This window comes from Grammomys surdaster, unplaced genomic scaffold (assembly GCF_004785775.1).
Source record: "Grammomys surdaster isolate TR1022 unplaced genomic scaffold, NIH_TR_1.0 220, whole genome shotgun sequence".
Lineage (NCBI taxonomy): Eukaryota > Metazoa > Chordata > Mammalia > Rodentia > Muridae > Grammomys > Grammomys surdaster.
The window spans coordinates 142,699-197,510 of NW_021604665.1; the positions used below are offsets into that span (position 1 = coordinate 142,699).

At 49.3% G+C, this 54,812-nt stretch overlaps 1 protein-coding gene and 2 long non-coding RNA genes across 8 annotated transcripts; 2 read left to right on the forward strand and 1 right to left on the reverse strand.

Moving 5' to 3' along the window:
- Positions 1 to 11,480: 11,480 nt before the first annotated feature.
- LOC114625647 lies at positions 11,481 to 19,552 on the reverse strand. 4 transcript variants are annotated; one of them, XR_003712108.1, is made up of 4 exons: positions 18,973 to 19,552; positions 15,713 to 15,805; positions 15,106 to 15,217; positions 11,481 to 12,179 (listed from the first exon to the last, which is right to left on the reverse strand). It is a non-coding gene; the product is annotated as an uncharacterized LOC114625647 (long non-coding RNA). The 4 variants fall into 4 exon arrangements; XR_003712106.1 differs by adding an exon at positions 17,909 to 17,993 and having other exon boundaries at positions 15,106 to 15,805; XR_003712109.1 differs by having other exon boundaries at positions 15,106 to 15,805; positions 19,116 to 19,552.
- A 143-nt stretch (positions 19,553 to 19,695) lies between these two features.
- Positions 19,696 to 32,288, forward strand: Klf15 (Kruppel like factor 15). Of its 3 annotated transcripts, none has more exons than XM_028773007.1 (3): positions 19,696 to 19,839; positions 23,523 to 24,626; positions 31,201 to 32,288. In XM_028773007.1, exons 2-3 carry the CDS (start codon positions 23,548 to 23,550, stop codon positions 31,367 to 31,369), a joined length of 1,248 nt encoding a protein of 415 aa, XP_028628840.1. In that variant the 5' UTR covers positions 19,696 to 19,839; positions 23,523 to 23,547; the 3' UTR covers positions 31,370 to 32,288. The 3 variants fall into 3 exon arrangements, with proteins under 3 accessions (XP_028628840.1, XP_028628839.1, XP_028628838.1); XM_028773006.1 differs by lacking the exon at positions 19,696 to 19,839 and adding an exon at positions 21,984 to 22,594 and having other exon boundaries at positions 23,079 to 24,626; XM_028773005.1 differs by lacking the exon at positions 19,696 to 19,839 and adding an exon at positions 21,984 to 22,594.
- Positions 32,289 to 33,194: 906 nt separating this feature from the next.
- LOC114625741 lies at positions 33,195 to 34,355 on the forward strand. The gene is made up of 3 exons (XR_003712119.1): positions 33,195 to 33,679; positions 33,779 to 33,862; positions 34,044 to 34,355. It is a non-coding gene; the product is annotated as an uncharacterized LOC114625741 (long non-coding RNA).
- Positions 34,356 to 54,812: the final 20,457 nt, after the last annotated feature.

Below are 54,812 nucleotides of genomic sequence, written 5' to 3' on the forward strand. Positions count from 1 at the left end.
CCCCCCCCCCGCCCCGTTTCCCCACACACACACACTCGAAACACCCTTTCCTACCCGGCCTGGTTCCAAACTTTCAGGGAATTCTAAACTCAAAAGTCAGCACCACCCCAGCCCAGATTTCTATTGGGAGGTGGACATCATACTTCAAAGATTCTACAAGGCTGATTGGCTGATTAAAATTGCATAGACTTGAAGGGTTGGAATCTTGCAGGTTCAGAGTCAAATTATCTTGGACTGTGTTTAGGTCCCTTAATAGTCACTCCTTGCCCACTTCCTGTCTAGCCTAACATCCTGTGACTAACATCTTAAATCTTTTTGGATATATTAGCAAACCAAAAAGTAAGAACATCATCAGACAGTGCCTGAGTCCTAGAGCAGTCCTTTGCTTTAACCCACTATCTAATGTTTCTATCAAAGTATTTGAAGGATGCCTTGACTTCCGACTTCCTTGCTTCTGTTACTGTAACAGATGAGACTTACTGCACTGGAGTACTGGTACTCGGGGAACCTGAGTCCAGGTACTGAGTATCCTCCTCCACACTACCTTGGTCAGTTTCACCCAAGGTTGAACTTAATCCCTAGATCCTCTGCCCTTCTGGAGCTGCTTTGTTTGCTGGGGACTGTGAACCACAGCCATGGCGGGAGCATGTGGCTTCAGTGCTGCTGGAAGACTCCCACTGCAGGAATCCAGCACAGGTTGTTTAGCTGTTTACCACTGAGAACATTTATTCTGCGCCGCGCTTCCTTTCACCAGCAGCACATGTCTCCATTCACAGAGAGATGCTGCTTGCACATGCTCACTGCTGACCTTGCCACTCAGGGTCTGTACATGAGTTCATGTCATTACATCATGTCAAGCTGCTTTCTCAAGCCACTGTGCCAACTATGCTCCCCAGAAGGCAAGTCAAATCCCCTTTGAGGCATTTTCTTGCTGCTATGGATCACAGTCCCCCAAGTGCGACAGCAGTTACCAGCTTCACTGCAGCTGTGACCACTGGCAAGAGGCCTGTTGACTTTCCTCATTAAAAGCAATAGTGGAGAGGCTGTGACACTTGACCTGATGTGCATGGCATCTGGGACACACTGTGGAAGTGGAAAGTTAACTGATGAGGGGAGTCCATGTAGGCAATGGTGAGGATATATCCTCATCCACCCTCCTGTAAATAAGCCCAATAAATTCATCGGTCCACCAAGATACTTAAGTAGAATCATACTTTGGTATGAGTTGTCTTTGCTTGTTTTGTTTTTTGTTTTGTTTTGTTGTGTTTTGTTTTGTTGTGTTGTGTTGTGTTTTGTTTTAGACAGGGTTTCTTGTAGTCCAGGCTGGCCTGCAATTCATTATGTAACTTAGGGTAGCCTTGAGAACCTGCTCCTCCTGCCTCTGCCTTCCTTGTCCCTCTGATGCTGGTGTGTGCCACCCCCAGCATCATGGCTTCACTGTGGCTTTAATTTGCTTGCTTCCATGGGCAGTGAAGACCAACATCTTCCCAGGTGCTGAGTGGCTCTCAGCTTTCTTCTATGACACGTCACTGGACATTCTTTGCGTATCCTCTTCTGTCTGTCCCTGGCTATCTGCAATCTGTGTCTTATGCTGTTTGTTCTTTGTCCGGTACCTTCATTACCTAGAACCTTTGCAGATGTGTCCTTTATGTTTTTGTCTTACCCCACCTGGAAAGCAGTTTTGCATGCATCAAGGCGGGAATTTAATTCTTCTCTAATGTCTTCTCTATCTAGGCAACCCATTGCCACACAATCGTCTATTTAAAAGTCTGCCATCTGGGGTGAGATGACTTGGTTGCTAATGTGCCTGCTGTATGGTTCTGGCATGTTAGGCAGTCCCATACATGTCATATGTATGACCTTGCAGTTTCCTCTCCTAGATCTGCCTCCTTGGCGCCTGCCTGCTTGGCTTATTGACTTCCACCACAGTTGTCATCTCAGGACTGCCCTCCTCTTCTTGCACTGGATCCATGTGAGAACTGTCTTGTGTTTCCTCCTCCTTTCTTGGAGAAGCATTCTTTCAGAGATTTCTGAAAGGCTCACTGGAGGGAAGCTTGCAAGAGCTTGCATGTCAGCAGAATCAACTGGTGGATAGTTGAGCTGGGAACAGAATTCTGGTTTGAGATGATTTCCCCTTAAGATGCTGGCAGAATTTTATAGCTTGCTGGGACAACTGATAGTTTCTAAAAATAACCAATGCACAGACCCAATTAGATGGCTGAGTGCCTAGAGGTACTTGCCACCAGGCCTGAAAACCTAATTTCAAGCCATGGAACCCACTTAATGGAAGGAAAGACCCAACTCCACAAATTGTCCTCTGGCCTCTGCCTGCAGGTGCTGTGGCCTGCACATATAAGTGTAAAAGAATAAAAGAATGTAGCCAGTGGCATAACAATCAAAGCAATACTTCCAGCTTCATGTGCTTCTCTGGGATCTTGCTGCTCTCCATCAGGACACAGAGATTCTGGTACTTTGGTCCTGGGTGGGTGTTGGACTGCCTGGATCAATAGGACTCAGCCTGATTGTCAAGACTGGTTCATACATAAAATCTGACACAGCCTCTTCCAAGTGCTTTCCTTAGATACTTGGAAGACAGCCTCCAGGAAGAGGGAAGGTCTGGTTGTATAGAGGACCCATATGTGGCTGCCCTAGCTGGTATTCCCTGCTAAGACCTCAGCTCACTGAAAATCCCAGACATGTGACTGAGCAATCTCTCAGATAATTTCAACCTCTAGACTTCATATCACCCCTGATGATGCCATGTGACAGAAGTGGAGTGCTCCCCTTCACACAAACCTCAGCCAAGGAGAAGATTTGAGAACACAAGAGATGTTGCCCCTGTTACAGGTGTTACAGGCTCCAGGGTGTTTACTAAGGTAGCATGGCTTGGGATGCCCATATCCACACCATCTGTGGCAGAAAATCTAGTGGAATTATTACATCTAGAATAAACATTAGAATAAAATAGTTGTTTTCTAAAAGTACTTTGACTAGAAGAAATCATTGTAGAAAACAGTGATCATTTTCCATTATCTATAGGATTGTTTTTCTGAAGGAGCTTTACAGTCTTTGCATGACTTGGGTCATAAGACTGGCACACCTGGAATGTCTTGCATTATTGCATGCTGCAGTGAGTGCCCAGCAAAGACTAAAGTTGCAGAGCTGTGATTTTTTCCTTTAGGTAACATATAGGTTAGATTGGGGCTTTGGTATGAGGAACTTGTTTTACCCAAAAAACAGCATGTGTAACAATCAACATATACGTTTTGCATGGCTGATCAAACATTGAGTCCACAGAGGCTGGATCTCCCTGCTACCTACGAGGTCTTAATTCATCCTTGAGTGATCTTCTTTCTTTGATCATCCCACAGGACTCAGAACACCCACAGCCAGCTACTGTCTAAGTAGACCCAGGGGAAGCAATTGTGGCCAGGTCTTCCCTGCACCTAAAGAGGTCAGCACATCCTTATACAATTTCAATACTTCTGTACATCAGGCTGGGAGTGCAGCCCATTGGTAAAGCACTTGCCTACTGCTATAAGCAACCAGTTGATAAAATATAGCAAAGAATGAGTGACTCCCACATTTCCAAGTGTCCTGACATCCAGACACTTAGCTGGACACTTAGCCAGTTCTCAGCTTGCCGCTGGTTATCTGAAAGGTGGGCACCATGGAGGGTCTGCACCTCTGGGAATCTTAACTGAATAAGAAGGATGTGGCCAGTGGCATGAAGGTGACAGGGACATGACAGTACTGGCCTGAAGTACCTTTGTGCTATGCCCTGCTCACAACTGACCCAGGCCCATGTGAAACTGGTCCACCCAGAGGTTGTCAGCAAAGAAACACCTTTCTCCTGAACAAGGAGCAAAGCAAGGACTTTGCAAATGTTTGGGGAACTCACCCAGGACCCACAGTTGTGGGACCTCATAGGCAGAGCTCAGAATCAAATAGGGGACTACAGCCCCTAGAACAGAGGCAGCTTGGTGACCTTAGCAAAGCACTTGTCACCGAGCAGCCACTGTTAACTGAGGGGACCCCAGAGGGGATGAGGGACATCCTAGTCCCTAAGGGCAGAGCTGCAGCTTGCTTGTCTCCCAGGCTCTGCTCTTCCACAAACCCCATGGCTCTCAGACTGAGCAGACTGGCTTAGCCTTGATCCCCACCAGGAAAGGTTGCTTGAGCACTCAGCTCACGACAGCAAGTGCAGCTGAGAACAAAAGATGCCAAATCCTCCCAGAGGAACTTTCTCACGGATGGAGGCCCAGGGGACAGTGCAGTAGGCTAGTGGGCAGCAGGCCAGGCCAGAGAGACCGGGGCCTGCAGAGATGCCGCTGTCTAGAGGGGGAGGGGTGGTCAGGGTTGTTTTCAATGAATGGTCAAGGGAGCCTGGGAGACAGGGTCCTTTAGGAGCAGGGGCTTCCAGTCAGCAGGCAGCAGGGGCATCTCAGACCTAGAGATAAGAATGGTGACTGATCCGTGGGTCTGAACAGTGGCTCCCCCTGGTTAGTGACTGTGGGCCTCTTGCATCCCTGGGTGTGCTGGTTCCTGTTAGGGGCACAGGAGTTCACTTTACTGCAGAGGGGTCCTTTTAGGAGCAGGAGCTGTGTCCAGAGGCAGCTGCAATGGTCCAAGTACTAACCCTGTCACCACATTGTCCACCATGGTAGGTCTTCTCCTTAGCTAGGACCTTGCCAGGTTTCAGTCCCATGAACTTGATCAGAATACTTTCATATGAAGCCAGGGGTTTTCTATTCTACTCCATGAGGGAAGAAACTGAGTCTCAGAAAAGCCAAGCATAAACTCTACAGAGGTAACGGATCTCTAAACGGAGTCAGTGTGTTTGGAGACATGTTCCAAATTGCCTTGCATCCCAAATGCCCATAACTTTGTGACCCTTCTCTAGGGTTCTCTCCACTGCCCTCTCCTGCCTGTGACTGGTTCATCTCCAGAGCTACCCTACCTGTTCCTCCAGGTCCCCCAAGTCAGTGTCCCACTGGGCAGTTCTGTGTGAGCAGCTACCCTCCCTCTCCCACATTCCCAGAAGATGAATTAGAGATGGGAAGGGGCCTCCCCGACCTCATTTTTCCCTGAAGGAGCCATGGGGCAGCCCACCAGTAGAGTCAAGTCATAACCTCTACTCGCCTCCTGTCAGCTCACCTTTCTGATGGCCAGGATTCTATTTTCTTTACAAATAGTTTCTTACATGGAAAGCACTGTGATCTTCCTTTTTAAGAGCCTGGGCTCTGGTTTCCAACAACCCAGGTTCAAATCTTGACTCTGTACTCTTCTACCTGTGTTGCTTAGGGTGAGTTAATTGACTCTCTGTGCTATCCTTGCAGTAGCTGGGACCAATTCTTCACTGGGCTATGCGAGCTGATACTCCTCAAGCATTTAGAGCAGAGCCAGTGGGATAAGCAACGGTCCTGCTAAAGACCCTGAGGTTTCCCTCCCTCAAATGTTCGTAGCACTTGATAGACATGCCCACCACTGGCCTCCTGGCTCTTCCCACCTCCTCCATGTTCTGCTCCTGGTGAGTCATCTCAAGAGATCTTCAGAGGATCTACGTTGGACCACATCGTCATTCAGTAGCCTCCACTCGAGTTCCATCCTCCCTTAAGCCCACAAGGTCCAGCATCTGCTCTGACTGTCCTTGGACTGCTCCCAGCCACACTAGCCTCCTTCCTGCTTCTTAATCACGTGAGACTCAGTACCCCAGGACCTTTGCTCTGCCTGCTGCCCCCTCCCCAGCCTCTCCTTCCTGGACAAGTCTTCTCCCATGGACCTGTTTGGTGTCATTGTCCACATACCTATCCTGGCTCCGCAGTGTCATCATTCTGTCTTGTGTCTTTCTTGTTTCTGTCCCTTCTGATATCACATGTCCCTGGCTATCTGGGATGCACAAAGGCAGCCCTGCTAATGTACCCTCTTGTGTAACTCTCTCAATGGTAGACACAGCCTGTAGCAGGGCTGAATTGAGAGGCTCATACGCTATTACCCAGCAATCCAGACGCCATGACTTCTGAGAGCCTCTCTAGGGTAGACCTGAGTACTACTCACTGCCCATGGTGGGGCTGGACCTAAAACAGGACCACATTTGACAGGCAGTGGGGGTGGAGTCTGCACCCCTACCCTTCCTTGCCCACAGAGACATGCCCCAACACAGAGGTTGTTGGTCACAGACCTCACTTTCCTTAGAGCTCTTGATGTTAAAGACTTTAGACATTTCTGATCTCTTCACAGTGGCAAAATGCCCAACCTCTTGAATCAGCCAGAGGCATGGAAGGGAGCCCCCATCAGGAGGGGAATAGGTGAAGAGCCATGCCAGGTGACTTCAGATGCCCCTCAAAAAATGGGGAGACAGCCCTGCACTGTGATCACCAGGAGTGTAAAAGGAATGGAGCTGGCTCAGGGCCACAGTGCATTCTGATGCTACTCAGGCAGAAGAGTCAGCAGCTGGTTAACCCACTTCTGCCTCAGGGACCCTCACAGCAAGATTCATGGATCATTTGTTGTTGTTGATGGTCCATTAGTTGGTTGTTTTGAGACAGGGTTCCATACTGTAGACCAGGCTGGCCTCCAACTCAGACATCCTGCTGCAGCCTCCTGGTCTCTCCTCTCCCCAAGCCTGCCAGATGCATCAAAAGCATGATGTCTGATTTAAGAGGACAAACTTACTGCTTGTTTGCTGCAGCAAATGGGATGCCAGCAGGAGGCACTAGTCAGGTGAGTGTGGGTCTTCCCTCAGGACTGCTACCCAGAAATTGCCTGACTATCCATGCTGGACAGTCTCATTAATGGGGACAAACAAGACATGTCACAATCCCTGGGTCTTAAAATGGATACACTTAGGGTCTGCAGAGATGAGTCAACCAATGTAAGTCTGGAAATCTGCCTTTGATTTCTGGAATCCACATAAAGTTGGAAGGAGAGAGTTGAATCCACAAAGTTCTCTGGCCTCCACGTGTGCACTGTGGCATGCATGTGCACCCTCCTCTCTTAATAATAACAGTACTTTTTTATTTTAACGGACACATTCTTCAGACCAGCATCTCAAGGGAGTGGCCCTTGTGGTAGCCTTGACGGTATGGGCAGAGGAGGTGGTCTTTTCTGTGTAGCCTCTCGTGATGCACTGAGTGACTCTGAGTCTCATAGAATCACTCCTGCTCTGGAAGCCAGCTCATGTGTCACCATCCTGGCAGCTGGAGCGTTGGCAGGGTCCTCTGGAGCCCACAGTGAGCCACTGCTGCTCCCTGGTGTCCTCTTCAGGCTCCACCCACACTGGCACAGGCTTTGTCAGCCTTTGAGCCAGCCTTGCCTAGGGACCTTTGCACACTGTAGGCTCACAGCCAGGACTCCTCTTGCTGGACCCTCTCTCTGCCTGGGTAGATGTTTGAACCCTGTAGGTCTCTATACAAAGTCCATTCTAGGAAACATCAGTCACGTTCTGTTCCATCCTGCCTGTCTTCATCACAGCCATGCCTGTCCTGACAGGCAAGGCTAAGCATATGTGAGGGCTTGAGAGAGCTGTGCTGGTCCGCTAGGCCGTCCTATCTCCAGGCTGAGTCAAGGTTTTACATGTGGCGCTATAGAACCCCTCTCTCCTCCACCATCCTTCTGATCTCCACACCCAGAGACTGAGCCTACCCAAGTACCCCTCCCCTTTGGTTTGACTTCACCTCTGAAGTTCTGGTGCTGGTTATCAACCTCAACAGTCTAGGCCATCACCTTGCAAGGCCCAATACTCATCGATTCCTTCAACCTGACAGCTATAGCTGGGTGCCACTATTCCTGGGTGACAAATCTGTTCTGGAAGTAGAAGGATCTTGTCTCTCTCTGCAATCTGGACTGTATCCCTGTACATCTCCTTGCCCTTTGGTGCTCTTTAGATTCCCAGTACCTTGTCTGAGACCTAGGGAGTGACACACCTGCCCTGTAGTACAGGGTACAAACTGAGAGCCTGAGGGAAGGCCAGTACTCACTGCCCTGCCTGTGGCACATTATCTCATGACTGCCTGGAATGCTGTGAGTCCTCTTTGCCTCCGGCTCTGGCTGTCTGGTCACAGGATGCCGAATAGAGACCCCACACATCATAAGATCAGAGGGAAGGACAGATAAGCCGGACCTGTCCAGCCTATGCAGGTGAGGTCCTGACCTTGACCTGGGTCCAGATAAAATTCCAACTGCTCAGGAATTTCAGGTTTCATCACACTGTCTCTAGGGGTGAGGAAAGCCAATACCTTTTTGGTTGACAATGGGACCACACACATACAGGACCTTGACACAGTGGGATTTTTATAAGCAGATGCCAAAGACAGGATCCATGGCTGTATTTAGCTTTAGAAATGTAAACAAATTCTGCCATTTCAAAAGCACAGATAAGACTGGGTTTGAGTATCTCTCCCAAGCAAACAATTCATAGGCTTGGTAAGAGAAAGGTCTGGATATCAGATCTACAGGGGGTGCACACCGGTCCTCCCCAGGGACTCACCATGTTAGTCAAGGGCAAATAAGCACCTGGAAACCTGTATCCAGCAATAACAGGACCACAGAGCAACATAGTGATATGTTTTCCCATGAGACTGGCAGCGAGCTGTCGCTTTTCATCAAGTGATGGACTCAGGAAAAGAGGCCTGGGAGCCCATTGGGACCGGACCTGTGGGTTGGACCCACTGGACTGGAGATCCTAGAGAGCAATCGGGTCACAAATGTCACAATGAAAACACCGTTTGGTTTTCTATGCTGTCCATTGAATTCCCCTTTAAGAAATAGGAGAGAAACTGGGAATGTGTCTCCAAGTGCTTGCTTACCTACCATGCAGAAAGCCTTGGGTTCCATCCCAGCACTGTATAAACTGGGCATGACGGTTCATGCCTGTAATCCCAGCACTGAGGTGCTAGAGGCAGCAGGATCAGAAATTAAAGGTCATACAAGGTCATCCTCAGCCACATCTTGAGAATCCTAGGCTGGTCTGAACTACCAAAGACACAGTCTTAAGACAAAAGGGTGGGGAGGGAGGGTGGGTGGAGGCACACAGACACTGAATGGAAGGAAGGAAGGAGGGTTGCGGGTCAGAAAGGAGCTAGGGTGGAGCTTAGTACATACTCTTAAGGTGGGGTTGCCCTGGATCCCTTATGCAGTAAACCCCCATCCCAAAGTAAGATAAGTTTACAGAAATATAGGCATCAAGCTAGAGCATCCATTGCTATTGATGACGTGTTCACCATGCTGTGCACTTGACACTTGACACCGGGCATACATTCATGCACATAAGGCCGTAGGCCTGCCACTAAGTCCCAGCCTCAGCCCCTTGTTATTTTTTATTTTGGGGCAGGGTCTCACTGAATTACCAAGGTGATCCTGAACTCACTGTCTAGCCCAGGCCCCAGCCTCTGCAGTAGCTCAGATGGCAAGCCCGTGCATCCAGGCCTGGCTTTTTATAAGAATTTTATATGTGATAGTAAAATTGAATTTTCTAAATTGGAGGAATCATAGCCTCCAGTAGCCCATTGAACATTTCGAATAACAAATGGTGAGGATTTTAAATGCTCCCAGTCCAAGGGAAGCGTAGGTGTCTGAGGCCATGTGTCGCTCACGTGCATACACCGGCTGACGCCATCTTGTCCTTGATAATTACCACATGCCAAATAAAATAAGTGCTCAAAAAAGAATAGGTTTACCAATAAGTTAATGAATCTACATCTATAGGCAACTAGACTAGTATTTATTGTAAAGGTTTATTTTTATTTTAAATATGTGAGTGTTTTGTGTGCATGTATGTCTGTGTACCAGGTACACTCAATGGCCTCAGAGGCTGTGGTGGCCGATCCCCTGGAACCAGTTATGGATGGTTGTGAGACTCCATGTGGGTGCTGAACATTGAACCCAGGTTCTCTGCAAAAACTGTTTTACCACTGAGCCTTCTCTCCAACTCTGCCCTCTGCTTTTGATTTTAATTTTTAAAAAGACTCCAAAGCTATGCTCTGCCCTCAAAATATGCCGCTTTTCTTTGGTAATAGGAAAACTTAACAGTGGGGTGGCATTTCCTTTCCTTTATATATTTATATTTTCTGACATTTTGAACAATTTTTAAAGTGTGTGTGTGTATGTGTGTATGTGTGTATGTGTGTGTGTGTGTGTGTGTGTGTGTGTGTTTTGGACAGATTATTTGACAAAGCACAGGCTGGCCTCTCACTGATCCTTCTTCGCCAGCCTCTGACTACAGGACTTCAGGTTTGTGGTACCAGGCCAGGTAATATTTACTTTCACACACATAAAAAGTGCTATTTTAAAATAACATCCTAAGTTACACAATTTTTAAAACCAGTAAAACTATTTTGTTTTGATTATAAAACTAATGCATGACCATTATAGAAAAATCTGGAATGTGACTATAGGCACTAGAAAGATGAGTCAGGATCCCAGAGCTCTATGCGAACATTGGTTAGAGTCTCTGGTACTTATATTGCTGAGTTTTGAGTCACAGTTCTTTCTCTTCCTGCCTCTCCCCTCCCCCTCCCTCTTTCTCTCTTTTGAGACAAGATCTTGATAGTATCAAGATTGGCCTTCAGCTCTCAGCAATCCTCCTGCCTCAGCCTCCCCTCCCACTTGTGGAGATTACAGGGATGAGCTCAAGCCAGGATCATGTTTTCTGTCCACTCTAAGCCTCATAAAGTTGTCTTTTTAAGTTTTTAATTAGGTTGACACACAAGGACTGGGGATGTGGCTCAAGCCACATGAGTGACTGCCTAACATTCATGGGACCCCAAATTCCACCCTCATGGTTTTGAAACAAAACAAAAACCATTTTGAGGTGACAAGTCATATTCTACTGCACAGATGGTTCTTGGTGACGTCATTGATGATGAAGTGTTTTGTTGTTTTTCAGTTGGGGTTTTGGTTGATGGGTTGGTTTTGACTTTTAATTTTATTTTTGATAAGCTGCTGATATTTCTCAAATGGTGGGTGGAAACATATTTGCTGGAAATCCAACAGAACACCTGGTCATTTCTTGAGAGGGTTCCTGAGTATAGACTTGTGGCAGTTACATGCACAGCAGAGGTGGGCTGTGGAGACACCAGTTTAACCTCTTTCCAGCATCATTATTTTAAAAGAGCTAGTTAGAGTGCCTTGCTTTGTGTTTCTTTGACAAAGAGTTAGGTTAAAACCTCTCTGATCGAGGAAAGACCTGCACACCCAGTCCCTCCTGTACCTGGGCCAGCATTTCCCTCAGGACTTGTCAAGTGACCAGGGCCTCTCCCTAGGATTGAAGAGGTGGCTAGTGTAGGGCTGGAAGTAAGGAGGGGGGCTGCCATCTCCAGGCCCCCAGGGTCCCCTCCTCAAAATACTGTACAGGGCCACACTGGCTCTTTGTGAATCGATGTTGCTAAAATTCTTTCCACAAAGAGGTAAACACCATCTACCCTTCCCTTTTAAGGTCTCAACAATCTGCTGAGGTAGATTTGGTAGCACCAAAGTCCAGCCCAGAGATTCAAGGAGTTTATTTGGCTTCCTTACAGACTGTGGATACGAGGTTACAGGCAGGATCATGGGTGACCTTAAAGCAGCCAGCTTAAAGGTGTCTATTAGGTGTATTCAATGCTAAAGGTCTGTGTCCATCAGGGCTGATAAATTCCCAAATGGCTATGTGGATGGAGACCCTCCCCCAGTCCTTCTCCGCCTTCATTTACTCCAGCCCTTCCCAGGCCACTGGCTGGGAGGTCTGCCTGGCAAGGGTCCCATGACCCTCAGCCCTTCTGAGGCAACAAGCCCAACTGTGGTGATCTTTTGCAGACTGGCACGGCTGATTTGATGAAGATGGCAGCACTTCGCTCCAATAGGCTTAGAGAGCAGGTGACCTAGACACCATGGGTCAGAACTTCAGCCTGAGATTTGACTCCCTGTCACCAAGTGAGGCCCATGTGATATAGCTCGGGAGGGTGGCATTTGGATCCATCTTCACCTCTAATCAGAACTTCAGCTCCTTCCCAGTAGGTCAAGCAGGCCTGGGCTCAGGATTCTTCTCCTGTCAACTCCATGTCATTGCTGTGTGAGTCCTCAGGCAGACCCTGAATTTTCATGGTGTGTCACAATTTACCCAGACAGCAGTTCACTCCTGTCCTGATGGCTCTAGCTTCTCCTAGGGACTCTTATGCCCCTGGCCATAGGATAGCACCGACCTCCTAGAGACAATGGGTGGGAGAAGTGAGCCAGAATTTGTCAAGCACTGGGACAGAGCTGGCACATAGGACACACCTGTGTTGGCTCTCGGCCCTTTGTCTGGCATACGATGGGTGCCCTGGAGTGTGACCTACTGTATCAGCTGGAGACTCATACAACCTCCTCAGACAGACATACTGCGACAGTGACCTGGGGGTGGGCCATGTATCTCCTGTATGCCCTGCCAGAACAGCCCAGTGGGCCACTCAGCTCCCATCCTCTACCTTTCCAGAGTCTCCACCCTGCAGGGCATTTGACTGTACCACTGCCCTGCAATGTGCAGCCCACACTGCAAGATTGGCTGTGAAACGTAGGAAACAGACGCGGCCCCTTGTGTGCAAACACTCTTCAGACACACAGGATCCCTTCCTGACAGACCATGAGTCTGTCATGGAACATGCATTAAATACGCCTAACATATGGAGCAGCCTCACTCGGCAGCATAGCACACAGTACCTGTACCCAGTACTCTGCACACAACACCCTGCGGCACCTGTACTGGTGCATCTTATACACAGTACCTGGACCCTGTACATAGCACCCTGCATAAATCACCTTGCACACAGCACCTCATACCTAGCCCCCTGCACTCACTGTGGCAAGCAGTTGACTGGGAGCTGTGATCACTGCTGCTGCCCAGTACCAAGAGAGAACCAGACTGCAGTTCTGTAGCCTGGGAAATGGTCCAAAGTCAAAGTTCTACTAGGTGCCACTCAAGCCATCCCAAGCCAAGGATCCCGAGTCAAATCCTTAAGCTTCAGAGACTATTGGTAACAATAGTCATGGGTAACAGGTCTAGACCCACGGGTAGAGGAGCATCATTTATCACAGACTGAAAGCAATGTTGGCTTAAACATATCAGTGTGTCTGTCTCTACCTCTGCTGAGAGCCCACCTGGTGAGGTAGAGGCACTGGGGAGCTCTCTCTCTTCTACCCCGGCCTCCCCTCCCCAGATAACGGCCTTGTCTGCCTGGCCCACGGGGGTTCTCCCTCCTGACATTGGGAAGATGCATGAGGAAGCTGAGTCAGAGCTTCCACGCCTCCCTTCTGCAGGGTTCTCTGGCCAGCTACGGGGGACATGGAGAGACACAGTCTTTCCTGGGGTCATTCCGCTGAGAACTAGAAGTTCTTGGAAAAGAAGAATGAGCAAAATTGGCAATGCTCACTATGGGAGACAAGCATTAATTAATGAACACACTAATTAACGGATCGTTACAGACCTTGAGAAATGCTTAGAGAGGTACCGGTTATACAGGAGATTGGGGAAACCTGTGAACTCTGACCTAAGGAATGTAGAGGCGAAGAAGGAAAGCAGAGGTGCAAAAGGCCTGCAGTCGGAGGAAGTAGAGCACGCTCCAGGCCCTTAAGCCTTCTGCAGAGAACTTGGATTCAATTCTCAGCACCCACATGGAGGCTCACAACATCTGTAAACTCCAGTTTCAGGGGATCTGATGACCATTTCCAGCCTCTGTGAGCACCACATGCTCCTGGTGCATAAACATACGTGCAAGTAAAACACTCATAAATGTAAAATCAAAATAAATCTTTATAATCTTGTTGCCTATAGAAGTAGACTCAGTAACTTATTGGTAAACCTATTTTTTCAGCATATATTTTATTTTTATTTGACATGATAATTGGTCATTTATCAAGCACAAGATGATGTCAGCAAGTGTATGCACATGAGTGACAGATGACCTCAGAAGCAGATGCCCCAAGGGAAGGACTTGGAGGGGTTTACAGAGGCAGTGTCTGGGAGACACAGCAGGGAGGAACTGTAACAGAAACTGTCCCGGGCCAGGATGCCCCTCACTGAAGACTGCAGAGTGTTGAGCAGGAGCCCCAGCATCACAGCTCCATTTGTTGTGTGATATTCCTACACTCAGCAGTATCAGTCAAGCAGCACCCAAGCTCTGTTCCCAGCTGGGAAGCCAGAAGAGCCATGCAAGGGAGGCTGTGTGGGACCCAGAGGTGGGGGGACACCTAAGGCTCTGATTGGCAATACTTCGCCAGCCTTCTGCACAGGGGATTGGAATGAGTCACCTCCATGGCCCATACACCTCAGAAGCATCCTCATTTTCAGATAGGAATGAACACAACTTGCCTAGAATCACACACCTAAGACCCAGGAGCAGGTCTTGAAATGAGGCAGGCTACCCAGACCCTTCCTTTGCCATACATGTCAACTGCCCTCCTTGAGGTGGGACAAGTGGGAGCAAGAGGCCACTAGGCAAGGATGCAACTGAGCACAACCTTGAAAACCAGGGTAACTTGAACTGGGGCTTGTTTTGTGGCTGTGGGCCAAGAGCTTCCAGCCAGCAGGACCCTTGGGCTGCCAACTCACGTGGGCCATGTGAGGGTGGGGACTGTCAGGGTGCAATGTGGCCTCAACCTCTCCTGAGTAACTGGATGGGGGTTACTGAAAATGGCTCCAAATGAGACCGCTCTAGGATGGCTGTTTACCCAAGGCACCCAAGGGTCATGGGCTGAATGGTGTTTCTCCAAGTACTTATGTCACAGTGCTAAACCCCAGTCCTTCAGAAAGCCTGTGTTCTGCAGACAGAGCCTTCAAAGATGGAGTTAAATCGAGATGAAGTCGTTGGGATGGAATTCTTACGAGAAGAGGCCAGGACGCAGACACACACAAGGAAGACTGGCTATCCAGGAGACAATGAGAAAGACTTCTGGTTTTGCTTACCTCTGAGGCTGGGGCTCATGTGTTCAATCAAGCCAAGGAGGAAGGTCTCGGGAAGCTGTCCCTGTTATGTCTCGTCCTAGACTTGTAGCATCATGCTTGTTCATGCTGTAAGTAAGCCAGCTGCCAGGGAAGCAGACATCCCACACAAGGCAAGCCCCAGCAGCACCCTACGGGACTCTTGCTGAACCCACCTGCATTGCTTCAGAGTCTGCCTCTGTGGGAAGAAGCTTGCTGGGATGCCAGCAGGACGGGAGCCTCATTGCCAGCAGCCGGGGTGCTGCAGGTCTTGGGGTGCATCTGGAGCTGGGTCACGTGCATGGGAGAGGAGATGAAGCTAAGTTAACTGAGAGAATGCCAATACACGATACACATCCTTTATTTTATAATCTATGCATATGTGTGCGCACGCATGTGCTGCGCTGGGAGAGCAAACCCAGGCCCTAGTACAAGGTAGGCAAGATCTCTAGCTCTGGTCCAAATCCATGATCTCAACGAGCTCGTTGGCTTGTGGGAGAGATAGACAATAATACATGAGTAAAAAATAAAAATAAAAACAGAACTGTGAAATAAAATGAACCAAGGCCAGAGATCAGAGAGCAGCTCAGACACGGTTTCAGACCAGGTGACAGAGGAAGCCATGAGCTAAAGGGACACTTGAGTAGAGGTCTGAACAGGAGGGATCCACCCATGAACATATCTCAGCAAAGAGGGAAATAATAGAAGAATATCCCCCAACAATGAGTAAGACTTCTGTTTCTCGGGTACCTCTGAAGCTGGGGCTCAGTAGTACATGCTTACCTTAAATGTATGATGCCCCAGATTCAATAGCAACTGTTAAGGGGAGGGAGGTTGCAGCAATTCCAAAGCAGGAATAAAAAAGAGAGAAGGAATCTAAAATCAAATGTATCTTGATTAAATATGTGACATCTGGTAGAAAAAATATCAACACCCCACCCCCAAAGGAGCCAGTACCAGACGGTTTTACAGGCAAAGCCAGATGACATTCAAATAATATTTATATCCATTTTATTTCTTTTAAAAAGCAGTGTAAGTCTTTTTATTAGAAGGGTATTTAAAATTAAAATACATAAGGCTAGAGAGATGGCTCAGAGTTTAAAAGCATAGGCTACTCTTGCATAGGATATAGGTTCAATTCCCAGCACCCACTTCCCAACCATCTGTAACTTCAGTTCCAGGGATCTGACACCCTTTTCCAGCACTACATATGTGTGGTGTACATACAGAACACTCATACACATAAGTAAATATAATAAATCTTCGAGACAGGGTAGTTCTGTAGTCTCTGTGTAGTCCTAGCTGTCTTGGAACTCACTCTGTAGACCAGGCTGGCCTCGAACTCAGAAATCCGCCTGCCTCTGCCTCCCAAGTGCTGGGATTAAAGGCGTGTGCCACCACCGCCTGGCAATAAATCTTTTTTTAAAAATTCAGCTTTAAAAAATGAGAACACAATTAGGCCCTGGTGTGGTTTGAGCACTCTGGAAGGCTGAGCTAGGAAGATTGTGAGTTCAAGACCAGCCTGGGATCCACAGCAATACCTTGTTTCAAACAAAACAAACAAACAAACAAACAAACAAACAACAAAGCCCTGCAAATTTACAGAAAGATAAATCCCTCCAGTACCAAAAGATTGTTCTATAAGTTTAAAAGGGTCCCAAAGACTAGGCATTCAATGCAGGCATTTCTTTGAATATATGGCTGTTTCTAGGATGTCTCTGCTGCTGATGTCTCTGCCCCACTGGGGGCGATCCTTGAAGAGTTTCTACTGTGTAACAGCTCCAAGGGGAAAGGTTTCCCCAATACACACTACAGCTGTAAGGGGAAAGGTATCCTGAGAGTTGGAAGCTTTGGAATACCACAAAGTCACGCCACACAACGAACCTCACACAACAGATTTTTAAGGGTGAAAGACACAAGAGAGTAGCTACTTCTGCCTGGGTGAGAAAGAAGCAGCAAAGAACTGAACAGGAGGCAGGCTTTATATAGTGTTTCTAGGGCGTGACACTTTCTAGGGTGGCCTGGGATTAGAGGCATTGTGGCCTGACCTTGGGCATTTTTATTCCATAGGGTGGGGCCTGTCCTCTCTTCCCACCTCAAGGAACTGGAAATGCTAGCCACCAGCCTTAGAAGGGTCTTAGAGACCCTTAGAGAAGTCTGGGGGGTCCAGGCCTAGCCACTTGTACCTCAAGGGGCTTACACCTACCACCTGGTTTTCTTTTCCTCCTCCCTAGTAAGAGTGGAAATGTAGCACTGGGAAGAGCCTGCCTTGCAAGTCTGACACCCTGGTGCCTAGCTATGACTCTGAAAATCAGCACATACGTCCTTCCTTCTACACTGGATTGTTTTTCCACATAGCTGGTGGGAAATGAGTATGCCACTGCTCATGGGAGCCTTCAGGTGGTCAGGATCCTGTGCCCTCTTCCCTCAGTCAACAGGAATGCCTTGCACTGCCCCTGCTCCTGGCCCTAGACTGATGGACATGCAGAGGTATCTAGGCTGTGGTGGGAGCTAATGCTGGCTTGGGATTTGTTTGACTGCTGTCTGAGAATGGATGGAAGATCAGACACTGCTGGTGAAGGAAGCAGATAGGGAGCCTAGCAGATATGAAAGCAAACTCTGGAAGGCTCTGTGGGAGTTTTTATGCCTCTTACAAGAAAATTGTTCTGCTTTTCTCAGGAACCAACTATCTCCTATTTAGGGAGTAAGTCCCCTGGAAGTCTAATTTCTTTTCTGTATGTATGGTGTGATTAGGCATGTTTATATGTGTGGGCACACATCACATGTGGATTTGTGCACGTGGAGCCCTGAAGCTAACATTTGGTGACTTTCCCCATCTCTCTCCACTATATTCATCGAGGCAAGGTCTCTTACAAAACCCAGAGATCACAGATTCCAGCTAGTCTAGCAGACAGCTTGCTGTAGGAATCCTGCCTCTGCCCTCTGTGTCTTAAAATTACAGACAGCTTCGAGACCTACCTGGCCTTTACATGGTGCTAGAGATGCAAATTCTCATCCTGGGCTGTGAATACACAGAAATGTCTGTCTTTGCTGCTTACATTCTCTATAGGAGACAACAGTTTACAGAATAAAAGACAAACTTTTAATAAATTGAAAATAGTAAGTATCCAGAACTGTTAAACTGGATAGGAAAATGGGGAGGGGGCAGCAGGGGGCAGGGAGCAAATGCAGGCTCCCTTGAAAGTGCCACTTCAATAAAACCTGAAGGAGGGAGGCATGTGAATGTTGGGAAAGGAACCATATCCAGGCAAAAGGAACAGCATGTACAAAGGTCCTGAGCTTGTGCCTGGCAAGTTAACCTGAGCAAGAAGAGGTCATGGAATAAAAGGGACCCCCAAAGAGACTGAGGGGGACTGAGAAAATGGCATTATATATACTTCTGTGAGTGAGTGGGGAACCCAGGGAAGGTTCTAATGCAAAGATGTCTAATATGATTCAGATTTAGGCTGACTGCCCTAGACTGGCCATGGGCTTCTAGACAGCTGGGGCATCTTGCCTGTGGACGGGGGAGGCTCTGCTACACTGGTGCTGTCAGACTTCTGACCTTTGGCTGCATTTCTCCCTAGGGGTGGGAGACATTGGACAGAGAGTGTGAGGAATGCAGAGCCCAGGGTAGGCAAGGCTGTGGAGAAGTGTGCCGGCCCAAACTAACCCTGCCCTGCCTTGACAAGATATGATCAATCAACTTTATGGACTAGCCAACTCCACCCGCTCTGCCTGCTAACCCTGGCTGCATACCGTGAGCCTACGATCAGAAAGTCGATGACCATCTTGTGCTAAGCACAGACTCCCTCAATGCTCTGGCTAAGACTCAGTTTAACTGCTGGGTCCTGGGCACTCATCTGGAGAGTCCTCAGATCCTTATTTAAGCGGGCCCAGACCCACTGGCTACAAATCCTGGCCATAGCAGGGACAGCTGGGGGAAGCAGGAGGGAAAGACTGCCAGGTAGGAAGTGCTGTGCAGAAAGATCTGTCCAAATGTCCTGGGTGTTTATTAAGAAGCAGGAGAAAGACAGACAGACCTGGCTGTGCCTGACCCTCTCTGTGTGTGGCTAGGAAGGCCCATGCTCGCTCTCAGCGGTTTTTTTTTTCCATGCTGGCTGGGGAGCCAGGCATAGTGTGGGCTAAAGTGCACACAGCAGGGTACCCAGCACTCTCCGCTCACGTGTTTTCTCGGGCTTCGCTTTCTTCATTAAACCGGTGCAAAAGGTGTCCATGATGGCTTGGGACTGAAGTCTGGAACTCCCTCTGCAGATCGGGAGCACCCTGCAGTCTTTGGGGAGGTGCCTGCAGTGTCACTGGCTTAAGGTGGTGGTCAGCAAGTCTCTGCAGTCTGTCAGTCGCAGAGGTCGAGGGTAGCGCAGTGAGTGCTCATTCCGGTGAGTAACCATGACCGCTGGAGGAAAGACCAGATGTATTTTACAATTGGTCCCTTTAGACACGGTTCCTACTAGATCGGGCCTTGTTGGGAATGCGGAGGGGGCTGCGGGGACGATTCCGCTCCTGAGGTCCCCCACGGTCTGCACTTCGGGACTCTGCGGGCTTTCAGTGGGTTCTGGATCCCGTCTCACGTGCGCACCGGAGGACCCAGCGCAGGTCCACGAAGAGGCCGGAGAGCGCGTGGGCAGCAGGAGGGTGCGGCCGAGGCGGGGCGGGGCGCGTGACGCGCGGCGCTAGCCAATGGGGCGCGCGCCCGAGGCCGAGCCTCCTGCGAGCCTTCGCGGCGCCCGCGGCGTCACGTGAGCGGCCGGAGAGCGGGGAGAGCGGCGAGCGGCGAGCGCCCAGCTCGGCCGCAGGGAGTGCGGGCTGCGGCCAGGAGCGCTGGACGCGCGGCCGCGTACGGAGCCGGGCCGCACGCGCGAGGCCGCGCCAGGCGACGCCGAGTCCAGGTGGGAGACGCGCGATGTAGCGCGGCCGCGTGGGTCCTCCCGGGGGATCACGGGCGGTCCCCTGGCACGCGCTGTCCGAACCACGCGCGGGGACCCGGGAAATGCGGGGACCCCGGAAATGCGGGGACCTCCATGAGCGCGCTGGGCCTGCAAAGGGCAAATCCGGTGAGCTCAGCTCCTGCCTGCGGAGCCCACGCGCGTCCGTGGCACTCCTGGACCTGCGCTCCCATATGGTGGCGCCTGGCGGGGCCTGGCGACCAAGGGGCGGAGAGGTTACTGTCGGTCACTGCAGCGGTGGCCTAAGAGGGGACACGAAGGGGGTCACTGGGCGGAGGGTAAGGTACTCTCCGAAGCTGTGCGCCAGAGTCCGAGCCACCTCCTTCCCACGTACTTCCCACCCACGGGTGGGCACCCACGCGCGGGCACCTGGCGGACACCCGCACGACTGCACTGCGCCCAGCACACGCAGTCACACGACACAAACTCACACCCATTTGCGCGTACCCGCAGCGTTCCTATGCTTATGTTCCGGTTCCCCACGCAGAGTCCTCAGGCCCCTGTGATCAAACATTACTGGAGGGACGGCAGAGGGTAGCAGCCTCAGGGGGCAGGCCACCCCTTTTGGAAACCTTCTCGCCTGGAGGACACGGGGGCTATTTGCTACCACCATATGGGAAGGTGAAATCCCAAACGTTTGACTGAGTCCTTCAGACGTTTCCCCCGACTGTGGGGAGCCAACGCTGTCCTACAGGTGCGAGAATGGCAGTAACTTTGGGGCTTTCGGACTCCTCCGGGAGGAGACTCTTATTTTGAAGACTGGCCCCCACTCACCACCCCCGTGATTTGCACGCTGACCCAATGGCTAGCCCTTGGCCGGCTCTCGGCTTGTTATCAATTACATGTTGTTCCTACAGCCGCTGTGTCCCCGGGAGGATAAACAGCAGGCCTGGCCGGCTAAGAGAGGGGGCGGAGTCCAGCGGCCTGCCGGGGACGGTGCCCAGAACAGGGTGCCCCCTCCCCCTGCACGCAGCCTGCGCCTCTGGCTGCGCCACGTGCTGCTGTTTTTCATGGACCGGCTTGAGCGCTGGCACTCAGGCTTTCAAGCCCTGGGTCCAGGAAGTCCTGGATCCCCTGGGCCCTCAGTACCTCAGTGTCCCCAGGGTTGCTCAGCACTGTTTTAAGATCCTGTTAACTGGTTAGGGCCACTCCGTTCCTGCATTTACTCCTGGATTCTGGAATCACTCAGCGAAGGCTTTGACTCTAGATCTAGCACTTTAGTGAACAGTCAGGACGTCAGGACGGCTTGTATTCTGGTGGGGCAGCAAAGCATACAAGACAGTTTTCACAGTGATACCTAGCTGTGAAGAATTTAATCCTGAGTGGTTTGTCCAAGGGGGGAGTGGCTTCTGAGTTGAGATTTAAATAATGAGCTCCCATCTGGAATGCTAAGAGAGGCAGGACTTCCACAGATGGGGACCTTGGAGCCAAAGCCCAGGCTCCTTAGTGCCGGTGAGCCTGGCCTGGAGCAGCTGGGGGGCAGGTTGGGGGTGGGCAGGATCCTAGTGCTCTGAGGCCTGGAGGAATCTGAAACATTTTGGGGGGAGGGGTTCCTTCTGATGTAATTCTATTTTGGCATCGTACTTTTGTACCTGTTCTCTCCCTTCCTCCTTCCATGTTTCAGTGGGAATCTCACATGGTTGCCTTTGAATTTATGACCCTATGGCCTCACCCTCCTGAGTGCCCAAGATTATAGGCATGAGCCACTATGCCCACCCAACACCGCTGTTCACTTTCATATCAGACCTCAGTCTCTATCATTTTAAAAGTGAAGCCTCGATACCATGGTCCCCTTCGAAAGAGTGTTGTGGTCCAGCTCTGGTCATACTTCATTTCAGGAGATCTTAGGCGGTCCTGTCTGGGTCCTGGGACACCATATGCCTTACATCTGTGTGACTGTTCAGATGCTCAGTATACATGAGTTCGTTGAGTATACGTATAATCTAGGAGCCAGGTCACACTGGCAGCACCCAGATGTGTACACAGAGAAGTTGTACCGCTTGCCTGAGGTCGCACAGCTATAGCTGCAGACAAGGTGTCTGTGTGCTAGTAGAGTGGATGAGGCAGGGTTGGGAGAATAGAGTGGGTGGGCTCTGTCCAGCCGCTTTGCCCTTCATGTTGTCTGGTGCTTTATTCCTTCCCAGACCCTGCTTTGGTAAAGAGTGTGTATTTTAAAATGCATCACCAGTTTTAAATCCTTAGCTGAAAATTTAAACTCAGATTGCCTCTTGGTAAGATTACATTTGGGCTCAGATCTTGCCTCTATTCTCCACAGCAGTAGAGAAACTTAAAGAGCATAGAATAGTTGGGGAAACTGAGGCATGGAGTAGTGGGATGACTGGCCTTTCAGCTGCTGGGCAGTACCAGGTGCCACACTGTGGAGTGGACCTAAAGTCAGGTGGACAGGATGCAGCCTGAGCATCCTCCTCCTCAGTTTGATAATCACACAGTCAGCCATGGTCACTGGGCAGGACAAAGGTCCAGAGAGGTGGCCCCATCACAGCCAGATACTGTTGACTCTTCTTGGACACCAGACCTAGTATGGCCTTTGGCTTCAGAGGACACAGCTTTCCCTTCTCCTTCCTATCCCCACTCTCTGAGCCCCTCTGGGAGACCTGGTACGGTGCTGAGTACTTGGGACCCAGGAGAGTGTGCTGCCAAGAAGGGACACAGGCATCTGCTGAGCCTTCGCAAGTCGGTGAGTGTCCCAGACTGGGTCAGGGGCAGAACAGGAGGCTCCGCTCTCACGCATTGTCCAAGGGCAAATATCATCCCCCATCCTACCCAAAGGCTTTGAGGTTCAAGGAAGTTACCCAGGCCTGGGCTCTCAGATCTTCTATGGACTCATAGCCAGGGGCTGGACCCTGTTCATTATGGCAGGAAGGTGTTAGGCACCATAGACGGAGCTTTTTGCTCAAATATGTGATACTTCTCCCAGTCATGGAGAACGGTGACTCTCAAAAGGTCTGAGGACCAGACTGTGGAGAAACATCATGCAGGCAGGCAGGTACTTAATGGCCTTTTTCTAAAGTATAGCTACCAGGTTAAAGCACAGGCAGCCCCAACAGATGCGTGTCCCATTCAATCCTGGGGACACCATGCTTGCATTCACAAAGTTCATTTTTGAACATCTGAAGTGAACCTCTAACAAGCAGCCTGTTTTTATTTGCTGAATCTGGAAGCCCTTCAGAAGCCCAAAGAGCACGGGCTCAGAGTGCAAATGGCCCTTTTCCTTCTCACCCCGTCTCTGACTCAAGGTAGGGAGCAGAGCCCAGGGTCTTGAGACTTTCAGGACCTCCCCTCTCTGGCCCCCTCTCCCCACGGCCTCAGCTGTTCAGACAAGAGCATTCCTTGTCTTATTCTTTTCCAGGATCATTCTGGAAAATGTTTGAAACCAGAAGTGCCCTGGGTTGTGCAACGGGGCCTGGAGAGGGAGGGCTCTTTTGCAAATAGGGTGATGCAACTTTTGAAAACATATTCGCCGGCCCCATTCTCCCTTGGGATGGAAGCAGGATCTGGACATTTGGCCACAGGAGGCCTTGGGCAGGCAGCCGAGGGTGGGGGCCGCAAGGCACTGGTCAGCATGCAGTCCTTCTAACCTGGCCTCCCTTGCTCCCTCTCTGCAGTCACCACAGGCTCGGCCAGGCCAGCATGGTGGACCACTTGCTTCCAGTGGACGAGACCTTCTCGTCACCGAAATGCCCAGTGGGTTACCTGGGAGAAAGGCTGGCCAGCCGGCAGCCATACCACATGTTGCCGTCGCCCATCTCTGAGGATGACAGCGATGTCTCCAGCCCCTGCTCTTGTGCCAGCCCTGACTCACAAGCCTTCTGTTCCTGCTACAGTGCAGGTTCGGGCCCTGAGGCCCAGGGCAGTATCTTGGATTTCCTCCTGTCCCGGGCCACACTGGGCAGTGGTGGTGGCAGTGGAGGCGCTGGAGATAGCAGTGGCCCTGTGACCTGGGGATCATGGAGGAGAGCCTCTGTGCCTGTGAAGGAAGAGCATTTTTGCTTCCCTGAATTTCTGTCAGGGGACCCTGAAGATGTCTCCAGGCCATTCCAGCCTACCCTGGAGGAGATTGAAGAATTCTTGGAAGAGAACATGGAGGCTGAGGTCAAGGAGGCCCCAGAGAACGGCAGCAGGGACCTGGAGGCCTGTAGCCAGCTCTCAGCTGGGTCACACCGGAGCCACCTCCATCCAGAGTCTGGTGGGAGAGAGCGCTGTACCCCACCACCAGGTGGAACCAGTGGGGGTGGTACCCAAGGTGCAGCTGAGGGGCCAGCACATGATGGCCCCATGCCGGTGCTACTGCAGATCCAGCCTGTGGCTGTGAAGCAGGAGGCAGGTACAGGGCCAGCCTCCCCAGGGCAGGCCCCAGAGAGCGTCAAGGTCGCCCAGCTTCTGGTCAACATCCAGGGACAGACCTTTGCACTCCTGCCTCAAGTGGTACCATCCTCCAACTTGAACCTGCCCTCAAAGTTTGTGCGAATTGCGCCTGTGCCCATTGCCGCCAAACCTATTGGCTCAGGATCCCTAGGGCCCGGCTCTGCTGGCCTCCTTGTGGGCCAGAAGTTCCCCAAGAACCCAGCAGCAGAACTTCTCAAAATGCACAAATGCACTTTCCCAGGATGCAGCAAGATGTACACCAAGAGCAGCCACCTCAAGGCCCACCTGCGCCGGCACACAGGCGAGAAGCCCTTTGCCTGCACCTGGCCGGGCTGCGGCTGGAGGTCAGTATTTTTGGACAGGCTGGGCGCAAACAAGTAGGCTCATCTCTGCTCACCTGAGTATGTGACAAAGCCCCTTTCTCTATTAAATGAGGTGGATTAGGAAAAGAGCAAGGGGCGGGCAGGGGGCAGGATCAGAGATGGCACAGTTGTTGTCCCGCTTGGAGACGAAAGCTGGAAGCCACCTGGTCTCTGGTCTCTCTAAAGACCAGGTAAGTCTTGTGCTAGGTGGGATCTCTCAAGCTGGCATGGAAGGAAGATGAGGGGCTGAGCTGAAGTTGAGGGAAACTCAGCTAAGGGGCAGATGAGTTTGGTGGCAAAGGGACACAAACCAGAGGCCCATGCAGGCCTTACCTCCAGGTAAGTACCACCATCACTCCTATGACATTTTGGGTCAGGTACATGGAAACTCTGGCTAAGAACCACCAAGGCCACAGCACTCTGAGTGGAATGTGAGCCCCAAGACTTGAACTAGAAAATACCTCCAGTCAGGAATGAAAACTGCTCACAAGTGTGGGGTAAGCTTTGCCTTGTTTCTTCCTGGGGACCTGGAGGTGTGTTTGGAAAGCCATAGATAGAGAACAACCAGAAGGAAGGACTGATGGCTGTGATATGAGGTCAAAGGTGGCAGAATTCCTCTGACTTGTGTTCCAGACAACAGGGTTCTCAGCTCTTCAGGGCAAGGAGCCTCAGATGGTCAGATGTGATGCCAGGGACCATGGAACCCTGAAGTCACCCTGCTTTGACTGCTGTTCAGTATCTTCAGGAGGCTGGTGGCCTGCATACTTAGAGTGATATGGCCAGGTAGAGGGTGCTCTGGCCTTGGTAGCTAGGGTGTGTACCAGCAGTGTTGGTGTATGCATGTGTCTGTCTGCCAGTCTGATGTGGTTCATCTGTGTGCTAAGGACTAACAGAGCTAGACCACCTGAACGGATGCTTGCATTGTATGGGCACACCTGCTTATGGATTGTGTGATCATATGTGTCTTGTACCTGGTGCGGGTCACACCAGGTCACAGAGGTGGAGTTGTGAGCCAGCCTTTGGTTCTGAGTTGATGGTGCTAGCCCCAGGGCAGGTGCTGCCCTGCTGAGACTAAACTTGGAGGGGATGACAGTGGCATAACTTCCCTTCTGCCTCCAGATTGGTCAGATAAGGAACTTTTCCCCCCCGACAGTGTCTTGGAGTATGGAAGCCCTTCCTGAGAGGCATCATTGTCTTCTCACAACTTTTCAAATGCTGGGCTCCCTAGACCTGCTGTCTCCACCTCTCTGAGCTACATGTTTTAGTGAGTAGATCCGGTGCAGGGCTGTGGGGTAGTAAGTGGGTTGGTTGTAGAGCAAGAGGAGCCCAGACAGAGAGGCCCAAGGGAGGGGCATTTACTGAGGATGGGGAGAGCAACGGACTCTGTTTGGAGGAGGCAGTGGGACGGGGCCCTGAACACACCCTGGGATCATGGTTTTCTGTCTGACCCTTTTTGTTTCCTGGAGCCCTGAGCTAGTGTGGGGGTCTCACTGTGCCCTCTTTTCATGAAGTGAACTTCTACTATACCACAGTCAAACTGAAGAGGAACCCCAAAGGTGTCCTTCCTGGGACACTGGCAGGTGTTCACACTCACAGGGACTGCTCATGGGCAAGCCACTGAGTACCCTTACCCGACAGTCCTGACTCCAAGGCTTGCTTGCCCTGTACTCTGACCGGTGCTGCCCATTTAAGTGGCATCTCCAGAGGGCATGGGGCCAGGCAGGAGCTGCAGGCTGTGTGGTCAAGGATCCAGGCTGGGAGATAGGTCATTGCCCACCACACTGCTGTCCCAGGAAGCACAGGGTGTCCAAGGGCAGCCTTAGCTCTGACCCTGAGCCTTGCACTGGATTCATTGTCCAGGCAGAACCCACTCAGCAAGACTGGGGACATGGTATGCCTATCAAGGTCCCCGTGCAGCATCTGCCTCAAGAGAGGGCTGGTTGTGTGAGTGTGTGAGATCCTTAGGATCTTCTTGGGTATCAGAAGCCTAGGGGTTGTGCATAGAAGGTATACAGTTCCCTGCGTGTGGCCAGTCTTCCACCCAGAGGCTGTGGGATGAGCAGTAATTTCTTGCTGCAGTTAGGAGGAAGGGTGGACCCCACACACTCTGGATCTGACCAGGACAGATGAGATGACAATGAAGATGGTGGTGGTGACAGGTCACACTTAGGGGTCACTGTGTGCTGGAATGATTCTAAGCTTCGGAGAGTCCCCACCAACCCCTTCACTTGTGTACGCCCTTCTGCGGGAGCCCATTACTCCCTGGGACTAATCTAGCCTCTAAATGCAGAGAGCACCTTGGAGTGTTCGGGTCCCAGTCTAGCCTTCTGCTCTGGCCCCCACACTCCCCGACATGCTCCCTGGCCTTCCCCCTTTCTCAAGCAAGATCTTCCGTGCCCCTCTCTCTTCCCACCCCAAGGGGCCCAGGGATGCTATGATGGCTCAGCCTTTGCTGTGCACCCCCAATGCAGGCATTAATTCATTGCACCCTCACAAGGACTCTACAGAGGGAAATTGAGGTTCAGAACAAACATCTGCCATGGGGATGTGCCTAATGAGTGTGTTTTGGGGGTTCACGTGCATCCCTGTGAGTGCCACACCCCACTGATTCTACAACAGTACAGCCAGGTATGGAAGTGACCATTGCTGTGCTTTTTTGGTGTGTGTATGTGTGTGTGTCTGTGTGTGTGTGTGCGCGTGCACTCCTGTGTTCGGTACGCTTGTACATGATGGCCAGAGCTGCTTGTCATGTGTCTTCCTCAGTAGCTCTCCACCTTGCTTTTTGAGATAGTCTCTCACTGAACCTAGAGCTCATGGTTGGCTAAGCTGCTGGCCAGTGAGCTCTAGCCTTCCTTGCCCTGCCAGCCCTGATAGCCTTCCTTGCCCTGCCAGCCCTGATATTCCAGGCAGACCCTACTATGTCCAGTTTTTATGTGAGTGCCAGGGACCTAAACTCGGGTCCTTCCTAACGTTTGCACAGTAAGCACTTTATCAAATGGGCCTCGTCCTCAGCCCCTGGGCTGTGCCTTTTCCTACTGTGCTCCTGGCTGGGGGAAAGGAGATAGCAGCAGCCAGCATGGTGGTAATAGTCCTGACAAGGCACTGCTCTGAGCTCTGAGCGTGCTGTGTGTTAGTCCCTTTAACTCTTAAAATTAGACTATAAGGTGAGCCCAGAGGAGGAAACAGCACTTAAGCACATTCTCTGTGGTCATGCAACTTAAAAGTGGCAGAGTTGCAAGGTGGGGGTGGAGGTGGGGGTGGCACATGCCTTTAATCCCAGCACTCTAAGGCAGAGGCAGGAGGATCTCTGAGTTTGAGGCTAGCCTGGTACAGAATGAGTTCCAAGACATTCAGGGCTACACAGAGAAATCCTGTCTCGGGGTGGGAAAAGTGCCAGAGTGAGGAGTTTAACAGCTGTTTGCTCCCTCCCTCACCCTGGACTCAGTACTTCTCCACACTCCTGGACACCTCCCTGCTAGAGCCTCTGAGAAGAGGCCCCTCCTCCACCTGCAGCTGGGCCTGGCTGGTCCAGGATGTTCTGTGCTTCCCATCTGGCTCTGATGCTGGCCCTGGGCCCAAGTTCCTAAATTTGCCCGAGCCCCTGCCCTGCCCCCACTCCTCAGCCCAGGGGACTGCTCCACAGCTGAGGTGGCACCTGTCCCAGTCCAAAGCCCACTGCTGTTTGCTTTTGCACACCCAAGATTCCCTATCTCTCTCTCCCTGTTGGGTCATAGTTTTGCATGCAGGAAGAACTAAAGGCAGCCTGCTTGTTCTGGTCTAGCCATCTGAGAAGTGGCTGTTTGCCGCCTTCCTAGAAGTTTCCTCTCTCCCTCGCAGACATAGGCTCCTTTGTTCCCTGCAGTGGAACATCCTGTTCCAGAGTGGCCAAGCCGCTCCTTCCAGAAAGAATCTCACTGGCCACAGCTAAAGAGAATATTAATAGCTGTCAGCAGCCTGTGTGGCATGTTCTGCCGATGTCCATGGTGGACACAGGAGGCCCAGAGGGAGACAGTGGACTCCAAAGCCACTGTTGGAGGAGCTGGACACAGGATTCAAACTTAGTGGTCTGGTTTCAGGCCAGCGTTTTTAGCCCTCGTTACTGCTGCTCATAAGCAGGGATGTGTCCTCTGGCCTTGCGGTTAGCAGACACTCCGTGTACTATCTGCAGGTTGCACACTGCACACACAGCCTTAGGGCCTGCAGCTTCTGAGATTTGGCTGTTAACAATGGCTTTGTGACAGATGGCAACTGGTGTCTCACACAGCTCTCATGCTGGCATTACTGGTTGCCCCTGCGCTTGCTCTGCTCTGTAACCCAGTAGCAGGAGTCAGGAGTCTGCCCCACAGATGCCAGGCAGCAAGTCTTTGCCATGTATCAGGCAGGCCCTGCGCTCCACCCTGTGCCTTCAGTAGGAGCTCACAGTTCTTAAACAGTTGTCACATCTGGAGCCTCATTGCCATGGTCCTCTGAGATAGGTCTGTCGTTTCTGTCTCAGGGCAGGGAAACTGAGGTTTAACAAGCTTGTCAACTCACCCAGACCAATCCCAAGACTGTGTCTTGCTTAGCCAGGATTTCTCATCTCTTGCTCCAGTGTTGCCTCAGGTTTCTCCTTTTGCTGTTATCAAAGGATGTGGCCCAGTGAGGCAGGGGTCATCTACCCAGTTACAAGGACAGTCTTGTCAGGTACCAAGAGGCTGTAATGGCAGAGAGGGGCTCTGGAATGAGGACAGCTTGTTCTCTGGCATGGCTGCCTCTCAGCTGCCTGTCCCTCTCAGGGTGTCATATAACAAGAGGACTGCTACCCATTCCCTGGAAGGCAAGCAGGAAGTGAGGGAGGAAGCTCAGACCCAGGATGCTCAGGACCATTGGGGTAGAGACTGTGAAGCCTGTTCTTCCTTGAGTGTAGGTGTGTGTCCAACTCCTGCTTGAGGCATGTGACTATGGTACAGGGTCCTGGTATCAGTACTACCAGGCAAGGGGAGGAGGTCTTGTTCTGGCCTCAGGTGTTCTCAGTTCACAGCTCTGCGCCAGGTCCCCTGGTGCCTAGGAAGGGATTGCAGGGCAGGGGCTTACACAGTAGCTCGACCTGCTCTGTCAGCAGCACGGAAGACTGAGGTTCTTGGGGTCCTGAGCCGTGGTGCCTGCTCTTGGTACCACTGTTCTTCTCCTGTTTCCCAGGCTGAGGTCAGTGTAGCTCACTACAGACTCAGAGCTGAGATGGCCATAGCCTTTGACAACGGAGTGTGATGCACCTGCTGTTCACCTGTTCTGCATCACCAAGTGGCCCCTGTCTAGAAACAGGGTGCCAGGCCTGGGGCTCCTGGGTGTTCCTGGGAGTGTATGTGTGAACAGTGCGTGACAATCCTGTCTCGTCCTGAGGTACCCGCTGAGGCCTCTCTGCATAAGTTCTCCTCCTGAGTACCGAGAACTGGGGGTGCACCCTCTTTCCTGGAGCTAACACTGTCTATGGACAGCTGAGCGTCAAGATTCTGAGACTCATTTTTAAATGTCATGGGTCTGAAGGTGTCGCTCAGTGGTGCAACACTTGTCTCCACATTCAAGCTTTTGAGTCCCCAGCACCCACAAAGGGAAAGATAATCAAATGGTGGATGGTGCTGTGAGAGTCAAGGGTAGGATGCAGGCTCCTGAGGAGGGGATAGAGGAGATGGATGGAGAAAAAGTTCGAATAGGTGAGACACAGAGACCCAAATATGTAGTGGTGGTGTAGTGAGGTCCCGTGATCCTGTTGCTTAACAGAAGCCAAATGGAGAAAATCTCAGGTCCCAGAAGTTACTGACAAGCAGCCTGGATATCTTAGTCTGGCTCTGGTTCCTGCCTGTCCTGTGGATGTCTGTTCCTAGGACTGCAGTGGCTGAGAGATGGATGTTCCAGGAAGCCATTTAAATGCTTAAGAATACCATGCAGGTGTATTTGGGGACAACTCAGAAGGCTGCATGTCCAGATCTGCAGGGTGCCAGAGCCTGGCAGGCACAAATCCAAGGTCCTTCCCTGTTGCCAACAGAAGAAGCAGAGAAGCCAGGCACTCCTGTGGTCTGAGGAGTCTGCTTCCATTGCTGGGCCTGTGTCACCTTTGGCTGGTCTTCACAGGCCTTTCAGGCTATGTCTCCCAGGGGACGATGAGGCCAGTGCACCAAACACTGCTGACCCACTGGTGCTAGTGCAGGAGTGACCCAGTGCCCAGGGACTTCACAACCGAGTGACTATGGGAGAGTGAGACCCAGGTGGCCAACAGCCTTAGGTCCCTTCCCATGTGGAACAGCCAGATACCAGTAGGCCCTGGCCAGGAGAACAAACCTGTGTGCCTTGTGGTCCTTGACTCTTGCCCTCAAGGAGGTCTCAGGGACACTGGGGCTTGCCAAGATCTCCTTAGGTGACTGTAGATGTGGTCTAAGAACTTAAGATCCACCCTGGCTTTGCCTGGCCCATGGTGCCCTCCCACCTCCTGTCCCCCCCTCAACCCACCCCTACCTCCACTGGCTTTGAAGTCACTTGTGGCAGTGCCCACAATGGCCTGGCTGACCACCGTGTCCCACAGGTTTTCCCGCTCAGATGAGTTGTCACGGCACCGGCGATCTCACTCGGGTGTGAAGCCGTACCAGTGTCCCGTGTGCGAGAAGAAATTCGCGCGGAGTGACCACCTCTCCAAACACATCAAGGTGCATCGCTTCCCACGAAGCAGCCGTGCAGTGCGCGCCATCAACTGAGCACAGTGGCCTCCCTACCCTCCCCCAGCTCCACGTTTTGTTTTTAAATGCAATAACTTATTGCCTCTTTCAGAAGGATGTGACAGTATTACCAGCCCCTCCTTCTGAATCTTAGGAGGTATGACCCAGAGCCATCATGGCTGCCTTTCTGGGGAGGACCTAGAATCCCCAAGGTCCCTGGGGGCTGGTTCCCCGGTGGCCCAGGTGGCCCAGGCAGGCCTGTGCCCTTGTGCCTTTGTGCCTTCCTGCCAGCTGGAAGTAGTGTTTGGGGGGGCCCTTGCCCTTCTCCCGTTGGGCTCCCTACCTGGGCCAAAGCCAACATTATTGCTGGGGAAGATTTTGGCTGTGTTGAAATAGCTCCCAGAGGAAGCCATGCTGGGAAAAAGGAAGTAGGTCAAAAGCGTAGGGCTGCACAGTGGTATGAGGACTGCCATATGCAAGAGGCCTTTGAGTGTCCAGGAGAATGGCCACCCTGGCTCTAGGCCGTAATGCATGTGCTTAAATGCAAGACAAATGGAGCCATATCCATCCGTACTCAGCCTGGCTCCCCCTCCTCCAGACACCAGCCTCCTAGTTGCAGTGGGAGGAGAAGGGAACAGGTCTGGTGGATGCAAAGCAACTAGCTAGCGCCTCCCAGTCTGACTTAGATTTGCATTCCTCATCAGGTCTAGAAATCAGTACCAATTGAACTAGCTTGTTTTGACAGTTCTATTTCACATCCTATGAATGTATGTAAATAAACTGTACATAGGTACGCATCGACATAAAATATCTTTTAATAACACGTTGACATTTGTGTAAATTTGAAATTTAAAAAATTCTATAAAGTTGGTGTACATATGTTACAATTATGTATATTTTCTTTGGTCCTTCATAAAAAAATATATTTACTTTGCCAATAAAAAGAGAAAAAAAGAACTCCACCGTTCTTTGGCCCTGTATTCCTCCACTGGCCTGGGACATGGGGGTGATTCTGGGGCTCAGCTTCTTCCAGCTCCCTTCCATGAACTTTGCTCTCTTCAGCACATGCTCCGGTGTCACCTGTGCAGAGTGTCTCAGGCCAGCAAGTCACTGCCATTTGAGACCTCTGCTGGGCACTTCAGTGTGCTGAGGTTAACATCATACACTCTGTTGGCCCTCCCCGAGGAAGTAGCTGGGTGATTTCTTCCCTGCACAGTAACTTTGACATCTTAGGCGTCTTCTCCAGGCAGGGGATGGACTTAGGCCACTTCCTCTGCCTCCCCACTTCCCTGGGATACTTGGGGCTTCTGCCATGGAATTCTACTGTCAGGTTTGCATCCAGGCACACACCCTCTACAGGCTGGGCCCTAAGATCAAAGGAAACAAACAACAAAGGGAAGCTGTGAGCTCTGTAGGGAATGAGCCAGGGAGGTGCCCAGGGCTAGCCACCTTAGCACCTCAGCTTCAGGAAGATCTTCCTGGTTCACCTGTGCACAGCGTAAGGTGAGAACCTTCTAGAAGGAAACTTTTCCTATGGACCTCACTAAAATAGCTGGATGCTGTGTGAGCCAAGGTTCCCCAGGAGCCCCTCAGAGACCTGGAAGCAGCTGGCAGGTAGGTTTTCAGCAGAGATCCTGTACCATGTGGTGTGAAGCTCTGAGTCTCAGAATGTAGAGACCACTATTCTGGGGGCCCGGGAGAGGCCTGCTAACCTGTCCTGTCTGATGAGAGCTGGCAGTCATTGAGCATTCATGTACGACCAATACATCTGATTAAAGGATGGGCATCCCATCTGACCAGCTTGTGACCTCTGCCCTTTGCCTGTGACCGAATGTACCTTCTGAGGACAAACAGGCCCTGGGGAAATGAGACATTGATTTCCAGCTGTGTTAGCATAATTTCTCTTCATCATTAAACAATCAATGTGGCTACAGATACAAGGGACATTGCAGGGACAGAGGTTATGGTCATGTTGGTGGCATTGAGGAAGGAACAAACCGTGTCCACATGCACCTTGGCCGAGGATGTATGATGGACATGTTCTTCCCCTCATCAGCACCATCCTGGTTATGCCATCCAGCTTGTCTGTGAGCCATCTTGGGGAAAGGCAGGGTACGGATATAAATCAGCATGGGCTCCCAGGAGCCTCACCCGAGTCCTGTATTCTCACCCATGTACTCCAGGGAAGGCCGGGCACAACAAGACAGAGAGAGGGTTTAGGGTTACGGCAGCCTCCCTCAAGCAACCTCTCAATGCTGCTACTTTGAGTGGGTTTCTGCTACTCCAGATTGCCACTGGACCTTGCACAACAGGCTGATGGGAAAGCCCCTGGTTGCGTGATGGTCAATGGTAAGTGGAGGTTCAAGCCTATATTGCAACGGAGTGGAGTCTGGGAAACTGTCCTCAATGATTTCAGTGGCTGGAAGAGAAGTCTTTGTCCTGTTCTAGGTGATGAGAAGGCAGAAGGAGACATAGTCCTGTGGTCCTGCAATTATTTGTGATAGGAGAGGAATCTGGAAGATTATGAAACAGGTAAAATGACCCCAAATCTCCCCCAAGGTTTTAGTTAAGAGCAGAGCACTGTGAAATACTAGTAATAATTTTAATGTTAATGATAAGTGATCCTTTTTCTTGTTGTTTTTCTTTTAAATTGAGTTGTTAAGAGCTGGAGTAATTAGAGTCCCCAACTGACAGCTGTCACACCTTTCCCCAGTGCCAGGCTGCCTTATGTGGTGGACTGCCAGCCCCGGCAAATTGCCAGTTGCCCTCATTGCAGCCGGCTGCTTTGAACTCTCCTGGACGCCTTGGGGATCTCAGCTGCAATCAGCTACTGGTTCGGAAGCAGGATGCTGGTTCCAGAGTCACATCCCACCCACACAGTGGTTTCAAACAGCTTGCGAGAAACGTAGTGCCCACCACTAGCCTCTTTGAACTCTAGATGACCCTGTAACCATTTCCACTCACACCAGAAAGGAGCCTTCTCTTGTTGGACTGAGAATGAAGGACTGTGTGGAGTTGGTGCGAACGAAGCTCATTTGCATGAAGCGTTGCTTCTGATTGGTGCTGGCAGCCTTGCCACACCCCCTTTCTGGGTATATAAGTCTGCCTTCCAGTTCCTTTCTTAAGTCTGCTAGGTGACTGTGATGCCCTTACTACTGAGGCCAGCAAGATGCTAGTCCAGACCTGCAAGAGACACTAAAGCAGATAAGTGAAGAGCCGAGAAGCTCTGAAGCCTCAAGAAGCCAGGTGCCAGCCTGAAAGGTCTTGATATGAATAGGGTTAGTTAGCACTGCTTCCCAGGGCTGGGCTGGGGCGAGTTAAAGCCCAGGGCAACAGAGCCTTTATCTTGAGTGCCTGGAACCCGGAGTCTTTGGCTTCTACATACCCACCCCTACCTCCCCAACTTGCTTTGTAACTCAGACTGGCTTCAAAGTTGTCACCTCCTCCTGCCTCAGCCTCCCAGGTACTAGAATAAAAGCTGCATACCAATACACCGGCTTTCTAGTCAATAATTTCTCCCTGCATAGAACAAAAGATTCCCAACCTGCTTATCCTAGTTTGGTTTCTGTTACTATACTAAACACCATGGACAAAGGCAAGTTGGAGAGGAAAGATTTGTTTCATCTCACAAGCTGTGGGAAGTCAGTGCAGGAGCTTGGAGCAAAGACTATGGAGGAATTCTGCTAATTGGCTTGCTACCTGCATCTGCAGCTAGCATTCTCCTATAGCTCAGGGATGGTACTGTCCACAGTGGACTGAGCCCTTCTCCAGCAATTAGCAATTAAGAAAATTCCCCCACAGACATGCTCACAGGCCAATCGGATAGCGGCAATTCCTCAGTGGACGCTCCTTCTTCCCGGGTGTATCAAATCAATAACCAAGAAACAGAGTCATCACAAAACAAAGTGTCTGGAAAAGGAACCCAGCCTGCTACCTAGTGTCTGCCTGTAGGCACACAGTCAGATCATTGCTAAGAGCAGGTAGGACACAGGTCAGCCTGCTGCAAAGCAAAATTCCAGCTCTGTGGCCTAAACAAAGCAGGCAGCCACATTGCTCTATATAAGCAGTCTGAAGGGAAGCAGGATGGGCTGATGTGGTGGCTCCCCCAGGCTGTAGAGTGTCATTCTAAATGACTTGGCTGGGGAAAGCAAGTAAGGGGTGCTATTGCCCAGCCCCTAGGCGTTGCCGCATCTATTCATGCCCCAATTGCTGTAATGTATGTAGCTCCAGTGCTCTCAGTTAGAAAATAAGGGTCCTTACTGGTTTGAGAAATGGACAGTTGCGTCTTGCCTGGCCTGCTCCTTGGCTGCAGGCACTAGCAGCTCTCACCTTCCCAGGAGTCTGCAGAATAGAATCTGTGAGGCACTGACTGAGTTTGGTGCCCACTGCCTGGCACATGTGATTTAGGAGAGTCTCTTAGGAATGTGGGCCCAAGGGTAGACCTTCTTAGCAGTGGATTGTGAGGAGAGACAACTATCACTTTGACAGAAGAAGGAAGACCACCCGGGGTGCCACAGCAAGGCATGGTTAGAATAGCCTTCATCAGGGCTCCCAGGGCTGCTCTTGCCAATGCTTGACAGAGTAGCTCTGACTCATTGGGATGATGGGTGTTCCTCCCTGCCTAACAGACCCTCTAAGTTGGGCCCTTCTCCCTTTCTCTTCTCCCTCTCCCTGCCCCTGGCCATCCTGACTCTATAGGCCTTTCTGGAAGTCTTGGTGCATGACTGAAAATCCCAACACTACATTGTGGGCTGAGGATATCCCACACAGTTGCCAAAATAGAGTGGGCTGGGTCCCTTTTCCAGACCCTTTGTTAGAAATTTTTTATTAATTTATCTTTTCTGTTACTTATTGTGTGTACATGGGGTCGGGTGAAGAGCGCACATGACATTGTGCACATGGAGGTCGGAGAACACTTTGTGAGAGTCAGTTCTCAACCACCAGCTGAGTTCCAGAGACTGAACCCAAGTGGTCAGGCTTGGCAGCAAGCACTCTTACCTGCTGAGCCATCTCGGCAGCCCTCAAACATGTTTTAAATGTGACCGTGCTGTCATTAAGGGTTGCATATAGAGTCCTTCACCTTTACTCTTTCTAAAAAGAGCCACCTTCCCCGGAGGCCACCACTAAAAGTTTTTACTATCACAGACTCCAGTGGCTTCACTTGGTATACAAATTTAAACATTATTATGAAAGGTATGGTGTCATTATATTCTGTTATATAATTAATGATAAATAGCTAATATAAGGTACCATACATGCTAAAATTTAACTATGTATTAATGTATCACAAAATACATGAGATATATTGATATAGTTTCAATAAAATAGTACACAATCCAGTAACATGTGCATGGAGTTTAAATAATTATAGATATGATGTCATTTCCAACTGAAAAAAATTAACTTGATTTTATTTTTGTATTGAGTATTTGCCTGTGTGTCATTATGTGTGCCACATGTATGCCGTACCTGCAGAGACCGAGATCCCCTGGATCTGGAGTTACAGATGGTTGTGAGCTGCATGTCAGTGCTGGAAACCAAACCTGGGTTCCCTGAAAGAGCAGCAAGTACTCTTAACTGCTGAGCCATCTCTATCGCCCTGTGACTTCTAATTTAAATACCAATGCAGCAGTTGTGTGTGTGTGTGTGTGTGTGTGTGTGTGTGTGTGTGTGTGTGGTTTACCAGTGGGAATTTATCCTGCTAAATGTCACTCAGTGTTCAGAGTGGAGTTACTTTGATGATCTCAGTGGTACTGTCATCTGATGGGGACATCATCTATGGTCCACAATTGGACGACACATTGTGTGGTACTCCTCAAATATTATATGCAACCTAACTCAGGATGGCCCCTGACTGTGACCGTGGCCTTCTCTGCCAGGCAGGCGCTTCCTTTGTGCTTCCTTCCTGACTCCATCCTCCTCTAACTTTTCTTGGAGCTTCAGATTCCTATTATTTAAAATCAATGAAAGTGCAAAGAGGCAGGTGCCCTCTTCAAACAGGCTGACAATGCTAGCATCTTCTCACAGGTCACAGAGAAGATAAAAAGAAGAGATAGTAGACCAGTCCCTGGCAAATTGCTGAAAGACTCAGGTTTGTGAAGGCTTTTGCTAAGATTAGAACCTGGAGTGTAGCATAGACACTTCCCTACTGGTCTTTCCCACCAGACCCACTGCTGGTCTTTTCTTTGCTACTTATAACTGCCTGCAGTGTTTCTCAGGTCTCCCTTTTGCTCCAAGGACTATATTGAGACAGTTGTCCTAAGTGAGCCCATCACCCCTCCTCCAACACCCCTCCCCCAGCACCCTCCCCCAGCACCCCTCCCTCAGTACTCCTCTCCCAGCACCCCTCCCCATCAATGTTTCATTAAAGCAAGTGTTCTCTGGTCACTGAGCCTAAATATCCTCTCAGATGGGCATTTGGAAGAAGTGAGTTCCTGGAAAGGCTGCCTCTCCATGCTCTCTCACAGGCCATTAACTTCCCAACAGCCAGAACACCGAAAGCCTCTGTATAAGCCAGTGCTGTTAAGGACCAAGCAGTGAGATGGATAAGCAGTGTGAACCTCAGGACTTTACACAGCTCCCTGGGTTGTCTTTGCATTTTCCTAAACAGGAGGCTAGCCATCTGACTGCTCCATCCCATGCTTGTCCTGGGGGCTGTGCTCCTGAGATAGCAACTTTCCCTTGCTGGCTGTCACCTCTCCTTCACTGTCCACTTTCCTTCTCCACATAGAGGTGGACTTCAAAGTTATTATCCCCATCCCAGAGGACCTGGGAGCTGAGAGCACAGCTCTTTGTCTGCTGTACCATTGGACACTGAAACAGCCGTAGACATCCATCCCTCAGCTGAAGAAGCCAGTGGGCATTTCTTTTGAGTGCCCATGGTGTGAGCTGGTGACTCTTAAGTATGAGACCTGGGACTTGTGGCTCCCCAGACTTGTGCGTGACAGAATGATTTTACTTGTCTGGTCTCCGTTCTTTGTCCTCAGCCATCCTGCCACCCTGACTCTTTTGGAGAGGGACAGATTGTCTCTTCAAGCCCTACTCATGTCAGTGCAGGCCTGTTTTGCAGCACATGCAGCCTAGGTATGCAGGAGGCTACACACACACACTCTCTCTGCTACTCACTTGAGAGGCATTCTGAACACAATTGCCGTGTCTCTGAGACGTTCCCAGGCTGTTCAAGACACAGTTCCACAAACTTCCCCACATTGTCAAATAGCAGTACATGCATGAACAAACACAACTCTGTACTGTTTGCAAATTCTTGTGACCTAATTCATTTTTCATTACTAAAATGAAATACGGGAGGTAAGGTACTTTATAAAGAAAAATGGTTCGTTTTGCCTCATTACTTTGATTCAAGGTCAAGGTGATGACCTTCCTACTTGACAGAGTCAAGGTGACATTACCTGGGAGACAGGGAGTGTGTACATGGATTGGGGAGGGGTCTCTCTTTTTATAAAGATATATTCAATTTCCACTCATCAGGGCTATACTTCATACTCTAATATAAAATTGTCTTAGGTTTTTACATTTTTATGTGCGTAAGTATTTTACCCACGTGTGTATATAAATGTGTGTGTGTGTGTGTGTGTGTATGTGTGTGTGTGTGTAACACACATGTACCTGGTGCTTGGGGACGTTAGAAGAGGGCATTGGATCTTCCAGAACTGGAGTTACAAATGACTGTAAACTGCCACATGGGTGCTGAGAACTGAGCCTGGGTGCTTTGCAAGAGCAACAGGGGCTGAAAGATTGCTGAGCCATCTTGCCAGCTCCCCCTCCCCACCCCCCACTCTTATCTAGTCCTAAACACCACTCAAGTCCCTGCCTCTGAGCTGAGCACCAGTTGATAGAGCTTTTTAATTGCTGCCTTCTTATTAACCCAACAATGGGAATTAAATTTCAGCACAAAAAGCCTTGGATGACACACTAAAACCATAGCCTAATGACCGCACCTTGCTTATGTAGTACAACAAGATAAAAACTATCAGAGGCAATGATAGGATACAGGCAAGGTGACCTTTTGTGTCCCTGTGACATGACTATGAAGAGATTAAGTAAGGATCAGAGGAAGGCTCTGTGGACATCTAGTCGTCAATGGCTAGACAAGAGACAGTGGATCATATATGTCACCATGCCTTGTAATCAGCTGCTTCAGCTCCATCCTCAGGAGTGACAGTGGTTTAGCATCAAAGGGATGATGCTGTTCCTGGCTGGGAATCTGCTCACCTTGGCTCATCAGGTGTCTGAACAAGAGCGAGGTTGTGCCTAAGCTGTCCAGCCAGGCCGGGGCTCGGCTCTGTGTCTTGCTTCCTGTACTCCAGAACCAGGGCGGACAGATGGGTGTATACTTACGGTAAGGAGGCGGGAAACCCACACCAGAGCTCCCTTCTCAGAGAAAGCAGTGGGCTGTGGGAGAGCAGCATGTCCAGAGCAACCTGGGGTCTATGGGAGACTGCAGATGCTGTCGAGGGGAGCACGAGGAAAGGAAGATGGGTTGGGGAGACACTGTGTTGCTGAAGCCAGGCAGGAAGCTATTTGACGCAGGTAGATGGGGAAAGGAGGGGCTGTGGGGGAGAGACAACCTTCATTCATCTTCTCCTTCAACTTTCCATTCCTAGAGCTTCAGTGTGCTGGGCTGCACGGACAGGCTGTGCGCGGTTTGCACTTGTGTGCTGTCGTGTGTTTAAATAAAAAAGGGGGGGGAGCCATTGCCTACCACAGTCAATAAGCCAAGTTGCCATAAGACCCGTAAGCCATGGAGGCCCCTAAACCTCTTTGAGGTGGGAGGGTAGTTCTGCCACAGATGTGGGTTATATCTGTATTTCCACTAAAGCAGTACTTTTAGTGGGAAGAGCCTTGGACATGATGTGGTTTTTGTTTTTCTGTTTTCCCTCAGTATGATCTCTAATCAAGATCACCAGGGCCCTTACCCTAAATTTTTCTCCTTTTTTACCTCTTTGCCGAGGGAAGAAAAGATCCCCAGGCCGGGTAGCCCTTCAAAGGAAAGGTAGCACTGGAGAGGAGAAGCACCCCTCTGGTCTCTTTTGATGCCCAAAGCATAAAGCAGGAGACTAACTCTTCCAGTGCTGATCAGGGAGCCCCAGGAGATGACAGTTTCACAGAAGAAAGTAGACGGCTGAGCCTTTCACAGAGGGAGACTCCTGTCAGCAGGACAGGAAGGCACCTGGGGTTAAAGCCATGCATGGAAATCTCTTCAGACTCCTACAACCTACAAGAAGCCTTGGCTTCATTGACTCAGCAGTAAGCTTGTTTCTCTTTACTTCTACATTCTTCCACATTCTATTACATTTTTTTTTCCTAACGTATGTAAGACTGGGGAGTGTGCCCTTTGAGAAGACAGCTTATGGGAGTGAGTTCCCTCCTTCCATCGTGTGGATCCCAAGGACTGAACTTGGGTGATCAGGCTTGGAACTTGTAAACCAGCCTGGCCTTGAACTCACACAGATCTACCTGCCTCTGCCTCCCAAGTCCTGAGACTAATGGCATTCACTACCATACCTGGCTCATTTAAAAGGACTTTCTTCACACAGAGTATGATTTCTGACCATGATAGAGCCAACTCAGAATCTGAAATTACAGGGTACTTGGAAGATGCACACACATTTGAGAAATAAATCACATATCTTCCCCACCACCACCATCACCAATTTTTTTCTATTTTAACGTGTATGGTTGTTTGTCCAGATGTATGTCTGTGCTCCACATGTGTGTAGTGCCTGTGGAGGCCCAAAGAGGGCATCGGATCCCCTGAGTTGCCGACAGTTGTGGATCACCATGTGGGTGCTAAGGGCTGAAGCTCAGCCCACTGCAAGAGCATCCAGAGCTCTTACAGCTGAGTTGTCTCTTCAGCCCCATAATACAATAATTCTCTGGTCCAAGCAAAACATTAAGAAGGAAAAGTTTAAGTCTTTTAAACTCAACTAAATGAAACCATGTGAAACGTTACGGCTTGTTAGTGGAGGAAATTGATAGCGTTAAATGCTTACACTGGAATCAGAGAAATGAACTCATATTGATGGTCTCACCTTTCATCTTAAGAAAGTGGGAGAAAAAGTAAATGAAATCTGAGGAACTCTGAAGAAAGGAAGCAATAAATCCATGACTGGAAACCTTTACAGTGGAAGCAGGGAATTTGTGCGTGACTTTGTCCTTATCTCCTCTTCTAAGGACACCAGTCAGATTGGATTAGGATTGGGCGCGTGTATGACACAATTTTACCTTCGTGGTGAAGTGGTCAGTGGGTAGACTGCCTTCTATGTCTAGCTGGGTTCTTGTCCATCCTCCCTCCAACAAAGGAGGGAGCAGACAGCGTAGTAAAAATTTCTAAGACCTGTGATGGCAGCAAGATGCCAGTTGAGATTATATGAGTACCAGCTCCAAGGCCAGGGCAGGTTTGGGGGTGCCTAGATGAGAGGTTGCTGATGCTACACACCCTTGTGTTCTTGGCAGGCTTCAGGGTGCCATCTGAGAGCAGTTCCTTGCAAAATATACCACCAGGTCATCTATAGGAATGGCAGAAGCAGGTCTCTGGTCTCCAGTCTCCAGTCTCCAGCAAGTCTCTGGTGGCTGGGGTAAGAGAGAATTGCCTGTGGCTCTGTTTGAATCTCAGTGACTGGCTTCAGTGAGCTCACTGCCCTGGGCTGAAGCCTCAGGTGTAGGAAGCCTTTGAGTCTGTCTCTGAAGACTCTTGAAGCAGAAATCAGCAGGGAACTGGCAAAGCCAAGAAGCAGGATCTGAAGTCTTCCTTCCTAGCAAAAATGGCTTGGATCCTCAGGATGGGCAAATTTATGGAGAAGCAGCTGAGCCCTGATTGACTGAATGTAGCTTTATAAATAGGGTGGAAGATGGGGCCAAGGAGAGAAGAGCCATCCAATGGTCTGTTTCTGGTTGTTCTGTGTTGCTAGGGTAATCTTTCAGGCTCGGTCAAACTTGAGGCTGGGCTTGTCAAAAGCTGAAGCTTCCCCAAAGCTGGGGTTTTGTTTCTTCTACAGCTGCTGCACACAGACAGCTGCCAGAAGTCTGCTCTTCACCCCGGGGGCTTAAACTTCAGTGATAGCGAATCCTACAGCAGGTAGGAAGCTCTGTAACACGGGTCCCTCCAACCCCTATCAATGGCCTCTATAAAGAACCCAGCTAAAAATACAAGACAACTTCTATGGTCCTGTGGTCACAGCCTCAACATACACTTTGACTTAAATGAACACCAAAGATGTGACCCCTGTGACCCCTGTTGGCATTAGTAACAGTTAGCTTAACACATCGGACTATCTCAAGAACACCTAAGGATCCTCTGGCATCACAGGAAGCTGGTTGGCTGTGTCTGCTGCAGCTGAGTGCCAGTCATGTGCCCAGCAGCACCTGAGTATCCTGGAAGGTTGGAGGCTGTAGGAATCTTGTGAACAAAGGTGTCTTCATTCACTTCTGACAGCTGCCATGAGGGCCACAACACCGCCACGGGATCCCACCACGTGGCTGCTTGGCATGGACTAACATGGCTTCCATGCTGCTATGTTCCAACCCTGAGTGTTGCCAGATGCCTGGGGGAGAGTACACAGGGGTGGTGACCTGGGACAGCTCAGACGAATAGGGCCAATCTCTTCCACTGTATTCTGGCCACTAAGCTTCACCTAAGTTCAAAGGAAGAGATGGCAAACCCACCCTGATTTCACTGCAGTGGAATTCCACTGTTTGGGAGGGAAACATGTTATACTGAACATCTCAAGACAGGCATCCGTGTTCATCCTCCTCCTTCCTCAGAATTCACCTGGACTCTGTAAGATGGGCAGTGATGTAGAACAGCTGTCACTAATAACTTCACGGTGTGTTCTATCAGCTAACTATCCAAATTATCCAAAATGGATGCCCTTAACTGTAAACTTTGTCTTCATCCTAAAGCCTGTGCTTTTGCCAACACTGAAGTCACATAGCTTATTTTGAGCATGGAACGAAATGCCAGTATCCTTACCACTGTGAACCCCAAGTCACCTTGAAGCCAGCACAGGTGGCCCTCAGTTCATTCATCCTGGGATCCAGAGGAGCTCACCTAAGGTTCACATGGGCCGCTTTCTGCAAGGGCCCTGCTCGTGGCCACGCCCACCACTTGTGCACCTAAATAAGCTCCAGGAGGAAACCGCCCACTTCCACTGACTGCTTCCTTTGGCTTCTCTGTGTGCAACCAAGTTGTAGAACTGAGAAAGCCAGAAGAGCATGGAGAGGGAGCCGCCAGCTTCAGCTGCTCTGGAGGATCTCTGACCATTCCAGAAGCTGTCCAGGATGCCAGCATGAGATGCCTGGGTAAGTAGTTTGGGGGAGGGGGCAGAGCGCCCACCTCCATGGGGATCCTCTCTGACCCACCCTCATTTGCCCTTTTGAGTCAAGAGCTTTTGGGATCTTAGCTGTTTTGTACTGGGGTTTGGGAAATTGGCTTTGGGGATCAAAGTTAATGTTTGCTTGCAAGGTTGATAGAGATCAGTTCTGGAAACAATTGGTTGTTGGTAATTTGATTTGCAGTGTGTGTGTGTGTGTGTCTGTGTGTGTGTGTGTGTGTTTTCAAATTCTGGTCTAATAACCAAAAACATAACATTTATTGTATAAACCACTTTCCCACTGTAGACTTCAGAAATTTTTTACTGCGTATTTGGCCGAGCTTATGTATGCTCGCCATGTGCATGTGGTACCAGAAGAACCCATCAGATCCTCTGGAGCTGGAGCTATCAGTGATTGAACTGTCCAATGTGGGTCCAGGGGACCAGGCTCAGGTCCTCTGCAAGAGCAGTATGGGCTCTTAACCATCTTAGTCACCGAGCCATCTCTCCTGCCTTTTCTAAAACCCTTTGCTGGGCATGAATTACAGTGTTTTCCCTCATTCTGTGGGTCTTCCCATGGCCTTGATTGATTGATGTCTTCTGGGGGAAAGATTTGCTGTGATGGTTCCATATGTTTGCATATCCTACATTGACCTTGTCCATCTTCCTCTCCAGCTGGGCCTCCACCCCCATTTCCTAGTAATTCTACTCATGCTCAAGTTTCCCGAATAAGAGAGAACATAGCAAACGTGTCCTTATATCTGGATTAGTTTGCTTATTATGTCCTTTCCCAGTTCAGGCTTTTCCTGCAAGTGGATATTGCATTCTTTTTTTTAATTGCTGAATGTACTGATTGCTCTCAGCAGCCAAAATACTTAAGAGAGGAACTTAAGGGTTCTTTGTGGCTCAGAGGATTCAGTCCATCATGTCAGGGAAGTGGGACAGAGCAGCTCAAATCATGGTGGACAGAAACCAGAGGATGGAAGGGATTGCAGGCCAGGTATGACCTTGCAAGGCACACTTGAGTAACCCACATCCTCCAGCTAGGCCCCAGAGTTCTTAAAGCCCCTCAATGAAGTGCCACCAGCTGGTGACCAAGTGTTTACAACATGAGACTGTGGAGAAGTGTTTCATATTTGTGATGGTTAGGTTTTTTTTTTTGTTTGTCAATTTGATGCAGCTGAGGTCATCTGGACAGAGAGAGAACCTGGACTGAGAAAATATCCCCACCAGATTTGCCCACAGACATGTCTGTGTGGACATTTTTTGATTACTGGTTGATGTGGGAGGAGCCAGCCTACCGTGGGCAGTGCCATCCCTGGACAAGTGGTCCTAGGTACTATAAGCAGGCTGGGCAAACCTCCAGGTTTCTGCCTTGATTTCCCTAGGTGGCAAAACTTGCCTGAACTGAAGAATTGAAACAAATTTATCTCCAGGTTGCTTTTGGTCAGTTTTTATCATAGCCATGGGAAGCAAACTAGAACAATATTCAAAGCATAGCACTGGACAGCACTCCATTGTCTAAATAGAGCCTATCTTCATTTTTATCTGTCTGTGTGGAGGTGCCTCTGCTCACTCCATAACTTAACTACAGGAGTAGCACACCAATACACATGGATACAAAGGCATCTCTAATACACCGATTTCATTTCCTCTGGATAAATATCCAGAAGTGGGAGAGCCAAATCCTACGATGACTTTATTTTCGGTATTTTGAGGAGTTCTCATATGGTTTTCCATAACAACTATGTTCTACTTTACATTCCTGCCAATGATGAATTGAGGAAGGACTCCTTTTACTTCAGAATCTCGTGGTAATTTTGATTTGTGTTTTCCTGATGGCTAGTGATACTGAGCCTGTTTGCATGTACTGGCCACCTGAATTTCATATTCTCAGAACAACTTCCTCTCTGTCTGTGTGTCTGTCTCTGTTGTGTATGTGTGTGACATAGTTTCACTATGTAGCACAGGCTGGCCTAGAACTTACAATCTTCTTGAGCCAACCTCCTGAGCTAGAATTATACCACACCTGGCAATTTGCCCATTTGTAATTGACTTACCTATTTTGTTGTTACTGAGTTTTTGTAGTCCTTTATATCTCCTAGATATCAATGCTCTATTCTATGAATATCTGGCAAAGATTAGCTCTCTTTCTATGGACAGTCTCTTCATTGATTATTTCCTTGATTTGAAAAGTTCTTTAATATAATCTGATTTGTCAGCTCTTGTTTTTGTTTTCTGTGTTTTTGAAACCCTTCTCAGAAAACTGTCGCTGTGTCAATATTTTGAAGACTTTCCCTCTGGTTTTCCCTGGTAGTGTTAGACACTGAGGTCTTACATGAATGTCTTTGTTCCATTTTGAGTTTATGTTGGCTTAGGGTAAGAAATAGGGATCTGATTTCAACCTTGTGCATGTGGGTAGCCCGTATCTCCAGTGCAGTGCATATATAGTTTCCTCTCTCTCTTTTTATTTTTTTCTTTTTTGTTTGTTTCTGTTTTGTTTTGTTTGAGATAAGGTTTCTCTGTGTGCATCCTTGGCTATCTTAGAACTTGCTCTATAGACCAGGCTAGCCTCAAACCCACAGATCCACCTGCCTCTGCCTCCTGAGTGCTAGGATTAAAGGCATGTGCCACCACTGTCAGGTAGTCTAGTTTTCTTGTTTTGTAGTTTTCTTGTTTTTTCTTGTTTTGCCCTTGCTAAGTTGTGGTAACAGGGTTAATCTAGCTTTGTAGAAGGAAAGCTCCCTCTGCAGAATAATTTTAGAAGTATTGTTGATAGCTTGTCTGCCAAATCCAGCAATGATGCCATCATGTCTGGGCTTTTCTTTGTTGGGAGAATTCACATAAATTCCAAGAGTTTTTACTGATTATTTTGGGAAGCTATATACTAACAAGTTATAAGATCTAGAAGAAGTGGACAAAATTCTGGACACATACAATATAGCAAAGTTGAACCAAGAGGATTAAAAACCTTAAACACACCAATATCAAGCAGTGAGATCAAGTTCATTATCTGGTTCAGTGCCATCTGCCTTCATGACAATTTTCAGTCTCTTCAGATCACAACTCCTGTATTTTCGGAACTGAAGAAGGTTATAGAGTCTGTTGGCTTCCTGTACACTGAGATAATCAACTGATAAAGGGTTTTATCTTGGCTCTTGATTTCAGAAGTTTCAGGCCACGATCAGCAGGTCTCATTGCAAAACAGCTCATCATGGCAAGGGCTGGAACCTTTGCCAGGAAATGAAAGAGGTGAAGAGGCCAGGGTCCCTCAGTCCCCTTCAAGGACTCACCCCCAGTGCCCTTCAGATCTGCCACCGTCTCTTAGTTTCTACCGTCTCCTAATTGTGCTGCCAAGCTGGAACCAAGTCTTTAAAATAGGAGCTTCTGGCTGAATGTTCAGCATCCAAACCAAATCAGAGAATGTAATAAATGTCCCAAGGTCATGCCTATAATCCCAACGGTGAGCCCCAGCCCCTGAGTAGAAGGCATCTCAAGAAGGCAGGAACTATCCATAGTGATTAAATGCACACAAACTTAACACAGAAAGAGCAGAGCTAGGATCATTTGCATGTGTTCAGGCTGAGGACCATAACCCGTGAGCAGCATAGGCCTGTGCTATGTTCCAAAGGAAACAGTGATTTTCTAAGAGCACCATCAGAAAGCTTCATCAGGGTGTTATTCAACGTGGGGAGTCACAACCTGTGCCCCAAATCAGATGCATCCGCCTGACCTCAATAAGCCCATTAACAAACTGGGAAGCTGAAAATGGAGATTTACTTAATGTGGTTACATTAGAAAGAGAACAGAGACCCAGGCCAGACACCTTCTCAAGTCCATTTCCAAGTCCTGAAGTGAGATCAAAGTTTAGACAGAGGCCAAGGATGTGCACATCTAAGCAGGCTGGACAAGGTGTAGTTCCCCCCCCCACACACACACACATATACCATTGAATGCTCATTGTCTGGCCTCGAGTCGCATCCTGCAAGGTGATCTGACAAACTGTTAGAGCTGGGAGAAACCTCTTTCTGGCAGAAAGTTCCCTTCTAGCTGGGACCCTTTCCTTCTCCCAGCATGAGATTCCATTGGAGATTAACATTATAGGGAAGCCCATCGTTTCAATAGATAGATTGAGAGACACAAGTATCTCTATAGAATAGCTTCATTTCGCCAGGCCTGTTACAGAGACACTGCAATAAGGATCTCAACTACAATGAGAGAGACACCATCTCCATCCTGAAGGCATCAAGGTAGACTCAGCAGATGGGAAATGATGCAGCGACTTCAGGAATAAGGAGGATTGTGGGCACTAACCTAGGATAAATGCTGAAGCCGGGCCAGGTGGCCAGACACTCCCTGAGGTAGAGGATGAGGGACCCAGGAAAACATCGTTGAGGATGAGCAGATACTGAGGGTAAACTGGCTTCATTTCATCGTGCTAAAATTGCATTTTTACAAGTACACGGATGGGTCTTGGAGACAGTTGAGAAGCCCAGCTAAAACTTGGTCAAACAGAGACTCTCTGTCAGGGTACAGCAGCTTATGGTTGGCAGACATCTGAAGCTGGCCATCTCCCTGGATGAACGAGAAGGCAGCTGAGTTGGGGGTAGGGCAGATGCTGCGTGATTGTGGTAGTACAGTGAATAGGCCAAGGACTCCAGCCATGCCCCTTCCTGGATGCAAGCTTGGGAGTAGGAGAGGCCTCCTGGGGGACCAGGCCAACAACAACAGTATCTGTCCTTCTAGCTACACAGAGCACCTAATGAGCTGCTAAGGCCAGGGTATTACTGTTAGCTTTTACTATCAGGAACAAGCATCTGGGATTCAGTTGTATAAGTGTGTGTGTATCTGTGCATGTATGTCTATGTATGCCTGAAAGCATACATGTATGTGTGAATGCATGTGGCCATGAGTGAATCTATGTATGTGTGTATGTATGTATGTATGTATGTATGTATGTGCCTACATCTATATGTGTGGTTATTTATGTATGCATAAATATATATATGTGTGAGTAGGTATGCATACATGTGTACAGGTATGAATGAGTACATATGTATCTGTGCATGCTTGTATAGTGTGAGAATGTGTATCTGTAAACAAGTGTATGTTAGTGTGTGAATCTGTGCTATGGGTTTTGGGAGTACTAGGAACTTTGGTGCTGGACAGGGAGCTCTGAGAGGAGGTTTCCTCTCAGGCAGGACAAAGAGAAGAGAGGCTCAGAGGAGAGAATGGGCTGGATCTTGCTTCTGAAGACACTGTGCTGAAGGCCCTGCAAGGCCTAGAACAGGCTGCTGACTTCAGCAGCAGAGATGGTGCAAAGCCAGTGAGGGCAAAGGCAACCAAGTGTCAGGTCATGGGCAGAGAGAGGTGCCAGTTAAACAGTGACTGAGCAGCCTTTGCTCTTCCTCTGTGCTCTGCTGGCCAGTGTGTGGCTTAATTATTGATATTTAACTCTTCCACACCAAGCAGTTCCCATTAATAAATATGAAAGGAGTGAAGGATGAGCTGTCTTACAGGAGACGACAGATTCGTAGCTGCAGGCCAGAGTGGACAGTGTTAACAGGTTCAAGAATAAGCAGGAGAGTCTCTGTCAGGTCCCAGAGTGTCACCCCTGGCCTAGCCCCACCTTCACTGAGAAATCAAGGGTGATGTCACTGGGTTCAAGGCTTGGTGACATGTACCTGTTGATTTGATACGGTGAGAAGGACATTGCCTCCGACCTGCTGAAAGTGCATGATGTTAATCTGAGGAAGTATCAGGACTCTCGGCACAGAGGAACAGCTTGCAGAGAAGAGTATTCAAGTAGGCAAGGGAGGGCTGAGGCCATGACCAGCTGGGGACCAGAGGGACCTGACCACAGAGCCTGAGTGGAAGCCTAGTTTGATCTTAGGCAGAGTGGGGCCCTGGCAGCCATGTGGTCAGAACAGATCTATACCACTATTTCAATTTAAACCACTATTTCATAGGCTGTGACAGCAGAAGCTGTTAGCTTATAGACCACACACACCCCCAACCCCAGGTATTGAGGCTGTTATGAAGGGACCTGGATGGCACCTGGTGGTCTAAGTGGATTGTCACTGGGGCATGATCACATGATCACTCCTCTGACCTTACAGAGGGCACAGAAAGGGAAGAACGAGCCTGACCAGAGTCACCTGGAAAGCCAGGACTGAGGGACATAGGGGACAGGATGTCACAACCATGCAGACACAACCAAGTCTTTCCATCTCCTCCCAGATCTGGGGAAGCATTGATGGCTGAGATGAATTCCCACATCCCACCTACCCTCAAGCCTATTGTGTTGGCAAGTTTTATGACCCAAGCTAGAGTCATTGAAAGTCATTGAAAGGAGGAAAAACTCAATTGAGACAATGCTTCCATAAGATCCAACTGTAGGGCATTTTTCTTTTTCTTTTTTTTTTTTAAAAAACATAGTATTTTTATTGATTCTTTGGGAATTTCACATTATGTACCTCAATCACAATCACTTCCCAGTCCTTCCATGTTCACCCCATCCCAAGCGCCCCCCCCCCACAAAAAAAGCCACAAAGGTCTAATTTGTGTTGTGTATAAACTTAGTAGACCATGGTCAAACTCTCAGTGGCTTTCCCATTAAAGAAAACTGAGACCTTCCCCTCCAGCATCCCCACCAGAAGCCACACTGTAAAGCACAAGGAAGCTTTTGCAGTGGTATCAATGACAGAAAATGCACAGTTGAGAAAGAGGGATACAGAATGCTTCTGTGACAACTCCTATTCCCTCCTAACCACACCACCCCCAAAGTAACAGCCTAAATTGCAAGTCACTGAAGAGAACTCTTAAAAAGCGTATTAAAGACATTAAAAAAGTGTGAAGTGTGGGGCATTTTCTTATTAGTTATTGATGGGGGAGGGCCCAGCCCACTGTGAATGGTGCCATACCTTGGCTGATGGTCCTGGGTTCTATAAGGAAGCAGGCTGAGCAGGCCATGAGGAACAAGCCAGTAAGCACTCCTCTATGGCCCCTGCAACAGCTCCTGCTTCTAGGTTCCTGTCCTGACTTCTTTGATGATGAACAGTGATGTGGATGTGTAAGCCAGTGTAGTAACCTAAGACACTTTCTGCCTGAGAGTCTCCTGGCCACACCAAGCCTGTTCCTCCCCTTTTCTCCCTAGTTCAGCAAGAGGTCCTGAACCCACAGGCCATTTGGGTATTTCCTCCAGTGTTCCTGCTGACTCCGCCTCTAAAATCTATCCTCAGGCAGATCTGTCTCAACAGCTTCATTACTAACTATTCACACAGAGAGAAGACATCTGAGCCCCCTAAATCTCAAAGGAGCCCTTTCTTTGCAACCCAATGGTCCCTGTCCCTTTCCCCGTGGCCCACTCTCCTGTCCTGCTGCTACCTGCATGGCCACTTACACATCACCCTGTGTTCTGCTCCACCCTGCACCTCCTTCCTGTTCAATGTATGATTTTCCCAGAGGTCACCTGGAGTGGGAAGATGGCCGTAGAACTTGGTAATCCTGAAGCTGAGATTTTGGGGGAATCTTCATTAACTAAGGGTGTCACACAGGAACCCCTACTTTGTCCAGAACAGTAGAACTTTCTCTCTCTATAAATGAGGGTAAGTGGGAGCAGAGACCTGTGCAATCCTTGGCAGCCATGCACAATGTCACTAACTAATGTGGACCAAGCTGGGTAGTATGGAGTCTGCTTTGGATGTGGGGCAGTCTGAGGCAGGAGTCAAACATCCAGGTGGGATTGAAGACTAGGGAGTGGGGGACAGCAGGCCCAGGGGAGCAGGAGGAATAAATGCTTCTATATGTGGTATTTAGGGTATAGAACAGCAGTTCTCAACCTGTGGGTTCTGACCCCTTTGCCACACTTCTGTCTCTAAAAGTGTTTATGTGACAATTCATAAGAGTAGCAAAATTATGATTAGGAAGTAGCAATGAAAATAATTTTATGGTTGGGGGTCACCACAGCATGAGGAGCTATATCAAAAGATCACAGTGTTAGGAAGGCCGAGAAGCACCGGTATAGAGGGAATGAATCAGGAAAGAGTTTCAGTGCTGAGATCCCATTCTTTTTTTGTGAGACTGATCTATGCACACAGCAGTGGCTAGGGTGTTGACCAGCATCTCAGAGCCAGGGGCTGTGGGTCCCTTAAGAGCAATTCCCATGCTCAGATTGCTGGTGATTGAGTCTCAAGTGAGAGACAGAGGCTCCAGAGCAAATTGAAGTTTATGTTGGCTCCAGACCAAACAGTGCCTCTTTCTGTAGCCCCAGTAAAGCTCATACAAGGGGCTATAGAGGAAACAGATGGGGGGGGGTGAAGGAAGTAAGAAAGCACACACAACAAGTAGCTGGCAAGAATATCACTGTCCCACCACAGCAGAATCCCTGAGGGATGACAGGAGCTGAGCCTTAGCCCCAGGAAGGGCGGGGCCTCTTCAAAGCATTCTCTCTTTGACACTTTGGTAGCCTGGGACTCAAGCCCTCCTGCAAGCCAGCCTGAGCTCAAAGGCTCTCTGTCTCCCCCCAGGCCTGGGGTTGAGAGCCAGGCTCAAGATAATGAAGTGAGTAAGCTGGGGGCACCCATTTGGAGCCTCTCTTTCTCTGGGAAAAGGCAAATGGGCCCATACAGGGAGGCAGGCTTATCAAGTTCACACAGACTGCAAGTGACTCAGCCGCTCTTGGCTGGGAAACCAGGACTCTCCGCAGCTCCGACACTGCCCTAAGTCTTCCCACTGCTTCCACGGCCACAGTGCAAACCCTGGCCCCAACTAAAGGAAGGGGACTAAGAGTTTTGGTGACATATTAGAGGTGTCATACAAGAGGCCAGAAGAAAAAAAGAATGGTAAAGAACATTCTACCTCATTTACCTCAGAAAAGGCAAGTGGGGACCCTGAAATATCTCAAGGCAAACTAATTTTCTAAAGAACTGTCAAGTACCCAAGAAACTTAGAATACAAATAATGTAGAACCCAAGAAATCTCACTTCCCAGCAAAACAAATATAACAGAATATGAAAATAATCCACTGTGACCACTAAAGAATGGTCATGAATCATTACAAAATTGATCAATACAGTTCACTAGATTATTAGTTAGGGACAGTGAGAAACAGTTGCGTTTATGAAACAAAGACAATCCTTATCAAAACCAGTCATGTTCTGGCTGCATATAAAGAGTCCCGTGGGCCCAAGTGTTGCAGCCTGGATCTCCAGCTGTGGATGCTATTTTGGGAGGTGGTGGAAATACTAGGAGTCAGGGCCTAAAAGCAGGAAGTAGGTCACTGGGGGTGTGTCCTTGGGTTATACCCTGCCCTGGCTTCTCTGTTCTCCTTCCCTGACTGCCATGAACTGAGCAGCTTCCACACACATCATCTTCTGCCAGGTAAGACCCATCTAACATCAGCCCCAGAAAGTACAACCAAGTGCTGGTGGGTTCAATCTTCTGATGGGAGAATCCACAGTCTCTTCTTTCATGTTCCCAAGCCAGGCATTTGGTCACGTGATAGAAACCTGCCCAGGACAACTAGGAATCAGTCCAATGCACCCTCTACCCCACAGAAATAAGTTTGTGGAGGACATGGATTCAAAGTTTTGAACTTGATCGTGCAGGGGCTTGAAGCATACTTAGATTCATTGAATTACAGGAGGGAGATCAGAACAACACACAGGACAGTGAGGATAGCTCTGGATTTAAGCCTAGCCCCATCTTGTAGCTGTGCCAATGTGGATGTCTCCTTCTATTGCTCACCGTGCTCCAGCTTCCTTAACCTTAGGTCATGGTGGAGGTTGGTCTCCAGTGTTGCCAGGACGATGAAACCATCTTAATGTGTGCAAAGGTTTTGCTTTGTAAAACAGCTCAGTGATTGCTTAGCATTCAAAGGAGTCACGTGCCTTCTGGTATAGAAGAAAAATGCCTATCTAATCTGTGATTACTTCATAGTGTATCAGAGATCTTACTAATGATGTTGCCTAGAAACTATCAGAGCTATAAATATTAACAGTGCAGGATCATTTTTACAGAGGAGTGCTTTCCTCCTCCTGTTCCTCTCCTCCTCCTCCTCCTCCTCCTCCTTTTCCTTTTTCTCGTTCTCCTCTTCCTCCTCTTCCTCTTCTTCTTCTTCTCCTTCTTCTTCATCTTCCAGAGTTAGGGATCAAGCCCAGGGCCTTGGGCATGTGAAAACTGCTAAAACTAAGAACTGTTCAGTAGGAGTGGGAGAGATGCTCAGTGGTTAAGAGAGCTTTCTGCTCTTGCAGAGGACCCGGGTTTGGTTCCCAGCACAATTGTGGCCGTTCACAGCCATCTATAACTTCAGTTCCAGGGCATGGGATGCTCTCTTTGGGCCTCCATGGCCATTGTACACTCATGGTATACAGAGATAAATGCAGGCAAAGCACATAAAATATAAATTGAAATAATCTTAAAAGAGATGTTCAGTAAATTCAAGAAGATTCCATCTAAAATACAAATAAACAGGAAACAAAAAGAGATGGGATGTAAATTCTGTTTCCAGTGACAACAAAAACGTAGAAATGAGAAATAAATGTGAAATCAGACAGGTGAGGTGGCTCCTCGCAGGTGAATGGGCTTATCACCAAGCCTTGTGATTTAACTGCAGAACCCCATATGAAAGGAGAGAGTTGACTCTTGAAAGTTATCCCCTGTCTTCCACATATGACATAGCACACACATACACACCCAAACAAACAAGTATAAAAACTAAATATGAAATCTAAGTTGGGTGTGTGGAATGCTCTTTTAGAGTCTTTGTTAGGACAGATCTCATCTTAAGTTGAGGTGCATATGCATTTTTAAACACTGGCACCTAGGCAGAGATACAAGTGAGATCTCAAGACCCAGGTGTTAGAAAACCCCACCCCTAAACCCACCTTCAGTAACCTAGTGACAGCAGGACACGTCATCATATGGCGCCACATTTCCACTGCCTCCTTGAGGCCTCCCTATGCGCATGAGCTATAACCCCTTATTTAAAAAAGAGAAAGAGCCGGGCTGTGGTGGTGCACACCTTTAATCCCAGCACTTGGGAGGGAGAGGCAGACGGATTTCTGAGTTCGAGGCCACCCTGGTCTACAGAGTGAGTTCCAGGACAGCCAGGACTACACAGAGAAACCCTGTCTCAAAAAAAAAAAAAA

Excerpts from the sequence above, each read along its gene's own strand:
- Klf15 (XM_028773007.1), top strand. The coding sequence starts at position 23,548 with ATGGTGGACCACTTGCTTCCAGTGGACGAGACCTTCTCGTCACCGAAA. Across the intron at positions 24,627-31,200 it reads TGGCCGGGCTGCGGCTGGAG|GTTTTCCCGCTCAGATGAGT; the intron begins GTCAGTATTTTT and ends CGTGTCCCACAG.